This window comes from Dryobates pubescens, chromosome Z, assembly GCF_014839835.1.
Source record: "Dryobates pubescens isolate bDryPub1 chromosome Z, bDryPub1.pri, whole genome shotgun sequence".
In the NCBI taxonomy this organism is placed as follows: Eukaryota; Metazoa; Chordata; class Aves; order Piciformes; family Picidae; genus Dryobates; species Dryobates pubescens.
Window position 1 is genome coordinate 40,416,326 of NC_071657.1, and position 60,948 is coordinate 40,477,273.

The window sequence follows — 60,948 nt, forward strand, 5'->3', positions numbered from 1 at the left end:
ACTGGTCCAAACTACATTCCAGGTCCTCAAATTATTCCAAACACACCATTGGTCACCCAAACCTGTCTCACTATTACCAAAACCAATAATCTGGGAAACTCTGCAAACTACCATTTAGAAAGCAGGCATTGGCTTATTGCAGCACTTGGGTACATAGGCATTTTTTCACAGAAAGAGTGGTCAGGCATTGGAATGTGCTGCGCAAGGAGGTGGTTGAGTCACCAGCCCTGGACATGTTTAAAGGTTGTTTAGACATGGTGCTCAGGAATATGGTCTAGGGGCTCACTTTCTAGAGTAGGGTTATCAGTTGGACTTGGTGATCCTGAAGGCTTTTTCCAACCTGAATGTTTCTGTGATTCTGTAATTCTTCCTCCTAACATGTACACCAAGATTCAAAAAACTGCTGTCTTTATACAATCAATAAAAATACATATTACATGATTTCTGCAAAATGCCTGCCCATTTCCAAGAAGCTTAATGCATATGTAAATTATTTATGCAGTTACCTTAGCACGTGCTCAGGTTTACCTGAAAGAGTCTTATGGAGCCCTTGGTGGTTGTCTGGGGAAGCCTACCCTGGCTATTTTCCCTTGTTTGGTCACGGTTGACCTCTAGACGTAGCTTGTGGTTTGGCAACTTTCAGTTCTTTGTTCTCTTCCCAAAGCTCTAGGCATATAGTCATGACATCCGGCTGTTTTACCAGGCTATTTTGTCTGGCTATTTAAGTCTTGGTTACCCAGGCTCATTGTTTTCTGAGAAGCCCTGCGTGGCAGTTTAGGCAGGGTGCCTCTTGTTCCTGACACATAAGTTACACCTCTGGTCCAGCCCAGTAGGTGGACACAGGAAACAGCATAGTTCATACCCATAAAACCTGCACCCTATAAATCCATCTGCAAAGTCTTTCACTTCATCTTTCTTCCCTCTCTGCTCCCGCTGGAGATGCTCCCTATCGGGTAATGGTGGGGAGTTACCTCAAGGCTTGGCTAGGCCTGGCTAGGCCTAATGCCAGAAGGAGAAGGGGGAGGGGCAGTCTCTGACCTGGCCAGTCTTGAGATCAGCCTAGCAGTGGGGGACGAAGAAAGAGCCCTGGGGGCTTTGGGTATACCCTCAGGTGGGGAGGAGGAAAGTGCTGGGAGGCCTTTGGGTGTGGTGTAAGGGACTCTGCACGCTTTGGGGTATCTTGCCACTGTGCTTTGTAGTTTCCATAAAGCACCAATTGCTTTTCCATTTAAACTTTTCATCACTTTCCAGTCCATTTGTGTAAGTGTCATTCTTTTGCCCCTCTCAGGGCAATAGAGGATCTGTCTGGCCTTAAACCAGAACACCCTGCTGAACCAGCAAGCTTCCTGGTTTGCTCCAAATTCTTGATTTCTCAAATTCTTGTGCTCTGCTGAGCCAGCTGCTTTGCCAGTTTGCTGGTATCAATATCACCTGAGTCCCCACATCACCCAAAACTCTGCTTCAAACAACTCACCCACAGCCTGGCCAGCTGCAGGATCCTGCCCTCCTGGACTGTTTGCACCCACCCTGACATCCCATGCCTACATCTTCCTGTAGACATGCAGAAGCACTTTGCTGCCTCACAGGGACATGACCACATACTCTCAGTGCCAGATTTGGTCTGCCACTGGGCTCAGACTGAGCAGTCTCCAGGGGGTGTCTCAGCACCAAGAAACTGTGATCATACAGATCTGGGGACTCCATTTTGTGGAGGACAGCATGAAATGAGCTGCAGATTTGAAAGGAAGAACTAATTCTGGGAGTGCGAAGACAATACAGGCACCTTTAGTGGCAGGAGAGGACTACCCTGAGACCATCCACAACCCCTGTGGCTGCCCCTGACTGCCTGCATGTGCCTCCTCCTGCTGCCATGTGCGGTAGCATGGTCTGAAACAAGGCTGCTTTAGGGCCTGACCAGCATGAGTGCTCCAGAGTCTTCTTGCTTTGACACTGACTCTAAGGCAGAGCATGACATCAGAAACTGCAATGGCGGGGGACACTAGCATCAAGAATCATCAGTCTTCTTGCCAGGCTTTACAACCTGGAAGAGCAGTGTGTTTGAGAACAGGGGCGTTCCTGCCAACCCCCAAAAGCACTGTCTTTCTTTTCATGTAGGATTAAATAATTCTAAGTAATTTGAGTTTTTGGCTTTCGCAGGTGATATATCAGTCTTCTCCTAGCAGTATGCAACAGAAGGGAATTGCTGAAAGAAGCCTGGTGAAGCTATGCATGTACATAGAATCAGGTTGCAAGCAGTGATTAAAAGCTGCAGTTCCTTGCAGAGTCAGGGAAATTTTCTATCACAAGACCTTAGTTCAGTCCCCTGCATGAGAGCAGTCAGTGCAGGGTTCCTGTGGAGACAGAAAGGGGCAGTGGGGTAGCTTGGTCTTTCATTTAAAAGCACTGCAAAGTCTGAAGGAGTGAAGTTGTACCACACACAGCACCACTTACGCTTGAAGTCTTTGCATCCTATTGGTAGTGTGGTAGTTTTAGGCTATGCCTTTAAAATTTTGTTACAGATTTTGAGCAGAAAAGTAGAAAAATATAAATAAATATACCACTATTTGGTGTAAAAAGGAAAACTAAAGGTAATTCTGAACAATTCCATTGGAGAAATATCTGCCATATGACTGCTTGTACCAAAACATTCCAGGGGCTTCTCTTCTCTGCTCGCTTCACTTGGGAGAGATTAACCTGCTTCTGCTGACCTTGGCTGCATTATTTTGGTTCAGTCTAACCACTACTTTCTCACTACTCCTTTCTCCCTTTTGGACAGGGGGTGGGGGGGCAGAGGAACAGCTTTCTGGTCTTTTTGACCAGGGGGGTTTTTGTGTTGTTTGCTAATTGTAAATATCTGTATAATATTGTAAATACTGTATATTTTGTACCTATTCATTGCATTCCATTGTAGAGTGGAGTTTTGCTTGTAAATACAGCTTCCATATGCTTTATGCTGAGTTGGTCTGGCAAAGTTACTGTTGGAGGGGAAATCTCAACCCACCACATTACAGGCAGTTTCAGCATTTCAATGTGGTCATTGTGGTAAAAGAAAGCCTGCAGCAGCTACCTCCCCTGGACTTCAAAGGCAATTGTCCAAGAGGACTGCTTTCAATCCTGAGTTGCGCTGCTTTTCCACAAAATAGGGTTACAAAAGACATAAAGTTTTACAATTACTCAAAAGGTTCTGTGAAACATTTTCCTAAATTTGATGTGATCACACCTCCCTGCAGGACAGATCAATTGGACAGACACCACTGAGCCATAACAGGGATGCTTGTTCCCACAGCCAGCTGTGCTGACTGGAGAAAGGCTGTACCAAAACTTCTCCTTTTTGCCTTGTCCTTTGGTTCCCTTTGTACCTCAGAGTAGTACAACATGGACTAGAGTTTTGGCCATGTTTGGGGTTGGGTTTTGTTTGTTGATTTGTTGGATTTTGTTTGTTTGTTTGTTTCTCTTGGGTTTGTTTTGATGGGTTTGTTTGGTTGTTTTTTGTCTTAGATTTGGATTTTTTAAAAAATCTTTTAAAATGAATGCATTTCCCAGCGGGTACCACTTAACATGTATCGTTGTCCAAGTAGCAGTACTCACCTCCAGCCACGGGAGGTAGCTGTACTCCTGCTGTCTGTCTGAGGACAGCCATGCCCTTAACTTGATGAAGGCCTTTGGGAAGCACTTATCTGGCCCACAGGACTGCAGGTTGTGGTGGGTTGAAGTTTCCCCCCAGCATTAACTTTGTGAGACTAACTTACTTAGAAGCAAATGAAGCTGTATGTACAAGCAACATCCACACTCTACGATGGAATGCAATGAATATGCACAAATACACAGTATTTACAATATTATACAGATATTTACAATTAATGAACAGCACAAGTGACTTAGAGAAGGACAAGAGACTCAGTAAGTTTCTTGTATTATGCTTCTATTTCAGCGCTGGACACAAGTTGGATATTTCCAAAAGACTTGTGTGTCTTCAGAGAGTTTTGTGCAGGCTTATATACAAAAAGTTGTCCATCCAAAATGACAATGGCATGTTAACTATTTCACAGAAAAGCCCAGATATCCTCTTTCTATACAAAAGGTCATCTATCTATAAACAACAGAAGTATACATAATATCCAGATGTCTTCTATCTGTACAAAAGATCATCTAAGACTAACAGAAGCAGACTACTGAAAAATCCTGTTATTTCTTATCTATGCAATTGCGATCTGTCTATTCCTCTCCCCCTTCCTGCATTCCAGCATTCCAGCTAACAATGGGAGCTCCTTATCAACTCTGTCACTCTGTTTAAAATAAGAATTTTCTGCTCATCACAAGGACCCCCCTGGCTGTTGTGGTTTGAGCCTTAACTGGAATTTAAGAGCTCAGATGGTGGCAAGACAGAACTCCTCCCCCGCTCCCCCTTCCTTTTTCTGATATGTGGGAAAAAAAGGGGGGGAAAGGGAAGAAAAGGGGGGAAAGAGGAGGGTAAAGAAAAAAGGGAGGAGGTAAATAGAATCTACCAAGAAATAATTTGGCGTCAGTTTGGAAGCAGAGAAGTAATTTCTCTCTCCCTCCCTCTCCCTATATGTATGTATGTATGTATATATATATATATACTCTATATATATATATATAAAACAATAACAGGAAGGGTTCACAAGGATAAGGAACAAGGCTGAATAGGAAAATATACAAAACCAAGTTTGGATGGCCTTGTATTTCCCCCAGTGTATGTGGATTGCTGTCCTTTGGAGAAATGTGGATGTGGTGGGGAGAAGACCATATGGTAGACCCAGGAAGCCAGCAGCAGGCTCTTGGTCCACAGGCAAGGCAGGAGCAAAAGAAAGAAAATGGTAACTGTGCCCTCTCCTTTATAGTCTTGCTGGACCGGAAGGGGGAGTGGAGCACAATAACTTAGACCCAGGGGGACCCTGCCAGGATGGGGGTAGGGGGGAAGGAACCAAGTCCACTGGATCAGGATTCCTTAATCCCCGGGGAGTGCAGGGCTCACAACCCTCCCCCTTCCAGGATGGGTACAACCCAGCACACTGGGCAAGGACCAGGGGAAGCTACTAGCTTCTCCTCCCTGCCTCCCCCTTACCTCCCAGTACAAAAAGAACAAGAGAAAGGAGCAGAGAAGTTAGACTTAGCCAAGGCCAGCCAAGAGGGCCAATGGCATCCTGGCCTGCATCAGGAACAGTGTGGCCAGCAGGAGCAGGGAGGTCATTCTGCCCCTGTACACTGCACTGGTTAGGCCGCACCTCGAGTACTGTATCCAGTTCTGGGCCCCTCAGTTTAGGAAGGATGTTGACTTGCTGAAACGAGTCCAGAGAAGGACAACAAAGTTGGTGAGGGGTTTGGAGCACAAGCCCTATGAGGAGAGGCTGAGGGAGCTGGGGTTGCTTAGCCTGGAGAAGAGGAGACTCAGGGGTGACTTTATCACTCTACAGCTACCTGAAGGGAGGTTGTAGACAGATGGATGTTGGTCTCTTCTCCCAGGCAGCCAGTACCAGAACAAGAGGACACAGTCTCAGGCTGCGCCAGGGGAGGTTTAGGTTGGATGTGAGGAAGAAGTTCTATACAGAGAGAGTGATTGCCCATTGGAATGGGCTGCCTGGGGAGGTGGTGGAGTCGCTGTCATTGGAGGTTTTCAGGAGGAGACTTGATGGGGTGCTTGGTGCCATGGGTTAGTTGTTTAGGTGGTGTTGGATTGGTTGATGGGTTGGACACAATGATCTTGAAGGTCTCTTCCAACCCGGTTTATTCTATTCTATTCTATTCTATGTCTCCAGAGTGAAGCAAAAACAGCCAGAGATCAGTAGAGAAGATAAAAAGAAAGAATTGTTATGGTACAGCTTGTCTTATTCTAGATATTTAACCAATTAATTTGTTTAGAATAATCTTCTGTTTTCCTTTTTACACCCAGTAGTGATTTCTTTATATTTTTCTGCTTTTCTGCTCAAAATCTGTAACTAAATTTTAAAGGCATAGCCTAAAACCACCACAACAGTCTTGAAATTTCTGTGGAGTCACGAAGTGATAGACTTAAACAAGCATGCTTATGCTGTAACATTTTTTGATCTGTAACCTGATCAAATTTATTGAAGTCTTCCTCCTCTAAGCAAGGTATCATAGATCTCATTTTGGGAGAGGCTGGGGAATGATCTCCCCAAGCTGCGTAGCATCCCTCATCCCTGCCACATCCAGAGGACCAATGGGACTTTGTAGGGCATGCACTTTCTCTGTTTTTGGTGCAGATAGATGCAGTTAAGTTGGAACAGGTAGGAAGCATCACCTGCTCTCACTGTTGGCAAGCAAGGGTCATGATTATAAAGAGTGATGGACAGGGCAGGGACAGGGAAGAGAAGCAGTGGGCATACAAGGGCTACTCATCCAAATAGACAGGCTCTGGGCTCAGGAGCTGCCTACACTTTAATAACACAAGGGAGTGCAGGGCAGCCAGGAGACCACGGGCAGACCAAGTTTTTGATTGCCTTTTCAGCTCCTTTGCAGGCTTGCTGCTGAAATTGACACTGCCCCTGTGAGGCCATCACCTGAGGGACTAAGGTCTGTCTGGGGAGGAGTGCCCCTGTGTCCCCTGCCCCAGCTGAAGATTCTCCTGCTGCAGGTGGACACTGGGTGACTGGGACGTTGAGCCCTGCCTCTCTTGTGGGGACCAGCAAACTTAAGCAGCCCCAGCCTGAGTGCTTTTGGCTTGTCAGCGCTGACAAGCACCACCCATTTGCAATCCTTCCTCTCCCCCTTGCATACATCATGCTTCCCAAACCAGCAGCCCCTAAGCAAGCCCTCCACTTTTCCCCTCAGAACTTGTTTGGCTGAATGATGGCCACAGCTGCACCTGTCACCACTTCTTTTCCTCTGTGTTGCCTTACTGCCGGAGAAAACCCAGTGAAGGCTGTCAGGTTTCCCAGACTTTTCTAAGAACGTGTCCTGCAGTAATCTCCAAAGGGGAGAGGCATGAAGACCTTTCAAAAGCAGGCATGCAGTCAAACCAAACAACTCAAACCAGGATTGATGCCTGAATACACATGTATTTATCTATCAGTTGAGAACCCAAAGATTTATTCCCTAGCAGCACAGTTCTTGCTATTAATTCTTACACAATGTTCATCATCCTCTCCATTTCCCACCCTGCAGGGGGTCTGTAAGTGTCAAGTACTATGGAGATGATGACATCTCTTTAACATGGCTGGGTACAGACCTCAGTGGCTTGCAGTCACAGAGAAGGTGATGAGACCCAAGAGAGAGCTCAGGACTTAATTTAGCTTATCTCTTTTGTTCTTCTTTCACCATGCCTGATGTTTTCATGTTACTGTCCTTCTCCCAAAATGGGACAGAGGGCTCTTCTGTTCCTCATACTATTTATTTTGAGTTTGGTTTTGCTTTTGTGCATTCAGGATGTTTCTTATTTGCAGTTCCTCGTGCTTATCTTCTGATAGGTAACATTTAGCTGCTTGAAAACCTTCCTTCTGCATGTGCACTCATCTTTGCCCCTTTGCTGATTCCATGGTTGGCATACCGAGCCATAAAATGCATCAGGCTATACCATCAGTGTGTTACAAAGCGCTTGGATACTGCTCACATTACAGTAGTGGAGTATGGTTATACATGTGTTTGGAAAAAAAGAAGGAAAAAAAGCAAAGCTAATATTAATGATATTTTGATTAGTGATGGGGTTAAGGTAGAGTGTGTCTTTACAAATAAAAATGCTGCTGGACCAAACTGGAGATAACAAAGATTCTCTGCATCCTTATCACTGATGTGTCCACAGGGGTCTTTCCCTGGATTAACAAAACATCCTTCAAATGGAGCAGGGACCAGGAATATCTGGACACAACCTGAACTCTTGGACTTTTGGGATAGTACACAGATTTAATACACTACTGAATGTTAACTTCTCAGCCCAGGGAGGTGTAAAGCCTCATCTTAATGAACTTGGGATGAATGATGCAGGGGGTGTACATGTCAGGGAGGAATATGCAATAGGTGGGCTGGGAAATTTGTTCATTCTGAGTACCTTAGCCAGTTGGGGAAAGGAAAGGGGATACTTGAATCAAGGAATTTAGGATAAAAGCAGGCTGTGACCTCCAGCAATTTGAGAGATCCCACAGGGATCTGCCTGGTGGACTCTCCCTCTATTTGAATAAAGTTTGATGGGACTCCTCTGTCTCAATTGTGAACTTTAACTTCCAGTGACAGAACATTTCCTTACATGAGCACATTGGTAATTCGTTGCTAACTCAAACTTTTGGTTTGGTTACATAACTCACTGAGATACAAAGCCTTGCATGGCAAGATGCCATGGAAGGTACGAGACAAGAGGACTCTTGCAAGATGCAACTAGACCCACACGTGCCCAGACCCTCACCCATCTAGAAAGTTTCCTAACTTGATGGTGAGGCAGGTGCAATCAGACACCCTCCATAGGATATGTATGTGGCATGTGTGCTGATGGAACGGAACTGCTTGATGTGATTTGCAAGCTGCAAAGAGAGATCCTAGAAGTCTGAGTGCTGTGATGCTTTTGTTACTACAGAGGACTTGGAGTACAGGCTTACTGTGAGTCAACTACATGCATGTGCTTTCTGCAACTGAGTCACGTACGGTGTGCACTTTTAGACCCAGCTGCAGTCGAGTCCCACGCAGCCCTCCTCCATCCCTCCTCCCCAGTAGGATGCGAAGGAAAAACTTGGGGCAAAATTAAAAAGAACAAATGCACGGTGAGAAAAGGACAGTTTAATAGAACAACACAAAGAACTAAGGAACAACAGGAATAACAATCATGTATAAAAACTGAATAAAATATGACATGATCACCCCAAAAGTTGCAGGCATACCACACCCCCGGCGCAGGTCCCCTGTACAGCAACCATGACGTTTATGGTATGGAATCCCCCACTGGCTGGCTCAGCTGGCTGTCCTGGGTGTGTCCTTTCCCAACTGCTTGTGAAGGAAATTAACACTGTCCTAACCAAACCCAGGACATGCAGGAATGTGCAATCAGATGTGCTGTGCACAGGGCATCTTCAGTCCAGCATCACAGTTACAGGAACAAAAGGAAGAAAGAAATAAAGGAAAATATCTTGAAGTGGGAAGAAGTGGGAGAAGGGGGAGGGGAGTGGTAGTAAGAAGATTAAAGTGACACTTGGCGATTGGAAGTGGTTCAGCACAGTGGTTCTCCTTATAGGGAAGTGGGTAGAGGAGACCAAGGAGGCTTTTACCTCAAAAGAGCAGGTTTGGGGTTTTTTTTATCAGGAAGCAGGGAGAGACTGGGGTTTTTTAGGGACAGCAGAAACTAGAACCACTTTATAAAACTCAAGAGATAAGGCAGAATGGACAGGATGAAGCAGAGCCAAGTTTCTCTAATTTCTTTCTCCAGGCATGGTGTATTACTGCATCTTGCTCCAGACTAATGCACTTGATTAAATCACTCTTCTATTAAAGAAACATGATGTAGCAAGCCAAATAACACCAGCACCATCCATAATATGTTAATAGAGCCCAGATTTCCTGAAGTGGGATCACAAGGGGCAGGAAGTACTGCACTTGATGTTTCAGTTAGTTCATATTTTCCCTGCCACCCTTCTGGGCTCCTCTTCCACAAAACTTCCCCCAAAATCTAGTTTTTCTTCCTGTTTTGTAATACATGTGGTTCTTGGATTTTTTTCCTTCCATCCTATACCACCATCTAACTTGAGTAAAAATGATTGAGGGAGCTGCCTGCAAAGAACACACATCAACACATTGCAGCTGTAAGCAGGGCCACTTATTTTAAATACAATAAAAATTCTCTGGGAAGGTTTAAAACATCAGTTGCTTTATTTGATTATTTTATTTAATGTTGCAGAATATATTGTCGCTGACAAAGATGTGAACGGCCTTGGATCCAGCACAGATCCCTGAGGAAATACACTTGTCACTGGTCTCCACATGGACACTGATTGATCACAACCCTTTGAGTCCAGCCAGCCAGTTCCTCATCCATCGTGTGGTCCATCCATCAAGTCCATCTCTCTCCATCTCAGAGACAAGGATGTCATGAGGGACAGTATCAAATGCCTTGCACAAGTCCAGGTAGATGACATGGTTGCTCTTCCCATATCTACCAGAGCTGTAACTCTGTCATACAAGGCCACCACATTTGTCAGGCATGATTTGCTCTTTGTGAAGCCATGATGGCTGTCACCAATCACCTTGTGATTTTCCATGTGTCTTAGCACAGTTAGCAAGAGCATCTGCTCCATGATCTTACCTGGCACAGAGGTGAGACTAGCTGGACTGTAGTTCCCTGGGTTTTCTTTACTCTCCTTTTTACAAATGAGGATTATGTTTCCCCTTTTCCAATCTGTGGGAACTTTGCCAGACTGCCATGACTTCTCAAATATGATGGCTAGTGACTTAGCAACCTTGGCTGCCATTTTTTTCACAACTGGTGACCCTATGTCACCAAATCCCATGAACTTGTGTACCTTCACAAGGTGTTCCTGGATCTGATCTGCACTTACTGTGGATTCTGTCAATCAGTCTTCTAAATAGGCCAAAATCTGTGCTACAGAAGTCTCAGGTGACCATTTGGCTAACCCCTCTCCTTACTTCCCTGAGAACTGAAAACCTTGTCATTTCATGGTTATTATTCCCCAAACATCCTTCACCTGTCACATCCCCCCTAAGTCCTTCCCTGTTAAGGAGCAGCAGGGCCAGTAGGGCTCTTTTCTCTAGCTGACTCCTTCACTAGCTGTGCTAAGGATTATCTCATAAACACTTGAGGAACTTCCAGGATAGTTCCCTTTCTGTATAATCTTGTATTCCCAGCAGACATCTGGGAAGTTGAAATCTCCCACCAGAACAAGAGGTAGCAATTGTGAGACATATTGCCGCTGCTTGTAGAGTGCTTCACCAGCCCATCACCTTACCCTGATTGGGTGGTCTGTAATGACTCCCACTTTATTGGCCTTTCTCTTGATTTTTCCCTTAGACATTCAACCCTGTCATCACCATCACTAAGCATTAGACAATCAAATCCCTCTCTGACATAGAGGGACACTCCACCACCTCTCCTTCCTTGCTTTTCCTTCTAAAGAGTTGGAATCCATCAGTTGCAGCACTCCATCCATGTGAGTTGTTCCATGTGTGTTTCCATGGTGGCTGCTATGTCATAGCTGTCTTGCAGTGTAAGTAGAAAATTAAACAAAATAGGTTAATGAAACAACTACAGTTTTTATAGATAAATATGAAATAAAATGGGTTAATGACATAACCAGAGCACAGTAGAGAAACCAGAATTGTTAACTTGTTTCTTTAAGATAACACAGCTGGAAAGAGAGACCATCTTGGTGACACCAAAATGTAGGCCTTAGACAGGGAGGTGATGAATTGGGGAACACGCAGTATCCTTGAAGATAAGAAAGAACAGTGAATCTTCTAACAATTCAGACTTTCACTAGTGATTCCATGCCTCTTTGAGCATGTGTGAACATTGGGGTCAGCTAGAGTGCAGACTAATGAAGACACTAGAGGAAAAGGGGAAATTCTTCTGAAGCCCTGTTACAGTTTGAAGGGGGAACTTTAGCCTAGTCCCTGACTGCAAAGAATGGAAGTAATTACCATTGGATAAAAAAGAAAAATGTCTATATAATTCATTGGATTGCTAATGGGGATACAGAGTAGAGGCATAAACAGTTCTTTCTTTTCTTCTTCTGTCTCTTTGCTTGCAACTTGTCTCTCTCTCTTCCGTGGCCTTGCCAGGGGTATCGGTTTTGACTACTGTGTGAGTCAACACAGGAAGGAGAGAGGGAGTGTGGGAGGAGGTGAACAGGTCCCCTGTATCTGTCCAGTGGGGTCTGCGGAGTTTCTGTGTTGTTTATAACTTGTAAATATATTGTACATATATTGTATATTTTCCACATATTCATTGCATTTCACATTTCTTGATTTTAGTTTGCTTGTAACTACAGCTTCATTTGCTTCCATCCCAATCTGAGCTAGTCTGGTGATTTATTTTGGGGGGAGTTCTCCAAATTAGTTAGGGGTAATTTCAACCCACCACAAGCCCCTCCCCAAAATTCACCAGAGAACAGGACTATGCATGTGGAAGAGACATTTGCATAGATTAATGAGTTCCCAGAAAACTGATGAATATGTTAATGATACCTCAGAAAAGCAACGAATACACATTGCTGTGTGTTTTATAAGGCCATATACAAACCCTGTTTGGTATGCATAGGCTTTGTGAAATTGTTTGCTCATGCATCCATCTGTCAATAAATGCCTTTTGCTCCCTAAAACCTTCAGACTGGTCTTAGAGAGTTTGAATCCAAGATTTTTGGTAACAGCAACACAATGCCTTCAAGTTCCACCTGCTTGTTACCCATGCTGTGTGCACTGGCATTGGCCACCTTTGCAGGGACAGTGACCCTAGTTCTCACCAGGATGTTTGTGGACACTTTTGTAGCGACCAGTCTATCAGCTCCTGTGTCTTCAGTGACACATGGGTCATTATCCTTCACTTGCACTGAGGTGGCCAACTCCCAAACCTTACTAGCACATTGTCCCCAGGTATCAGCACACCATTTCCAGGCTTCTCTCTAGCAAGCACCTTCAGCTCTAATTTAAAGCCCTGTTGATGAGCCCTGCTAGCTCTTGCCCCAGGATCCTTTTCCTTTTTTGAGACAGGCCCTCCCTACCTGTTGCAAGCAGGCCAGTGTCTTGTAAAGTAACCTGGGGTTGAAGAAGCCAAAGTCCTGCTGGTGACACCACTCATGAAACAGGCTCTTCCTGGTTCTGCCTTCATCATTCCATGCAACTGGAGGCACCGAGGAAAAAACTTGTGCTCCTAATCCCTTCAGCAGTCATCCCAAGTCCCTGAAGTGTCTCTTTGTTGCCCTAGGGCTTCTTGTGGCTACCTAATCACTTTTCACCTGAAAGCTCAATAGTGGATAGTAATCAGGGGCTGTACCACAGTGGGAAGTCTTTTATACTTTTTGACCTGGGCCCTGGCAAGTCAGCAGATGTCCCTGAAAAGCAGATCTGGTTGGCATACTGGCTCTTCCACAGTGAGTCACCAATGGTGATGATACATGTTTTTTTCTTTGTGGGAGTGGTTTTGATGTGGGGTGTAGAGTGACTGCACCCTGGTGACACCTGTCAGGCAAACCCCGACTTTTGTCACTGATTGTGTCTCTTTGGAGAGTACTGTACCTGTTTTTGCAAGGGGACTTGGAAGGGTGGTTACAGGGGAGAACACTCTTGCCACACCTGTGTTGTGCATGGACTTGTTGCCACTGCCCCTCATTTTCTGAGTTATCCTGATTAGGCAGGCAGAGTGAGGATGGACACTCCTCTGTATCAGGAGCTCTGGCTGCCTGAAGGGTTTGTTTTGGAGAGCTTAGAGTGCATCTCCAATCTCTACCTTGCACTCCCTGGTAGTTCCCAACTTACTCAGAGCTCCATTAGAAGGTGGAGGAGCTCCCCAGTCTGCACACACCTCCCACAGCAGTGCTCACTGCTGCCATCCGATACTAGCACAAGAGCAGGGCAGACACTCCAGCTTGACACCTGGGTGGCAGCATGCTCAGACTGGAGCTTTGTCTAGGAAGCTGCACTAGCTCTGGTGGATGCAGAGTATGAGGAGGCCACAACTTTATATGGGGTGGTTACCATCTCACCCTGGCTGTTTCTCAGTGCACTTCCTGCACACCCTGCCTATACAAACTGCTGTGCCCTGCTCACCTGCCCTCTGGGTTGCCAGAGCTCCCTCGAGGTGTCTATAAATAGCCTGCATTTGCTCCTGGCAATGTCCTCTCGGTCACATATCAGCCTGGCTTACAAGAGCTTCTGGATCCTGGCAGGACTGTGTTCAGTCAAGTAGACTGCTGTGCCCAGAAAAGCCTTCTGTAAACCCACCTAGAACTAGCTTGCAGCACTTAACTGTTGCTGCCATTAAGACCAGCTACAGTGAAATCATGACATGATCATTTCCTAGCAGTATTTACTCATTTAACCTATGCTTCAGAGTACAGCTGGCCTACAGCTAATTTCAAACTGTCATTTTTCGGATCAGAAATAGCACTTCACATCACCACCCTGAGCACAACTTCATGCACATGTGGCAAATACAAAGACCTTTGGTTTGTGCTACCAAGCAGATCTGATGCAGCCTTGCATCTATAAAAGAACTTTTTAAATTTTAATAGAGTGAGAAAATATTAATATTTTCTTAAACTACCCTTTATTAAAAAACATGAGCATTAGCAAATATATAAAAGTATGAAGTACTTTTAAGTGCTTCTTGCTTCCCAATACAGTAGGACTCAGGAGTGGCAGGTAAATTTAGTGTTATATCTGTTCAGTGTATCAGGTCCAGTGTTGCAGAACTGACCAGCTAGTTTTAAAAACAGACAGCTAATCTCAGTCCTCTGACAGGTCTAAACTGGTCTTGTTTCACCTCAGTTTCAGGTTTTCTTCCTGATCATTTTAACAAACATTAGTGCTTACTGGTAAGAGCAAGGCTGGAGCTGTAGGAACTAGCAGGCTCCCTAGACAGGTGTTTTACAAAGGTAGAGATTTCCAGTTGCTATCAGGGAAGAGAATTAAGGCACTGAGAAAGTTTCTCTGTACAGTGTTCCTCAGCAAAAGTGAATCTTTTGCTTTTAGATTCTCCTCTAGCTCAACTACCCAGGCACAAGTCCAATTTTGAGTTTCTTCAATCAGAAAGTACTCAGATCCCCACTGCAAGAGGCACAGTATGAAGAATCACCAAGTCCAATCTCATTTTTTTTTTACCATTAAAATGTTACTGGATAAAGTTGTCAGGTTGTACATCTAAACCCGAACACCAAATCAGAACACTGCACTGCTGTGGAAGTAGTGTAAAATGAAAACTCCAGTTGTACTCATTGCATTTGTTAGGGTAGGGGAACTCCAAATGGGATCTTTTGTGTCACTACCCACCTCTTCTGTGCCTGAAGAACAAATAAACGTCAGCTGCAGAGAGCTGGAAAGTGCTTGTTGATGTTTTTTCTTACTTGGTCTTTCCCCAGAAGTACCCATCATCTGCAGAAACTTAGGAGTCCCTACATTTGCTAAGTGGTCATCTTTGCTATCTCTCCTGCCAGATTCCAACACACCAAGCAGTACTGTGTCACTCCTAAAAAAGTGAGCTGCCTTCTAAGTGTTCCTCTATAGGAGAGCATGACTTCACCTGAGGAGGCAATACTACACTAAACTTACACCGTCAGGTTTGTCTTGTGGAAAATGTAAATCACTGTAATTGCTGGACTGGTGGAAAAACAAAAGAGAAGCTCAAGTAAAACAAGTTCATCCTGAATGTCTCAGCATCTGGCAGGGGACCCAGAGGGTGAGGAATGCTACTGTATTTAACTTCTGCTGCTTACTGGTGGCACTGCAGAGCAAGCTTTTCTTTTCCTATTTGTAGGAGAGGACAAAGCAGCTCATTGTGACAGACATATTTCAGATCACATACCTACACTTTTCTGCTGCAATGGAAGGATGCTCTAGTTCCTACCACATTAGTTGAGGCATAATTAGCCCCAGCCTTACAGTGGAAGAGTTGTTATGCTATACAAGAACCACAGCCCTTAAACAGAAGTTTCCCCCCAGGTTTGTGATACCCATGGTTTCCACTTCTCTGAAACCTTCACACTGATCCAGGTACAAGAAAATGAAAAAGTGACTGAAATATGCTGCACCTCTCCTCTGCAACATTTCTTTATCTTGAATCAAGTCAGCTAAAAATCCCTGTTACCTGCATAGCTGTCCAGTCCCACTCTACCCTTTCTGGAAGCATAGCCTGCCTTGCAGCATGAGCTAATAAATAAATACAAGACGGACGAAGGCACAGCAAAGGTGCTCAGTTACTCTCCTCTAGGCCTTGCTTCTTGTACAGCAGGTCCTGGATATCCCCATGTGCCAGATGGGCATTTGCAGTCATGGTCCCTGCCCACAGGCTTGAGTTCTTTCTTTACTGGGCCTATGGCATCCTCCTTTTGGCTCGGTTAGGCTTCAGGAACATTTGCTGTATCTTCTGCTTTGACCAAATCACTGTTGTTTCTTTCAGCACGGAGCCGCTTGTAGTCAGTGTGGAAGAAGGCAACGTAGAAACAAGCCATAGCGCTGCAAAGACCAGCCAGCACCAGTACTGCAGCTGCAAAGAAGGCACACTGTTAGACAGTGGATTCACAACCCCTCACAACTGCAGAAATCTAGAGGTCAGGTCCCCTGGAACTGCACATCCCAGCTGATCTCCCAAGCGCTACACCTGAGGATGAGTGTACAGCTCACTTGAGTTTCATATGAGAACAGGTCCACATAGGTTATATTATCCTAGAGTACTGTGTAGCAAAAGTTCACTAAGGATAAATTTTGTAATCAAACTTTGTGTTGAAATAACCCTTTCCAAAGGAAAAAAAAAAAAAACAACCACATCTTAAAGGCTTGGGAGTAGTTACATTCTCATTCCATTAGTCTCAGATACCTCCATGCCCTTCCCTGCAGACATCCCTGCATGTCTCAGAACATGAAATGAGTAGGAATGGGTAACTAATCATGAGATCCAGCTCTGATCTGATGAGAGGGAGAGTTGCAGGCTTTCAGACATGAAGCAGTTAAACTGCTGGCAGTTACTGTGAAGCCTTGCTCCTTGTCAGCTAGTGGAGCTTGATCTGCGAAGTTTTTGCTCAACTAAGCATGGTATATTTAAAAGGTTGTGCTGGGTTGAGGCAGCCCCCTCTCTCCCCACCACGGGCAGGAATAAAACACTCAGACAAACGGATTGCAAAAGTGATGAAAGTTTAAATAGAAAGCAGTGAATGTTACAGAAAACCCAAAGTGCAGTGACAAAGATCCCAAAGCAAACCCAGAGGCATCCCATTCCCACCTGAGGGTACACCCGAGACCCTCAGGGCTCCTTCTTCTCCCTCCCTCTGCTGGGCTAGTCTCAGCTGGCCAGGCCTGAGACTGCCCATCCCCCCGTGGCCTTGGGCCTAGCCAGGCCCAAAGCCAGCAGACATCTCCCCCAGTTACCGGCTGGCGGAGGAGGAAGAAAAGAGACAGTGCTAGACTCCGCACTGGATCTTAGAGTGGTGCAAAGAATTATGGTAGGAAATACACACAATTTCCTGTGTCCACCCCTCTGGGCTGGACTTCTGGACACAGGAAATGAACACACCAGGGGGGCACCCAGCTCAAACTGCAACAAAGGTGTTTCCCAGCCTTTGTGTCACAATGTGTCCCCAGGACTTAGTGCCAGTATTACATAAATATGAACCACCTGAGAGATCAAGACCAGGGTTTAGCCTGCAGTAAAAACACATTTATGTTCCTGTCCATCTTAGTTGCAGTTTCTTCTCCTGTCTATCTACAAAAGAAACGGAAATGTGGTGTAGAATCAGAACAGCTTGGATTGGAAGAGACCTTACAAATCACCTACTGCAACCTCCCAGCCATGGGGACACCTCTCAACCAGACTCAGCTGCTCAAGGCCTCATCCAGCCTGGCCTTGAACACCTGCCAGGGAGGAGACATTCACTATGTCCCTGGGAAACCTGTTTGAGAGTCTCACCACCCTTATACTGAAGAACTACTTCCTAAAGTCCAGTCTAAATTTACTCTACCTCCACTTAAAACCATTCCCCCTTGCCCTATCACTGGACACCCTTCTGAAAAATCCCTCTCAGTCTTCCTGAGGGATCCCTTCAGGTATTTGAAGGCAGCTGTAAGGTCCTGCCAGAGGCTTCTCCAGGCTGAACAAACCCAGCACCTTCAACTTGTCCTCACAGCAGAGGTGTTCCAGCCCTTAGATTATCTTTGTGGCCCTCCTCTGGACTTGCTCCAACAGCTCCGTGTCCTTCTTATGATGGGGACACCAGAACTGCATGCTGTATTCAAGGTGGGGTCTCACAAGAGCAGACTAAAGGGCAGACTAATCAGCTCTCTTGACCTGCTGTCCACACTCCTCTTGATGTGGCCTAGGATATGATTTGCCTTCTGGGCTGCATGAGCTCACAGCCAATTCATGTTGCGCTTCTCACCAATCAATACACCCAAGTCTCTCTCTTCAAGCTACTCTCAACCCACTCTGCACCCAGCCTGTATTTGGGCCTGAGGCTGGCTCAACCCTGATGCAGGACCTTGCACTTGACTTGTTGAACCTCATGAAGTCAGCACTGGTCCACTTCTCAAGCCTGTCAAGATCCTTCTGGACAGCACTGTTTCCCTCAATTGAGTCCACTGCACCACACAGCTGGGCGTAATTGGCAAATTTGCTGAGGGTGCATTCAATGCCAGTGTTGATGCTGCTGACAAAGACCTTAAACAGCCTTGGATCCAGCACAGATCCCTGAGGAAATACACTTGTCACTGATCTCCACCTGGACATTGACTGATCACAACCCTTTGAGTCCAGCCAGCCAGTTCCTCATCCATCGTGTGGTCCATCCATCAAGTCCATCTCTCTCCATCTCAGAGACAAGGATGTCATGAGGGACAGTATCAAATGCCTTGCACAAGTCCAGGTAGATGACATGGTTGCTCTTCCCATATCTACCAGAGTTGTAACTCTGTCATACAAGGCCACCACATTTGTCAGGCATGATTTACCCTTTGTGAAGCCATGATGGCTGTCACCAATCACCTTGTGATTTTCCATGTGTCTTAGCACAGTTAGCAAGAGCATCTGCTCCATGATCTCACCTGGCACAGAGGTGAGACTAGCTGGACTGTAGTTCCCTGGGTTTTCTTTACTCTCCTTTTTACAAATGAGGATTATGTTTCCCCTTTTCCAATCTGTGGGAACTTTGCCAGACTGCCATGACTTCTCAAATATGATGGCTAGTGGCCTAGCAACCTTGGCTGCCATTTTTTTCACAACTCATAGATCTATGTCATCAGGTCCCATGGACTTGTGCACCTTCAGCTTCTTTAGCTGTTCCCAGACCAAATCTGCACTTACTGCAGATGGTTGTCCTCTTGTCCAGACCCAGCCATTGTCCTCTCTGACTTGAGTGGTGAGGCTCAAGTGGTTATCAGTAAAGACTGAAGAAGTCATCGAGTACTTCAGCCTGTTCTGTATAATCAGTAACCAGGTATGTGGGGTGAAACTAACCATCCAGCATTATTTCCCAAGGATATACTTACTTGTCCAGTCCAGGGCCCCATCCTGGTCAAGGGCACAGGTGGAGGATGGATCTTCAGAAACACGCACAGTGAGGGCTTGTAGCAGAATCATTAAAATCACACCTTCAATCTGGCTGTGGGGAGAACCCAACATGTAGTTATGGTGCCTTCCTGATCCATCAGTGCTGTAGACAAGACCAGCTTCCCCAGCAGGAAGAAAGCAAGGCCTCTTTCTGGAGCAGGGTTCTTCTAGCAGAGAAAGTGTCTTCCTCTGTCCTATGCACTTGGTTTACTGTCCCTGGCTCACAGGGTGCACAGGTCAGCCCTTCAGCACACTCCCTGTCATGGAGCTGTGTGACAGGACCACTACAAACTCCCTCTAGAGCCAGGGCAATTGTCTCCAGTTGTCAAGGAGATGAGGTGTAGTCATTGGGCAGAGAGTTGGAAATACCTCTCACTGCAGGGATGAGGATGGGAAAAAGTCGGGCTATGACTTCATCCTCCTCATTCATATCTGGCTGGCAGCAGCAAGAAAGTCCACAACCAGTGGAAGACAACAGCCTTCAAAGGTGGTATCTAATGCTGCTCTTTGAGCAATGTTTCTTGCTGCTGCTTCTGCACCTGACACACACACCAGGCCAGGTATATCACTGCTTAACACTCCAGTGAGTCACTCCTGTAGCAGTCCAGTAGCAATCCCAAGCATGTATGGTGATCATGGGCAGGATTGTCCTTGCCACATCTGCTGTGACCTCTTGCCCTAAAAGTGTTGAGCCCCATCTCCCTCAGCAGCACAGAGCCCCCATCTGCTTGAAAGGTAGGTGATGCTAGGCATGGTTAAATCCTGCTTTTGCCAAGAAAGGGAAATACCCTTGCTTTACTTGAGAGAAGTTCCACATATTTCTTGTTTTAAAACATCTAGCTCTTCAGACCCAGCCAGCTTTCCCCTTGCCATGGTCACAAACATGGACACCAAACAGAAATTCAGCAGGATGGCTAGCTTTTCTTTAGCTGCATCCAGACCTGTGTGTGTATGCATTTGAACCCATACTCTGCTGTTAATTTGATTTAACCTGCCTGCTTACCTTGCAACAAAAATCAGGCCTGTAGATGTGCCCTCTCCCACGGGGTAGGAGCACTCCACAGCCAGCTCCATGGCAATGGGGTAGATGGCAAACCCAAAGAAACCAAAGAGCGAGCTGGTGATGGCCAGCATGACATCCTGATGTCTGAACCGAGAAGCCTGAAGGCAGAAAAGCAACACCAGTCTCCGTCAGCCCTGTTGCACAGAAAGTTTCTGAACCCATAACTTGCAGGAAGTCCCAAAGGCTCATTTTTCCCACCAGTACTTTCCCTATGTGTTCCTGAAATCTCTATTTTACCTCCAACCCTCCAGAACCAACAAATGGCTACATAATGCAGTTTGTTGAATTTAAGCAAGGCCTGTGGTGTAAAGTCTCCATGTTCTGCATTCCTCTCCTAGCTAGATTCAAGTGACCTCCTTTTCTGCACTTTCCTTGTCTTGTCTTCTTTGAAGAACCACTGCAGAACTAGGCACATAACTAGGCCCCTTCTGCTAATCTTACATTCCTGGCACCCACCACTCTTAAAAGCCTGTCTTGGTAAAGCTATGGCACTGTTGCTCATTTTTGTACGACAGATATTTATCAATTCCATTTATTTTTTTGAAATAATGGTCTCAGGGCCAGTGTACAAACTTGGTGATCAAGGTAAGAAAGTAAAATTATGCCACTGTATGTATATCCTAAAGCAGGCTGCACAGTGACTGTGAAATCCTCAGTAAAGGGTTCTTTAGAACATTCCTAGACCCAAGAAAATCCTAAAGCATAACATGGGGCTTAATAAATACTGTGACATCAAATGACCTTGACTTAAGCTAATGATTTACCAGATTGCAACAGAAGTAAGTCCAGTGGTATGATGTGATGTAAGGGAGAACTCACCACTGCAAACATGATGCTGGCAAGTGCACTCAGACAGAAACAAATCTTGGTAGACTCTATGAACTTTCTTGTCCGGTCGACATAAATGCCTAGCAGGAAAGCACCCAACAAGCCACACACTGTGAACAGTGCACCATTCAGGCCAGCAAATTCCTGGAGGCAGAAGAACAAGTAACTGAGCAACTAGAGCAGTTAGGAAAGAGGTTTTTATGTCACCAATGCATATGCTTGCTGCTAGTGGTTTCCTACCACTTACTGAGGTAGAAAAAGCTTCCCTGCCCATTGCAATAGCTGAGGCCGCCACAGGGCTCCAAGCACCAAATAAATAGTGGGGTGTGAGTGGTGCTACACGTGTGTGGAGACAGTACTCAACAGATGGTAAGCCTCTGCACACCTTATAAAGGAGGCTGTGTGCAGAGCAGCAGCAGTTTCCTGGGACTGAATGCTCCAGCCTAGGCATGAAATTGTTGTTGGCTCCTCCATGGGCAATCAGGTGCCTTGTCCACACAGGGCGTAACAGGTCCAGCTGCTGTGCAATCTGTTCCTGTTATGGTTATGCTCCTGGCGTTGTTCACTGGTGATGAGACATGACATTGCCTGACTGTAGGAAGGAGATTTAACTAGAGAGGCCATGAGCAGTAGTTAAGATAGGTTACATGCTCTTTGCCTGCAGTGACAATCTTTGCTTGTCCTCCTCTTTCAGCTCTGTAAGAATTCAAATGTGGACACCAATGCTGAAAAAAAAGGAACCTTTAACATACATGGATAAACATTTTTTTGCAGCCTCAGGGGCAGACAGGAAGGAAAGGGTATCTTGAATACCTTTTGTGAGCTAAAGGGCCAGGCAACCCAGTTACACGGACAAAAAACATGCACAGAAAGTAAGGCTGCGAAGTTGAAAAGGTTTCCAGATAAAAGCCAACAGAGTGTGCAAACATGACCTGGCTATGGAGTGCTGAGCTAGGTGATCAGTTCTGGGAGTTGAGAAGGGGCGGACAGAGACCAAAAATGTAGCTATGTATCTGCTGACAGCTGGAGAGGTACTTTAAGAGGACCTCCATAGAGGTGCAAGCAGCAGGACTGAAGTGCTTCCTGCCTGAAGAAGCCCTTAGCTACCACAGGTAGAGAGCAGGAGGAGCCACCTGTGAACCAGCTGCACTCAACTGAAAAAGCAGCACCTGGCTGATGTCATAGGAAGGATGGGGAAACAGCTGTCAGTACTTGTGACCTGTGGAGTCCCTCAGGGGTCAGTACTGGAACCAGTGTTCAATATATTCATTCATTAAGGACCTGGATGAGGGCACAGAGTGGATTGTCAGCAAGTTTGCTGATGAAACAAAACTGGGAGGAGTGGCTGACACACCAGAAGGCTGTGCTGCCATTCAGTGGAACTTGGACAGGCTGCAGAGGTGGGCAGCGAAAAATTTAATGATGTTCAACAAGGGCAAGTGTAGAGTCTTGCACCTGGGAAAGAACAACCCCATGGATCAATATAAGTTGGGAATGGACCTGCTGGAGAGCAGGGAAGGGAGAAAGGACCTAGAAGTCCTAGTGGATGGAAGGCTGACCATGAACCAGCAAAGTGCTCTTGTGGCCAAGAAGGCAAATGCCATTCTGGGGTGTATCAGAAGGGGTGTGGTCAGTAGGTTGAGAGAGGCTCTCCTTCCTCTCTACTCTGCCCAGCTGTGGCCACATCTGGAATATTGTGTCCAATTCTGAGCCCCCAGTTCAAGAAGGACAGGGAACTGCTTGAGAGAGTCCAGCACAAAGCCACAGAAATTATTAAGGGAGTGGAACATCCTCCTTGTGAGGAGAAACTGAGGGAGCTGGGGCTCTTCAGCTTGGAGGAGACTAAGGGGTGACCTTGTTAATGTTTATAAATACGTAAAAAGGGTGAGTGCCAAGAGGATGGAGCCAGGTTCTTCCTGTTGATGCCCAGTGACAGGACAAGGGGCAATGGGTGGAAGTTGAGGCATAGGAAGTTCCATGTAAACATGAGGAAGAATTATTTCACTGTGAGGATGATGGAACACTGGAGCAGGCTGCCCAAGGCAGGGTTGTGGAGTCTCCGTCTCTGGAGATATTCAAGCCCTGCCTGGATGAGTTCCTGTGTGATCTGGTGTAGGTGATCCTGCTCTGGCAGTGGGGGTTGGACTAATGATTTCTCGAGGTCCCTTCCAGCCCCTGACATTCTGTGATTCTCTGCTACCCTCTACTACAGTCATGAAAGACTGTGCAAAGAGGAAAAGGTGCTTGCATCAGCCTGCCTTTAGCTTCACTCTAGGGCCTACCTGGGCCCCACCCTGGGGAAGGCATCAGAAGACTGCACAGACATCAGTGCTCTGAAGCATCTTAATAAAAACAAGCGTTTCAAGAGTAAAGGCTTTTCATTTGCAAATGAGAGCCTGGTCTCTGGCAGTAAAGAAACCACAGATCATCCATTACTGAAAGACTGTGCTCTGGATGAATGTACTGCTTAACCTATACTACATAGAGTAAGCAAATCAGATGGGAGACAGTGCAGCATATTTGGCTGTCTTCATTTTGCTCTGATTCCCTTATCAGGGAAAAGTTAATTGTATTTTGGATGATGGGACAATGGGGAGGAAAGGAAGAATACTCACATTTGAATACCCCTTTTCACAAAGGATCTGTTCTAGCAGGGCTGAGAAGCAGGTGAACATCCCAATTCCTCCACCAAAGCACACTGCCAGGATGATGTATGATTTGTTTCCCAAGAGCTGAAGAAAAAAAGTTAACATTTAAACAAATGAAGGGAAAAAAGGCTGTCTGTAACAGTACAGAAACTGGGGTCAGTGCCCCTGAAATGCTGGAAATGTCTGGAAATGCTGAAAGGGCATATGATCATTAGAGGACTTTGGCTTTTTCTTGGCAGTTCAGCCAGAGGACAACTTAAAATGGGGACCATGTAGGGAGGAAGTATCACTTCAGTGCACAAAGTCATCCTTTAGTTTGCCATGTGCTGTCCTACCTATTACTATACCTGCTCAGTAGGCTTAGGCTGTATAGTTCTCTTGGAGAGCCCAAGTGGGCTTGTTTGAGCTAGCTGAACAGCAGCCAGCTCACAGCTGAAAGGTCAGACATCCCCTCTCACAGCTTTGCTGTGAGCAGCTTCCACTCCCCTCCAGAAGGAAGGGGTCCTATTCTCCTTCAGGGGACTTTTCATGATGGGTTCACAGTATCACAGTAACTAAGGTTGGAAGAGACCCCAAGGATCATCAAGTCGGTGCAATGGAGTTCGGAGTCTGCTTTGTCAGCAGGATTTCGTGTCTGGCAACTCTTGTATCTGTCTGTGCTACAACACTTACCATTTTGAGCCCCGTGAGGAATGGCTGGGAGGTGGAATTAGTGGCACTGGCTGAAGGAGGTGTTGGTGGAACCTTCTCATGAATCCCCAGAGTTGCTAGAGCACAGGCTGTTACTGCTGGGACAGCATAAACACCCAACTACACAACATAAAGTAAAGACATGTCACCAGTCTCTCCAGTCCCACTGCCTCCCAATAAATATATCAGCAGGACCTTAATCATCCCAGCTGGCTGATTAAAGCAGTTTTCATTTACCATCAATGGGATGTGTTTTCCTTCAGGAACTAGTGCAGGTGACAGCACGTTTGCTATAAGAATACCCAAGGGATTGGCTGGAAAGAAAGAGAGACACTTTATTCATGCAAGCAGTCAGATCATGTGTACACCCCTACTGCTAGTCAGCACCTGAGCTGCAGTGTGCAGCAGAACAGTGAGTGAGGACAGAACAAGGCATATATAAGGAGAAACCAGGAAAGGAATGTTTGTAGAAGTTGACTGTGGATCCTACTGCTGCCACAAATCTTCCCTCCCTGTCATGAAGTCCATTTTACAAACCCAGTTCACAGAATCACAGCGTTAAGTTGGAAAAGACCACCAAGATCATGAAGTCCAACCTATCACCCAGCACCATGCTAATCAACTAACCCCTGGTACTAGGTGCCTCATCCAGTCTTTTTTTAAACACTTCCAGGGATGGTGACTCCACCACCTCCCTGGGCAGCCCATTCCAATGGCCAATCACTCTTTCTGTGAAGAATTTTTCCTAGCATACCACAACCTCTAACTCCTGTATACTGCTTTTCCTCTGAAAATTATTGTGTCCCCATGATCATGAGGCTGCCTCAGTAAATGCCAAGATGAAGAGACAAAATGAAGGCAGATGCATCTGGTCCTAAGGATACATAGCAGCAGTAACAAATAGAGGTACTTTACTTCTTTAGTCCTCCTGTGCAATTAGGCGCATATATAGATAAGATTCCCCCTGAGCCTGCCTCTAGGTGAACAGTCTAGCTCTCTTAGCCTTGGTTAGCATGACAGATATTCTATTCCCTTAATAATCTTAGTGGCTCTTGGCTGGACTTCAGTAATATGTCTATGTCCTTCTGGTACTGAGGAGCCTTGTACTAGACACAGTTCTTAGGATGTGGACAGGAGACCTCCCTCAAGCTTCTGTCAATGCTCTTTCCAATGGTCACCAGGATGCCATTGGTCTTCTTTGCCAAAGGCACATAAAAAGCAGGCAGCTTCCTGGAGAAACACTAGGTCATTCCCAACACCCTTTCAAGTCAATATAGTTCCTCAAGTAAAGCCCAAGCAGGCATACAATTTGATCTCTGCTACCAACTCTAAAATTCACATGGCAGAAAAGAATCTTGGGCACCTGTCTGTGCTGGGGTAGGGGGTTGCATTGTTACAGGGATGGAAATGAACAGTATATGAAGTAGCACTTCCTGGGACTCAGCTGGGAATGTCCAAAATTGCAAGAAACATTTTTTTAACTCTAAGACAAAGTTTTGCAAACAGTCAACAGGTGAATGTGATTTCCTGCTAGTGTGCAGGGATGGGGTTAGGAAAGCCAAGGCCAATGTGGAATTCGGGCTGGTGAAGGGCAACAAGAATGGCAGCAAGAAGGTCAGGGAGAATGTGGGCCTGCTGCTAGCTGGGGCTGGAAACTTGGTGACAAACAATATGGAAAAGGTCAAGCCTCTCAATGCCTTCTTCACTTCAGTCAGATAAGGCCACCCTTCAGACCTTTCAGTCTCACTTTGATCCCTGAGAAGGTCATGGAATGACTAATGCTGTACATGCCATTTCCAGACACATGAAGAACAACAATGTGAACAGGAGTATCAGTGAAGGAGAAATGCTTAATCAACCTAATACCTTTGTACAGTGAAATGAATGGAAGGGTATATGATGGAAGGACAGTAAAAGATTTTTATCTCAGCTTGCCTAAGGCTGTTGACAATGTATCCCATGACATCATCACAGCCAAGCTGATGAAATACCTGCTAGGTAAGTGGAATAGGTAGGTGAGGTGAATTGAAAGTCAGCTAAACAGCTGGGCCCAGAGATCATTGGCACTGGCATGAAGTCCAACTGGAGGCTAGTCAGTAGTGGCAAACCCCAGTGTTTGGTACAGGGGCTGACACAGTTTAACCTCAGTGAAAAATATGGACGGTAGGCTAGAGTGCACTCACAGCCAGTTTGCAGATGATGTGACACTGGGAGAAGAGGCTGACAGAAGTGATGGCTATGCTTCCATTAAGATGAAGCTCAACAAGCTGGAGAAATGAGCAGAGGGTAACCTTGTTAAGTTTTCACTGAGAGTAAATGTAAAGACCTGCACCTTGTAAGGAATAACCCCCTCCACCAGAACACACTAGAGCTGACCAACTGGAAAGCAGCTCTGCAGAGAAGGATCTGGTGTGGGTGTAAGGACACAAATTGACCATGAACCAGTAATACAACCTCATGAAAAAGAATGCCACCAGAACCCTGGACTGCATTAGGCGGTGTTGTCAGTGGGAAGTGTTTCTCCCCCACTACTTAACACTAGTGAGTAATGGAGTATTGTGTCTAGTTCTGGCCTTCTCACTAGGAGGGAGACACAGGGTCCTTGGCTGGCTAGGACAGGGTTAATTTTTCACAAGAAGCTGGGAAGGGGCACAGCCAGAAAAGCCAGTCTGAACCAGCCAATGGGATATTGATAATATACTGATGTCATGCCTGCTATATAATGGGAGAGATGGCCCAAGCAGGGAGGGAAGTGGGGACAGTGTGGGAGCAAGTAGCTGCACAGGGATCAGTTGCTGAGTGGCTCTATAAAATAGTCCATGGTGGTGTTGTGTAAAACCTTATGTGCTCTATGTATTCCCTCTGGTGATACTTCCATCTCAGGACTATCATCTGGATAATGTCAAATTACTGGATACTGTCAAATTATGGATAATGTCAAATTATGACACAATGGATAATGTCAAATTATGACACAATGATACCACTAGTCATAAAGTCAAGATGGTATTTGAATGTGGCATTGTTAGTCAGTAGTAATCTTACCTAACCTACAGGAAAGACATAGGGGGACACTATCTCAGCTTTTCAGAATTTTGAATATCCTTGGGGTGTCCCAGCCAGCACTGTTGCTGTGCCCTCTGGCCTGTGTCCCAGGTCTTCTTTAAGGTTACACATTTTGTTTCAAAGAGCATCACCCAGAGATCTGCCCTGAGGCTGGATCGATATGTGTGTGTAAGAGTCTGCTCCTGGTGTGACTCAAAGATAAAATCACTTGCTGCTTGCCCAGACAGTACCAATCCTGGATGCAAATCACCTTGCGAGTGCATCGTGATAACACTGGACTGCAGCTGGCCTATAACAATGACCCAAGGACCCAGCCATCACAAGATCATTCCTAGCTATCAGATACCCCCAGGAAGGGAAGGTGATGAGTCAATGGACTCTCCACCTGTCTCCTGATGTGTGATAAGTGGGTAGGCAGGGAGATGGAGAGGAAGGAGGCGGAGGCCCTGCCCCCACTCCATCCAGACCACTGTCCAAACTCACATGAATACACAGAAAGATTTCCTGGGGAACGATATCTGGATACTTATGATTTCCTGGCTCCTGAATTCCTGAGGGACAATGCTTGGACACATACCTAAGGACTAAAAACTGTATAAAAGACTTGACCACTACTGGCTCAGTAGGAAGAAAAACACAGAGGAAGAAAACCGCAATGGAAGGAAGAAAAACGCAGAGAGAAAAACGCTGAAGGAGGACCATGCCGCTGAGAAGGAAGGAAGCAGACTGAACACTCTCTCGGTGTCCTAAGTCCCGCTTGCTGCCACTCATGGAGCTGACCCACGCTGCCCAGAGGGACCTCATCTATTCTCCAGCCAAAGCTTCAGCACCCTTTCTCTACAGACCCAGGCTGCCCAGAGGGATCACAGCACAAACCCAGCACCTCCTGCAGCACCTTTCCTCCACAGACTCAAACTGTCTTGGGGTGGGTGAGGGGTGTGGTAATATGATTCCTTTCCTCTTCTCTCTCTCTCTTCTCTCTCTCCCTCTCTATCTTCTCCCTCTCCCCTTCTTATTTCCATTTTCTCTATGTAATAAATAGTCTAGCTGCTGATATTTTGGCCTCGTTTGTGCCTATTAATTTCACAACACGGGAATATTCAAAAGAACTAGTCTCTTTCCCTCTCCGGACCGAGACAGTGTGGTAGTGTGCGTGGGAGAGTTTGAGCAAGTGCTTAGGACGTACTCCAATGTTTTCAAATTTTTGGAATTTTATCCCAGAACAAGTGCAGAATTCTGGCAAACTAGTAAAATATTTAGAAAAAGTATGTTATCAACCTGACAATGCCTGAGAGACATAAATCACAGCAATGTGCTGGGGCCAATGGTAGGCTGAACATGAACCTGCAGTGTGCCCAGGCAGCCAAGAGGGCCAGTGGCATCCTGGCCTGCATCAGGAACAGTGTGGCCAGCAGGAGCAGGGAGGTCATTCTGCCCCTGTACACTGCACTGGTTAGGCCGCACCTCAAGTCCTGTGTCCAGTTCTGGGCCCCTCAGTTTAGGAAAGATGCTGACTTTGCTGGAATGTGTCCAGAGAAGGGCAACAAAGTTGGCAAGGGGTTTGGAATACAAGCCCTACGAGGAGAGGCTGAGGGAGCTGGGGTTGCTTAGCCTGGAGAAGAGGAGGCTCAGGGGTGACCTTATTGCTCTCTACAACTACCTGAAAGGGAGGGTGTAGACAGACAGGAGCTGGTCTCTTCTGCCAGGCAACCAGAACAAGAGGACACAGTCTCAGGCTGCACCAGGGGAGGTTCAGACTGGATGCTAGGAAGAAATTCTTCACAGAGAGAGTGATTGCCCATTGGAATGGGCTGCCCAGGGAGGTGGTGGAGTCACCATCACTGGAGATGTTTAGGAGGAGACTTGATAGGGTGCTTAGTTGATTAGGTGGTGTTGGATGATAGGTTGGATGCAATAATCTTAAAGGTCTCTTCCAACCTGGTCTATTCTATTCTTTTCTAGTCTAGTCTAGTCTAGTCTAGTCTAGTCTACATTTTTTTTCAGGGTCCTCAAGGGCAGGAGAAGGTCTCTGGATTTAAAAACTGACCAGAAAGTGCTGCAGCTGAACCACTAGCAATCACCTCTATACAAAGAAAGAATACATATGAAAATCAGTTTGCTTTGTAAGAAATGATGATGAGCCAGTGTCATCATAAGAGCAGAAAGAAAAGCCAGAGGTAATCACTTGATACCTGTCCCTGACAGAGCTGAGAGACAGGCAAAAGGATTTCAGCCATTGTCCAGGGGAGGACATTATCACCTGGCTGCTCCATTGCCAGGATAATGAAGCCAGTAGTTTGGAATTAGAGGGCAGGGAAGCAAAGCAGCACTGTCTATCGAAGGGGGCATTGACAAGGCTATTGGAAAAGAGACACAGACCCTCAGCCTTTGGAGGCAACTTACATCAGGCAATATTCCTTCAAGGAAGGTGGACCACCATGGAGAGAGGTATCCAGTACCTGAGGGAGCTGTGCTGGAGGCGATCTCTAATGATCTGAATGATGAGAAGCCACGTACAAATCCAGATGGAAGTCCACATGACCCACATGGTGAAGTTTCTGTGAAGTGTACCACTGTCATATGCCAACTCATTGGCAGTAGTATCATGGAAAGAAAGCCAAGGACAAGCAGTGGGTGAATTGGCTGGCCACCTTAGGCCAGATCCAGCAGGACTCTCTTCCCCTATATGGACCTGTGTTTCAGCTGTGGAGGAACTGACACACGAGTTCCAGCAATTCAAAGAGGACATAACCTACTCCCTATTTGTACAGTCTCGTATCTCAGCTATTAGGAGTAAGGACTCCCCTGCCCAAGAGAGATTCTTGGAGGTACACACCACAGGGTACCCTGTGGTTTTGCCTACGTGACCACAGAGAGAATATATAAGCACTTGGAGTGGAAAACCCACTCTGATCCTAATTCCATGAGTACATGAGTTGTAAGCAAAAGCAACCACAAAAGAGGATTTGTCCAGGAAGAACAATGCTCCAGTTTACAGTGGAAATTCCACAAACAGTAGAAAGGCTGATTTTTTGAAAGGATTCTGATCCTGTTGAAGGGACTTCTAAGTAATTTTCCTGAGGTGAGCAACTCTGATCAGTATTAGAGCAGCGCTGTCTCCAGCAAGGTGGAGGAAAGGGACAACTGTGGACTGTGTGGATCTGGTGGCCTGACACATCAGACCCTCAGGAGTAAAAGGCTCTAGAAGACTGATGCACAGTGTACCCTAATGCCATCAAACTATAGAGGGATGACAGGGTGATTCCAATAGGTAAATGTATTGGAAGCTGAAGTGAGTCTAACTGGGAGTGAGTGGGATAAACACCTTCTTGTGACTTGCCTAGAAGCCTTGTCCAGAGAAGAACACAAGATGCTGGAGGACTGCAGGTTGACCATGACCCATCAATATACCCTTGCAGAAACGTGTTCAACAGCATCCTGGTCTGCATTAGGAAGAGCATTGCCAGCAGGTGAGAGGCAGTGATCTTTCCCCTCTATGCAGCCCTGGAGTGCCAAGTCCAGTGCTGAGCTCCTCAATACAAGAAAGAACAAAGAATACAAGAAAGAAAGAAAAGAAAGTTAATGGAGGAAGTTCATTTAAGGGCCAAAGACAATATTACAGGACCAGAGGATCTCCTATACATAAAGAAAGAGATGGGATTGTCCAGCCTGAAGAAAAGAACCTTCATCAGAGATTGTAATGACAAGAGAACCCGAGGCTTTTCGGTGGTGCCCAGTGGCAGGGTAAGAGGCAATGAGCACAAATTGTAGCACAGGAAACTGAACATAAACTTTTTTACTGTGACAGTGATTGAACACTGCAGCAAGTTGCTCAGGTAAGTTGCAACATCTTCATCCTTGGAGAGAGCCAAACACAACCACCATGGCATTTCAGCTCTGCACTTGGGAAAGTACTAGTTTATGATTCTGGTGAAATGCTACCAGCTTCAGAGTACACAGACACAATGAAGTAACAGTTTCCAAGAAGATGGATTTCAGCTGCCTTCTGTTCCTTGGATGAGAAATTATATGAGGCTAGACTAAGGATGAAAAGGAGATCACTGTAGTTAACCAGCTGTACACTGTGGGTCATGGTGAATTAGCTTGAACTGCGCTGGTGCTGTGTGTTGCGTAGACAGTGATGCTGATGTGCAGCAGCTTTGCAGGGTGCTGAAAATAACATGCTCACCACAGTAAACAATGAATCTCATGGATGAACCAGAGGCCACTTCAGTGAACTCAGATACCTCCTTCTGACACAGGAGAACTTCTTGCGGGCTTCATGGGATCAGTTCTTGGCCCTGCACTGCTTCTCTGTAAGTCTCTATGAGCGATGAAGAGGACTAAATTACAGTGAGTAGTGAAGAGCACAGCTGAGTCATAGTGGTTTTGGCTGCTCAGCAGGATCTTGGGTGCAGATTCCAGTTTTGTCTGCACACAAGCACAGAGCAGCCTACCCAGAGGCTCTAACAGAAGCTGTGGTGACACTGACTGGAGGCTGTAGGGCTGCTTTCTGTATGCAACACTGGTACCATCAGTACTGCAGTGCTGAGTGCAGCTCTGGCATTAACATGGGAAACATGCATTGGTAATTTGGTACAAGATGAGAGGAAAACCTCATGTGAGCAACAGGCAGGCAGGGGAAAAGGCAGAGAGAAACATTCCTGCAAAGTGTCTGGGCTGGAGCCATTCAGTTTTTCTAGGCAAAAGAGAGTTATGGTGACTGTCCATAATTACCTGATAAACAGCTGCAGTGAGACAAAACAGCAAGGGTGTAAGACCCATCAAGACAAGAGGTATCGTGTAGACATTTACCAGTGACTCACCACTGCAGTAAGTGGCTAGGGCTGTGGCAGATGCTCCTTCCAGGCAGTATTTAAACTTTGATATGAAATCCTGGTTTTGTGCAGCAGACATTACCAACGGAAGCCCTCTACAGATCAATATGCAGGTATTACAGCAGACAGTAACCACAGCCCATTCAGTCCTCCCTCTGGTATCTCAACATGTCACAGACTGAACAGCTTCACGTCTTAGTTTTTCATTCTACCTCGCTCTTCAGTTTTATTCTTCCACATAGTGAGATCCATTTGGTCCTGAAAGGACTGAGGACACTGTGAGAAATGCTTTTTGGCTGCTCTCTCACTTAAAAGCATGTTTCCTCCAAGTGCCCAGAACTCCCTATCCATCACAGAAAGATGATGGTCTGTCTCAGACCTCAGAAACAAGGTAAGCCATCAAATCCACCCCATACTAGGGAAGGCAGTGCAAAAATAATTTATTTGTTCTGACACCATAAATTCATTCTTACTAAGCAACAGTACCCATACTCTGGGTTTGCAGCAGCATTGGGAAAGCCATATAGGGGTGCTCCTATACTACCCTTTTCTCCATGCCTACCCCTTCCCCAAAATTCCAAGGCAGTGGGGAGGAAAAGCAGCTGTTAGCTCTTTTTAGGAAAGGGCAAGTGGATCTCCCACACACATGTAGGTACTGTGAGATTTCCCAGCTGGAGCTAGTGAGCCAGCCCTGTTTTAGGGCAGGTCTCAAATGCTTAGAGAAAGTAGGAAGAGGTTTCCTCCAGCCGCTGGGGAAAATGTCACACAGAGAAATAGGTTCAACAGTATTCTGTGCAGTATCCTGTCTCTAGCAGGGCCCAAAGGACCTCAGAGAGGAATGAGACCAGAGAAAGGAAATCTGGTGCCTCCCTTCAAGTTTCCCAGCTTGCAGGCACTTTGCACATAAGGTGTGGTTTCTGCATGGGTAGTCAGGCTGTGTTTAGTACCCCAAGCGTATTTGTGTCACCAGCTAAGGACATTTTATCTGTGGAATGGGAATACATACTCCACCCTGCTACTGGACAAACTGGTGGGCGAAACTGTGGCTGCAGCAGCCTCACCTCTACCCGGTTACAGAATTTGGTAGCTGTGAGCACTGGGCTCACATGCAATTTGGACACCTTCTAAACAAGCTGTAGAATTAAGGCCATTCTTGCCAGACCTTGAAGGCACTGTTTTATTGCATATGGCTATGAATTTCTTGGGTGGAGCTGTGTTTGCAGGGGAAAGTACAGAAGTGTTCCTTTGCCTGCTGCCTCTGAAAGGCACACGAATATTAGCAAGTCGTGGAAGGCAGCCATATTGCTTTGCAGCTATCACTTATCTGCTGAAAAGTGTGACAAGATGTAGGCAATTGAGGAGACACAAGGAGTGCCTTGATGATAACTTCTTAAGCCAGGTAATAGACAGCCCTACCTGAGAAGATGCAATACTGGACCTGATGGTCATGAAAACAAGTGATCTTGTCAATGATGTCAAGATTGGAGGCAGCCTGGGCTGCAGTGATCATGATCTGGTGGAGTTCACAGTCCTAGGAAATATGGGGCAGGCAATGAGTATAGCCAGGACTCTGAATTTTAGGAAAGCAAACATGCAGCTCTTCAAGGAATTAGTCAGTAGAACTCCATGGGAAATGGTCTTCAGGGATGAAGAAGCAGAACAGAGGTGGCAGATCTTTAAGGATGCTTTCCACAGAGCACAAGAGCTCAATCCTCAGGTGTAAGAAATCTGGCACGGGAGGGAAGAGACCAGCATGGATGAGAAGAGACCTGCTGGTCAAACTAAAGAACAACAGGGAACTGAAGAGGCAGTGGAAGCAGGGACAAGTAACCTGGGAGAAGTACAGGAACACCACCCAGTTGTGTAGAGATGAGTCCAGGAAGGCCAAGGCATGGCTGGAGCTGAATGTGGCATGGGATGCAAAGAATAACAAGAAGTCCTTCCACAAACACATTAACCAGCAAAGGGAGGTTGAAGAAAGCATTGTGCCTTTGAGGAGTGAGAATGGAGACCTAATGTCAACAGAAGACAAGAAGGCTAAGAAACTCAACCAATTATTTTCCCCATTCTTCACTGGCATCCTTGCTTCTCACCCCTCCTGAGTCAATGGACCACTAGGTGAGGTCCAGGGCAGTAAAGTCCCTCCCACTGTAAGGGAAGATCAGGTTTAGGACTGTCTGAACATACATTCTATGGGACCTGATGAGATGCATCCCAGAGTCCTGAAGGAGTTGGCTGATGTAGTCACAAAGCCATTCTCCATGATATTTGAAAAGTCCTGGCAGTCAGGTGAAGTCCCTGGAGGCTGGAAGAAGGGTAATATTATGCCTGTTTTTAAAAAGGGTAGAAAAGAGAACCCTTAAAATTACCAACCTGTTAGACTCACCTCTGTGACCTAGAAGACCACAGAACAGATCCTCCTAGAAGCTATCACAGGGAAGTGATTCAAAAAAGCCTGCATGGCTTCACCAAGAGCAAGTCCTGCCTGACCAACCTACTGGCTTCTTAAAATAGAGTGACTACATCAGTGGACAAAGGGAGACCAACAGATGTCATCTATCTGGACTTCTGTAAACCTCTGACACAGACCCCACCAACAACCTTCTCTCTAAATGGGAGGCGTATGGGTTTGATGGGTGGACTGAGCAGTGGATAAGGAACTGGCTGGACAGTGGTCAATGCTTGACATCCAGGTGGAGACAGGTGACAAGGGGTGACCCGCATGGGTCTCTACTGGGACCAGTACTGTTCAGTATCTTCATCAATAATATAGACAGTGAGATTGAGTGCACCCTCACCAATTTGCTGATGATACCAAGCTCACTGGTGTGGCTGACATGAATGAGGGATTGGATGCCATCCAGAGGGACCTAGACAGGATAGAGAAGTGGGACTGTGTGAACCTCATAAGGTTCAATAAGGTGAAGTGCAAGGTCCTGCACATGGGTTGGGGCAGTCCTCTGTACCAATACAGGCTAGGGGATGATGAGATTGAAAGCAGCCCTGCAGGAAAGGAGTTGAGTGTACTGGTGCATGAGAATCTGGACCTGAGCCAGCAATGTGTACTTGGAGCCCAGAAGGCAAACCATATCCTCAGCATGGCCAACAGATCAAGGGAGGTGATTCTGCCCCTCTGCTCTGCTGTGGAGTATACTGTATCCAGCTCTGGGACCCCCAGCATATGAGAGGCATGGACCTGATGGAGCAGGTCCAGAGAAGGGTCAAAAAGATGATCAGAGAGTTGGGGCACCTCTCCTACAAAGATGGGCTGAGAGAGTTGGGGTTATTCAGCCTGGAAAAGAGGAAGCTTCAGAGAGATTTTATATGAGCCTTCCAGTACCTGAAGGTGGCTACAGGAAAACTGGGAAGGGACTGTTTAAACTAGAGCAGGGCAGGTTAAGAATAGATGTTAGAAAGAAGTTCTTTATTATAAGGGTGGTGAGATACTGGAATGGGCTGTCCAGGGAAGCTGTGGATGCCTCATCTCTGTAAGTGTTTAAGACCAGGCTGGATAAGGCTTTGACCAACCTGGTCTAGAAGGGTCCCTACCCATGGGTGAGGGTAGAACTAGAGGAAGTTCAGTGTCCCTTTTAACTCAAGCCATTCTATGACTCTATGACTTACACATTGATGCAATCATATTTGCCGTTGCTCTCTGATGGTCTGGGAACCACAGTGCTGCCAGTTTCGTTGGTGAAAAGATGATGAGGGGCTGTGCCAGTGCACAAAGGCATTGCCCAATAAACAGGTACAAGTAGTTGTGGGAACCCAAGCTCAGGAACTTCAGGACACTGAACATCCGGATGATGCTACCTGCCATGTTCAGCCACGCACTCAGGATCACCTGCAGCAAGCAGAAACAGCCAGGGATTATGTGCTGAAGCCTGAAGGCAGAATTTAATGTAACAGAGTAGCATAAGCAGAGTCTCAAATGCACTATAGGAGACACAGAGTGTTAATAACCACTGCATAAAAGTTAGAGAGTGAAGTGGCCCCCAAGAGAAACATACCACAACGTAGTTTATGCAAGACAGCAGACACTGTCATGGAATAGATGAGAAATGCAAAGCTGATTTATTACACTCTGCAAGTTTGCACCATCACCCATATTTTGCTGTGACAATCCAAACATCATGGCAATGAGTCATGCAGCCTACAGATCCCACAAATGCACTTTTGTACCACTAAGAAGTCAATGTCTCAGTGCCACATTCTACAGCACTCTTGCCTCTGAGAAGGCTGTGTAGAGATCCCAAGCTGGCTTAGCATAGACCAGTCTCTGAGCTGAAAGGTGTCCCTTGCTTGCATCCTGCCCTAATGATACCTTAAACTGGCCTGAAAACAAAATAGCTGTGCTAACACATTTCATAGCAAAGCCTACCCCATTACAGCAAGCTGCTCACAGTCAGGTCACAGGACCTGTCCCAGTCAGTCCACTAAGACAACAAAAACTGAAGCAGGAAAATGCAAGCAGTCATGTGACATTATTCTGACCTTTCCCACTGTTCTTCACCTCAGAGGTGATTTAACAGCTATTACTGAACTGGGACAGAACTTTCAACATGCTGCTGCATTTGGCAAGACTGCCATTCACAGAATGCATGCTACTGCTTGGTGCAGCTACTGCTCTATGTGAAATGCCCTCAGGGAAACAGAACAGTTCAACTTACAGCACATCTGAGCCCCACGCTGTCAAGAACCCATGTTGCCACCAGACCAAATGGGATTGAGATGAGGAGGTACACTATTGAGAGCCAGTTGACCGCCTCCAGGGAAATGTGGAAGTAGGCAGCAGTCTTATCAGCAACAGGAGCAAAGGTCAGCCAGAGCTGCAAAGGAGAGTGCAAAGATAGGTAAACATGAACACCTCCATCAGAACAGAAATTCAGCATGCCCTCAAATTGCCTGAGTTGTGAAGGAGCTCACTATCTTAGGATAGCTAGGATTGAAATTAGGATGTCAAGATTGGTAATAAAAACTCAAACCTCCAGTGTCTGCAGTTACTCATGGAAGGAGTATTTACCATTATCATGCCCAGAGCACCCCATTCATTTCACTACCTCATCTCCAGTCCCTGGAGTTGGGAGTTGCTGCGGCTGGGAGCTGTCAGAAGCAGAAGTTAGTACCTCTTACTGTTCCTAAGTTGAACATGTTGGCTGCTGATGCACCTACTCACCTGAAGTAAACTACATGCAATCACAGATTCACAGATTTAGAGTGCATTGGGTTGGAAGGTACCCTCAAAGGTCATCTTGTCCAACCCCCTGGCAGTGAGCAGGGATACCTCCAACTAGATCAAGTTGCCCAGAGCCACATCAAGTCTGATGAAACAGGCTGTCATCTCCTCTCTATAACTAATTGCCCCTTAAATCCAAACTGGTATTTATGGTTGCACTGACACCCCCTAGATATGGCCTCAAACAGTAACATTACTCCAAAAAAGTGCATTATCCAATATATCAGAACACGTAACAGGGAAACATATAAGGTACTTTAGTAACTATACATTTTTTTCCTTCCAGTCCCACATGTGCGAATATTTCCCTAAACCTCAATTTAGGCACCGATTCCGTAAGGTTGCTGTCTGCTTCTGATTTCCTTGAGGAATCACAAGCCTTGCTTTGATCCTCAAATCAGGTTCTGAGATCATGCCTACAAGAAAGAAATAAGGGCACTACCCCAAATGTAAGGATTTTTGCATGGATTCTTTGCAAAGATGCCCTCTCCAATGCTTCTCAAAAAGACTGGCCTAACCTGAGAACAATGAAGGAGTTTCAGTCATGCAGATGGAAGCTACTCTACTGTTAGATGATTGCACAGCCACTGAATACTCCAGATAATAAAGTCTGCAGAAATGTGAACAAAAACCATAGCTCCCTGCAAAAGATCTCCATCCACTGTCTCTTTGTCAGACAACAAGGAGTCTATTTGAGGTCACTGGGAGACTGGGAGCAGACTTCTAATAAAATGAGCTTTTAAAAATATAATCTGGTGGAATGATGCTACTGTCCTGTTTTACCAGAACTGATTTCTGTAAGACTGGGATGGGAATTTAAATGTTAAATGCTAATGTACCAGTTTAAATATTACAGGTATCACTAAGGCATGCTCATTAGTTTGATTATGGGGTGCTAAACTGCTGCTGAACAAAACCCAGCTGTGGATTTCCAGCAACAGCAATTCTTAGTTCTCACAGCCTTCCAGATGGTGGTGGTGGTGAGGAAACATCGTACCAAGAAACTGTGTTTAAATAAATGATGCATTTTGTAAGCCAGCTTCAGGTACATTTTGCCCCTCCTGTTTCTTTACACAAGGTGCTGACACATGCATTACATCATTAGAGGAATGATACTACAAGCCAGGGCACAGATTTTTGTTTTCAATGGCTCTATACACCTAGGCACGCTGAGGTCAAGCACCCTGGCATGTTTCCATTAGACCTGGTAAAACACTCCTCTCTGAAAACCAAGCATTTGGACTGCCCTGTATTTCTATCCTGAGACAGATCTCCACTTCTAGTCTACATATGTAAGAGCACAGAAAGGGGAAGCTGCAGCCTGCCAGTCTGTTTTAGGTATAGGAATAAGGCTTATTTATAGATACGGAGAGGAAATAAAAGGATATTGCTGCCTCTGTTTAGGCAAGGGTCATTTCCCATGGTTGTTCTAACAGGTAAATTAAAAACTGGGCAATGGAACTTGAGGTGTAGTTGTGGTCAAAGAGACCACCAAATGCCCTTCAACAAAGAGATGGTATTGTGAGGTTTTGCCAATGCCAACACAAGGGAATTTCCATGTGTGGAATAATGACAAGAAGTGACTTGGAAATTAATTGTATTAAAGGTATGGCATCTATCACAGATCAAGGAAATGTATAATACAGAAGGAGCTTCCAGGACAGAATAAATATGTAAAGGCTGAGTGTCAGGGAAACAGAATCAGGTGTTTTACACTGATGACCAATGATAGGTCGGGGCAATGGGTGCAAGTTCCATGTGAACATAAGGAGAAACTTTTTCACTGTGAGGGTGACAGAACATTGGATTAGGCTGCCCAGAGAGGTTGTGGAGTCTCCTTCTCTGGAGGCATTGAAAACCCACCTGGATGTGTTCCTATGTGACCTACTCTAGGTGATCCTGCTCTAACAGGAGCGTTGGACTAGGTGATCTTTCAAGGTCCTTAAGATTCTGCGATCCTGTGATTCTGTATGAATGTGACTGGTATGCAGGGAATCCATTCCACCATGGCTCCCTGGGCAACGTGGCCTACAAACAGCCAGGAGTGTGGAGTGGAGTGAGGGCACTGCAGCCAGACTGTGAGATTATGGCAAAAATGGGAGCTGGATTTTACTACAGAACTGATAAGGTGTGCATCTGCTACCCTGGCCAACAGACTGTTATTTTTTGACACAATGTTGACCTTCGTGTGAACTTTGCTCATTATAGTATTATTATAATGCCAAAATGTGCCAAAACCTACCCGCCTCCGAGGTGCTACTACCCCTCACTCAGCTTGTGCTCTGAATTTTGCTTAGGATATACCTTTAAAAGCAGAGTAAGAGAATCTTACACCTCTCATAATAAAGGTATATTCTATGTGTTTGACTCGAGTCACTCAAGCTCCACCTGAAAGGTAAAAATAGCGTAAAAAGCACTGAGGGAAGTGGAACATCAGGGAAGATACCGTCACAGACTACCTGCAGCTTCTGGGATCAGTTGACAGGCTAAGCCTCTTACCCCCCCTATAGGGATGCCTTTGGGTAAGACTCTAATCTTTGGTTACACCAAGTGCTTCTGCAGCGCAACTTACATCTTTATATATAGAGTTGTTTCTTGATGCTGCACATCTCCAGCCAGGCTGTGTTATTTGTGTATTTTTAATGCATACACGTGACTCGCAGACAGTGTATTTATCACCAACAACCCGTAAGAGCCTGCACTGCTGCTTTAATAAACTGCACTTTTGTTAAGATAGTCATCAAATTTTCTTATTGAACACTATCACATTCTTTAAGCATAGCCATGGGAATTCATGGAACATGACAAATCTGAAGGTGCACTGTGCTGTTAGTTCATCCATAATCATGACAGTTCAACATACATTGGACACAACTGGACTTCCAGTATTGAAGTGGGCACCACTCAGGAAGTAAGCCTAGATGACTCCAGCCCCTCTGATAACTGAGGAGAAGCTGGAATGAAAGAGGGTTTATTGCCTGCCAAATTACCTCTTAACACAACACCATAAGCGAGTACACCACCTTCTGCTTTCAATTTTCCCACCTGTGATGACTCCACCTACAGCAGTTAGCAAGCTGTTCTGCTGACAGGTAAAGCCCTTATCCTACATCTTTTTGAAACTCTGCTTTGCTGGTACTTATGAAGGGACTTCCCTGATACTCATGCCTTCAGGCAAAACAGAGTGAAGATGATGCAGCTCTTTACTAGTGAGAGCTAAGCCCTGTAATCTCTAAAGGCACAGAACACAGGCTGAGAGAGGTTCTTCTTAACTCTGCTTTGGCACACCAAAACCTGTTATTGGAGGTCCCTGCTGGAAATCAGTGACAGATGCAGAAGGAGAGGCTATGTGTGGGGTTACAGGATGCCAGAACCAAAAGCCTGGGACACATAAAGGAAAGAGAAATAGGACACCTCTGTTCCTGCAGGGCTGCTCAGGCTCTGCATAAGTCCCTCTGTGTAGAAAAATACTCTTGTGGTCTATGATCAGCTCTTCCGGTCTGCAGTTGCCCTTGTAGCTACACAGACTTACAAGCCTCAGTTACATACCACTTGCTACATCCATGTCCCCATGGTCTTCTATGAAGGCAGTTCAATGGATGTTACAACAACAGAGCTAAGAGATTCCAGCCCCTTAGAATCATGGAATCACAGTATCACAGTATAACTAAGGTTGGAAGAGACCCCAAGGATCATCAAGTCCAACCTGTCACCACAGACCTCATGACTAGACCATGGCACCAAGTGCCACGTCTAATCTCCTCTTGAACACCTCCAGGGACAGTGACTCCACCACCTCCCTGGGCAGCCCATTGATGAACGACTCACTCGGTGAAGAACTTTCTCCTCACCTCAAGTCTAAACCTCCCCTGGCGCAGCTTGAGACTGTGTCCCCTTGTTCTGGTGCTGGTTGCCTGGGAGAAGAGACCAACCCCTTCCTGGCTACAACCACCTTTCAGGTAGTTGTAGAGGGCAATGAGGTCACCCCTGAGCCTTCTCTTCTCCAGGCTAAACAATCCCAGCTCCCTCAGCCTCTCCTCACAGGGCTTGTGCTCAAGGCCTCTCCCCAGCCTTGTTGCTCTTCTCTGGACACGTTCAAGTGTCTCAAAGTCTTTCTTAAACTGAGGGGCCCAGAACTGGACACAGTACTCAAGGTGTGGCCTAACCAAATGGTTTCTATTGGAAGAGACCCTAGAAATTATTCAGTTGCAATACTGACACCTGGCTTTGAACACAGAATCACAGAATCAACCAGGTTGGAAGAGACCTCCAAGATCATCAAGTCTAACCAATCACCCAACCCTTACTAATCAACTAGACCATGGTACTGAGTGCCTCATCCAGTCTTTTCTTAAACACCTCCAGGGATGTTGACCCCACTACGTCCCTGGGCAGCCCATTCCAATGGACAATCACGCTTTCTGTGATGAAGTTTTTTCTAAGATCAAGACTAAACTTCCCCTTGCACAGCTTGACACTGTGTTCTCTTGTTCTGCTGCTGGTTGCTTGGCAGAAGAGACCAACCCCCACCTGGCTACAATCACCCTTCAGGTAGTTGTAGAGAGCAATAAGGTCTCCCCTGAGCCTCCTCTTCTCCTGGCTAAACAACCCCAGCTCCTACAGCCTCTCCTCATAGGGTTTGTGCTCCAGACCCCTCACCAGCTTTGTTGCCCTTCTCTGGACACATTTGAGCAACTCAACATCTTTCTTGAATTGAGGGACTCAGAACTGGACACACTTCCAGGCTTGAAGCCTCCACAACTTCTCTGGGCAGCCTGTTCCAGTGCCTCACCACCCCCATGGTGAAGATTTTCTTTCTAACATCTAATCTACATCCAGCTTCTTCCAGTTTAAAACCACTGCCCCTCATCCTGCCATCAGTGAAGGAAGAGTTGGTGTGTCAACTACTACAAGAGCTTGACCCAAAAAATTTGATAGGCCCAGATACCATCTGTGACCATTTGAGGCTGTGCCTCTAAGGAAGGGACATTCTGGCTGAACATTTTTGTAAATATTGGCATTCTAAACGAATTTCATTGGTTGATATGTGGGACTATGGTTTTAAGATTCAGTACAGCTGGAACTTCGGGCAGTTTTGCTTCCTTCGCTCACCCTTCTAGCTGACTGATTCTGGGCTTCTGGCCAAATAACAGATAAGCATTAATAAGCTACTAACCCCCCTGTACTTAGGCCTCTTCTGCCTTCCTAACTCCCCTTTTCTCTTTTCTAACCCTCTTTGAGGAAGAAGGGAGGTAGGGGGTGAAGGGGGTACAGGGGGAAGCCCCCTCTGCTAGGGGGTCCTATTCCTGTTTTGTTTCTTTGATGTATATTTCTGTATATGTTGTAAATTTGTTGTATTTGTGTACATAAATTCCCTGCGGTCATCCCTTTCGCTTTACCGGCTGTGCCTATTTCTTCTTAGTGGGGGAGGGGAAGCTGGGCCTTTCCTTTCAACCCACCACACCATCCATCCATTCAAGAGTGTTAAAGGAACTGGCCTGTCGTAGTTTGGGCTGGGTGCCCTCTGCTACAGGGGTGTTTCCTGTGTCCAGAAGTCCATCCCAGTGGGTGGACTCAGGAAATTAGGTATTTCTACCATAATCCCTTGCACCACTATAAATTTTGCAGTGGGGTCTGGCACTTCCTCTTTCCTTCCCTCTCCGAGACTTGGTAACTGGGGGAGAGATCTCCCGGCCATGGGCCTGATTGGGCCCAAGGCCACAGGGGGATGGGCAGTCTCAGGCCTGGCCAGCTGAGACTAGCCCAGCAGAGGGAGGGGGAAGAAGGAGCCCTGGGGGTTTTGGATGCACCCTCAGGTGGGGATGGGATCTTTCTTTGTCACTGCGCTTTGGGTTTTCTGTAACATTCACTGCTTTCTATTTAAACTTTCATCACTTTTGCAATCCGTTTGCCTGAGTCGTTATTTCTGCCTGTGGTGGGGAGGGGGTCTGCCCCAACCCATTAAATTTTGGCGCCTAACGAGGGGCCAACTGCAGCTCGGATTGCAAAAGATGGAGAGTTTAAATTTAGTTCTGGGCGTCGGTTTGGGTTTGGAAAGTTGGGGCTCAGGTTTTGTGTTACTGGGGCGACTGTGTGAACTCCTGTGGGCTGCAGAAGGATAGCTGGTGCGTGGCTGATGGCATGGAAGTCCCTCCTGTTGCTTGGGAACAGCGAGGGGTGGCTCTTTTTGTGACTTTCTGCCCAGGGTAGCTTAAGAATGCTCGAGTAGCCTAAGAAGGCGAGACCTGCCTTCTCCTCGTTCTCTGCGGAGCGGCAGGGAGCGGAGGAGGGGCAGCGGCAAGCAGAGCGTGGTCGGCCCGCGGCCGCTGCGGGGGGCGGACACCCGCGGCGAGCGGGCAAGCGACTGCTGGAGGTGACTTGGACTCTGCATCGCGGCGACAGAGACGGCAGGGGCCGGGCCGGGCCGTGTTCAAGCGGCGGCAGCGGCACCGCCCGAGCCGGGCTGCGTTCAGGCGGCGGCGGCAGCTGTAAATCTTTCCCTGGTGTTTTCGGAAGTGTTCCGAAAATGGCGCCGAGCACCTGGCTCCGCCTCCCTGCTTCTTCAGTGGGCTGTGGCGCAGCTCCTCCCTCTTCCGGGGGTGGAGGTTGTGCAGCCGGATGCTGTCCTGCCTCGGTACGCGAGCGCCCAGCCGGGGGGTGCGGAGTGCCTCTGACATGCATCCGTGTAGCTTTGGTCCACGTGAAAGCGGTTGGCTGCGGCACCCTGGATGGATTGAAAAAGGCAGTCGTGGAGCCAGATTGTTCCGACTGGCCTGCCCCAGGGTGGAGAATTTGCCGCTGAATAGGAGAGTAAAGGCTTAGCTGAGAAGTTGTGAGGTATTTCCAGGTGACCAGGATGTCCCAAGGAGTCCACAAGGAATTCACGCTGCAGGAGAAGGACTGCGTTGCTGGGAGGTTCCATCACATGAGGAAGAACAACTGGAATGGACTGATGCTTGAGCCTGAATGAGAGACCGTTTGAGTGGACGCCCAGATGAAGATATGGACTCTGCCGTACATGTCATCAGAAGTTTTCTGATCTGATGATGTGTTTGGGTGCAGGGATTATGGTATGAAATCGCCAATGTCATTGCAAGGCCATAATATATGAGAAATGTATATATTTCTCCATAATGTATGAGAAATCATGGAGGTCAGGAGATGTGCCTGAAGACTGGAAGAAGGGTATTGTCACCCCTGTATACAAAACAGGTTCCAAGAAGACCCAGGTAATTATAGACCTATTAACCTAACATGATTCCCTGCAAATGTTACAGAGCAAATCCTGGGAACTATTACAAGTAAACTGAAGATAGGGATAAGACAGGGATAAACTGATGACAGGGAAAAGCCAACATGGATTCACCAGGGGTAAGTCATGCTTGACAAACCTGACTGCCTTCTATGACAAGGTGACAGGCTCAGTTGACGTGGAGCATGCAGTGGACATTGTCTATCTGCATCAAGGCTTTCGACATCGTCTCCTGCAGCCTCCGCCTTTAGAAACTGACATGCTGTGCCCTGGACAAGTGGTCAGTGTGGTGGGTGGGGAACTGGCTGACAGGCCATACCCAGAGGGTGGCAATAAACAGCTTTTTCTCAGACTGGCAACCTGTCACTAGTGGGGTCCCCCAGGGATCAGTATTGGGCCCAATGCTGTTTAGTATCTTCATTAATCATTTGAATATTGGAATTAAGAGCATCTTGATGAAGTGTGCTGACAATACAAAAATAAGTGGGGAAGCCGACATCCCAGAAGAGAGAGCCACCTTCCAGAAAGATCCTGACAGTCTGGTCAAGTGAGCAAGAAGGAACTGTATGAAGTTTAATGAGGCCAAGCATAGGGTCTTGCAGCTGGGAACACATAACCCAGGAATGCAGCTCAGACGGGGAGCCACCTGGCCTGAGACCAGCACTGTGAAGAGGGACCTTGGGGGTCTTGGTGGACAAAAGGCTCAACATGAGTGAACAGTGTGCTGCAGTGGCAAAGAAAGCCAACAGGATGCTGAGTTGCATCAATGAGGGTGTCACAAGCAGGGATAAAGAAGTCATTCTTCCACTCTACTCAGTGCTGGTCAGGCCCCACCTCATGTACTGTGTACAGTTTTGGTCCCTGTTATACAAGAAGGAAGTGGACAGGCTGGAAAAGGTCCAGAGAAGGGCCACAAGAATGATCAGAAGACTGGAAGACCTGTCATGAAGGAAGGCTGAGTGAACTGTGTTTGTTCAGCCTTGAGAAAAGAAGGCTTAGGGGAGACCTCATAACCATGTACAAGTACATGAAGGGTGGCTGTCATGAGGAGGGAGACTTCCTTCTTACAAAGAATCACAGGGTAAAGACAAGGGGTAATGGGCACGAGTTGCTACTGGGGAGATTCAGACTGGATGCCACCATTTCTCACCATTTGTGACAGTTTAAGCTGTGCCCTTAAGAAAGGATAGCTGCAAAATTCTCTAGCTGAATGTTTGGGTGTAAAAAGGAAAACAAAAGAAAGATAATTCTAAACTAATTTCATTGGTAGGTGAGCGGGATGCAGTTTTACGATTTTACATTCTGGTCTCAGTCTCATCTTTGTTCTGTTTCTTGGCCAGACTGCATGCATGCTGACCCTGGACTGAAACTGATAAGCAGCTAACTTTCTTAAGAACTGCTTTGAGCTTAACTGGAATTCTCCCAACATTCTTTTTCTACTCTTCTCTTTTTTGTCTAATTAACTAGAGAAAAAGGGAACAGGGAGAGAGGTTGGGGGGAACCCGAGGTGGGATCCTCCAAGGAGAAGGATTTCTGTGTTTGTTTTCTTTTTCTGTAAATTCTTGTATAATACTGTAAATACCGTATATTTTGTATATATTCATTGTATTTCATTATTGCTTGTAAAATACAGCTTTCATTCACTTCTCTGACTGTGCCTAGCCAAGTTTTTGTGGGTGCGGGTGAATTAAACCATCACACCACTACACCATTTTAACTATTAAACATTGGAACAAATTCCCAAGGGAGGTGATGGATTCCCCTACATTAGACAGTTTCAAGGCCCAGCTTGACAGGGTCCTGAGCCTATTCATTACTCTGAAAGGCTGGACTAGATGATCCATGAGGTCCCTTCCAACCTGGTATTCTACGAATCTACGAATCCTGTCACTACATGCCTTTGTAAAAAGTCCCTCTCCAATTATCCTGTAAGCTTCCTTCAAATACTGGAAGGCTGCTATATGGTATTCCTGGTGTGTTCTCCAGGACAGACAACCCCAGATGTCTCATCCTGTCTTTGCAGGAAAGGTGCTTCAGCCTCTGAAGCCTCATGGCCCTCTTCTGGATGTACTAACAATTCTATGTCCTTCTTGTGTTGGGGGTTCCAGAGCTGGACATAATACTCCAGGTGGGGTCTCACAAGAGCAGAGCAAAGGGGAAGAATCACCTCCCTCAAGCTACTGGCTATGCTTCTCTCATAGCCCAGGATAGGTTGGGTTTCTGGGCTGCAAGCACACATTGCTGGCTCATGTTGAGCTTCTTATCAACAAGCACCTCCAAGTCCTTCTTCTTAGGACTGCTCTTTATCCATTCTCCACCCAGCCTGTATTTGTGCTTGGGACTGCCCCCACCCAGGAGCAGTACCCTGCACTTGATCTTGTTGAACCTCATGAGATTGGCATGGGCCTACCTCTCCAGCCTGTCAAGGTCCTCCTGGATAGCATCCCTTCCCTCCAGAATGTCAAATGCACCACACAGCTTGGTGTCATCAGCAAACCTGCTGAGGATGCATTCAACATAAGCCAGAGTGGACATGGGAACCCAGATGGAGCACCCATGGAAACATGCAGCTGTCCAGGCAACAGGATGAAGGGAGTGCCTTTCACTGGCAGTGAGCGGCAGTTGTGGCAACTGCTGTGTGCACTGCAAGCAGGCAGATGATCTCCTTGCCAGGCAAGGGGAAACTGAAAGGTCGAGGAGCATCATGGAAGCAACGAGAGACACATTGGTGGAGCAAGTACATGAGAGCAGGGGGCCCCTGTATCCTGGCCCTGCCAGACCAGAGGCAGTAGTCTGGATGAGAGGACTGAATAGAGGCAAGTCCATGGTTGAGGCAGTAGATAAACTCCTTCTTTGCCTACCTCATCCCACCAGGTGCCACTGAAAAACAGATACCAGCCTCTGGTCCAGAAAGCCAGTCAACGTGAGGAAAAAATTCTGGGCAGAAAGTCACACCTCCACACACACTCTTCACTACAAAACTTGTGCTTTGTACACTGAGTACAGTAACTGATGATGAAGAGGACAGAAGGTCCTCTGAAGAGCCACAAGCCTATTCTAGCTTGCACTGGAGTACAGTTTCAGCTTCCAGTGCTTTCAGTACACAGCTGGCTGATTGGGTAGCCATATCTCATCACCGGAAGGAAAAAGAAAAAAGTGTTTATGTATTCTCAATTACAGAAGAGCCAACTCCACACCTCCTTTAGCATTTGGAACCATTTGGGCCCATCAGTGAAAGCAACTGCACTGAAACTCAAACCATCTGAATACTACTGATGTTGGAGGGGTAACAGCTCAACTTTCAGCTCTTTCCTTTTCCTTTGACTTTCCTGTAACTGACATTTTGTTTTCCCTTCTCCTGCATCTCCCAGAGACTGCCTGTTCCCTTCTCCACTCATTGCAGGTCTGCTTGGGCACTGTTGTAACCAAGAACAGGTTACAGCTGTTCTCATCCTGCCTCTATATCTTAGCTTGTAAGGACACATGGCACCAAACTGGGTGGGAGTGTTCATAGAATCATGGAATCAATAAAGTTGGAAAAGACCTCAAAGATCATCAAGTCCAACCCGTCACCCAAGACCTCATGACTACTAAACCATGGCACCAGGTGCCACATCCAATCCCCTCTTGAGCACCTCCAGGGATGGTGACTCCATCACCTCCCTGGGCAGCCCATTCCAATGGCTAACAACTCTCTCTGTGAAGAACTTTCTCCTCACCTTGAGCCTAAACTTCCCCTGGTGCAGCTTGTTCATCTGCTCAAAAGCAGAAGGGCTCTGCAAAAGGCATCTGAACAGGCTGGATCTACAGGCAGCAGTCAGTTGTATGAAATTCAACAAGGCCAAGTGTCAGGTCCTGCATTTGAATCACACCAACCCCATGCAGCGCTATGGGCTGGGGGCAGAGAGGCTGTAAAGGTGCTGGGCGACGAAGGACCTGGGGGTGCTGGATGACAGCCATCTGAACATGTGCCAGCAGTGTACTCTGGTGGCCATGAGGGCCAACAGCATCCTGCGGCCAGCTAAGGAGGTGGTTGTGCCCTCATACTCTGGCACTGGTGAGGTCACACCTTGAATACTTCATTCACTTTTGTGTCCCTCACTACAAAGGTATTGAGTTTCTGGATCATGTCCAGAGAGGGGCAACAAAGCTGGCGAATGGTCTGAATAGCAGGTCTTATGAGGAACAGCTGAGAGAACTAGGATTGTTTAGTTTAAAGAGGAGGCTGAAAGGAGACCTTACTGCTCTCTGAAACAAGACTGTAGTGAGGCAAGGCTTGGTCACTTTTCCCTTGTTATCAAGTGATGGAACAATAGGAAATAGCCTCAAGTTGTGCCAGGGAAGATTTAGATTGGATACCAGGAAAATTTGTTTACTGAAAGAGTGATCAGGCACTGGAATAGGCTGCCCAGGGGAATGGTGGAGTCACTGTCCCTCTAAGTATTCAAAAAAACCCAGGCAGACATAGCAGTTCAGAAGTTGGTTTGATGGCCATGATGGTGTTACATTGATGGTTGGACTTGATGACCTTAGAGGTCTTTACCAACAGAATTGATTCTATGTCATGAATAATGGGTTTAAACTTAAAGAGGGTAGATTTAGACTACATACAATACATATTTATTTAATGTTTTTACAGTGAGAGTGGTGAAATACTTAAATAGGTTGCCCAGAGAAGTGGTAGAAGCCCCATCCCTGAAAACATTCAAGGCCAGGTAGGATGGGGCTCTGAGAAACCTGATCTAATTAACAATGTCCTTCCTCACTATGGGAATGTTGGACTAGATGATCTTTAAAGGTTCTTTCCAACCTAAAGAATTCAATGACTTTTGTTTCTCCTTCTAACACCTTGGTAAACCCATTAGAGATTCTCAGACATATATCCATTGCTCTTCCTCTCAGAATCAGCCCAAACACTCTAGTTTTCCTCCTGTTCTCATAGTCCTTCTAACTCCATCTCCAGGTTCAGTTCCTTTATTTTACTGCCTTAACTGTTTTACTCCCATACAAACTCTTCAGAACCTGTATGACCCAGATTCCCTTCATCCATTCTCCTGGTTTGAGGCCAGGCAGACCCTCTCTTGCCCCTGAGAGGGGCAAAAGAATGACACTCACACAAATGGACTGGAAAGTGATGAAAAGTTTAAATGGAAAAGCAATTGGTGCTTTACGGAAACTACAAAGCACAGTGGCAAGATACCCCAAAGCGTGCAGAGTCCCTTACACCACATCCAAAGGCCTCCCAGCACTTTCCTTCTCCCCACCTGAGGGTATACCCAAAACCCCCAGGGCTCTTTCTTCCCCTGCCACTGCTAGTCTCAGGCTGGCCAGGTCAGAGACTGCTCCTCCCCCTTCTCCTCCTGGCATTAGGCCTAGCCAGGACTAAGAGGCCTTGAGGTAACTCCCCACCATTACCCAACAGGGAGCATCTCCTTATGGGAGCAGAGAGGGAAGAAAGAGGAAGAGAATAACTTTGCAGATGGATTTATAGGGTGCAGGTATTATGGGTATGAAATATGCTGTTTCCTGTGTCCACCTACTGGGCTGGACACTTGGGACACTGGAGGTGTAACTTATGTGGCAGGAAAAGGAGGCACCCTGCCTAAACTGCCACACCCATTCCAAGGAATCCAAACATTTGCCCACCCTTTCAATTCTGCTGAAAGTTCCTCGTGAGCTTTGAGCCACAAGTTCTCTGTCTGCAATGGTAGCGAAGTGATGGCTGAAGGTGGGACTCCCTACAGACTCTATACAGATGGGAGCTGTGGAAGGAATAATCACAGACCAAAGATTTTCAGAGCTCAGAGTAGTAAAAGATATCTTGGAGAGATATATATATGGATCACATATATGACCAAGCACAGCCCTGACACATGCAGTATCAAAAGTTATTTTTCATAAAAGGCAAGTTGTTAACCAGCATCTACCCTCCTCACATATAAACCAAGATTCAAAAAGTGAAAAGCAGAATCATCTGCAAAATGGCAAGTGCATGCAATCAGGCAGGGTAGAAATGAAGCCAAATCATGATGTCAGCTAGCAAAGGCTGCCATATGGAGTGCTTTCCACTGCATAATGGCATACTGCATAGCTGTGAACTGTGTAGCAACACTGTAATACCTTGTATGTACACCTTTAAAAGGAGGAGCCAAAGGGGATGAATTAGAATTAGACAAAATGGGACCTTCTGCTCTTTAACAGGAACAGCTCAATAATCCCTAGGCCGGCACTGCTTGCAGCAGCTCTCCCAGTCCTAGCATGGTCTCTCCCATGCACCCACATGCTGTTTTCAAGGTGATGCAGGATGTCTGAGACACGCAGACTGCATCCTCTTTGCCTGGGGCTGGAGTACGAGGCCCTTGGACCACATTCCTCATCTTCAAAGGCCACACAGTCTTGAAGCAAACAGTGTGTGGCCTCAACTGAAAGCACCTGTGCTCACTCGCAGCCTAGGACATAAGCACACAAGTGAGATCTTCAGAAAAGTCACATCCCTGCATGGATGTCAACTTTAGCCTCTACAGCTCCCAGGATGACTAGCAGGACAAAATAGGTTGCAGCAGTTGTGCATGCATGTCTATCTACAGGAGCACTACTGGAGCAGACAGGTATGGGTGAGGACTGTGCACACCCTGCCCTGGAGCATGCCAGTCCCCACTCGGGCAGCTCTCCTTCCTCTCCCAAGTACACTAAGCGGTGGCGGAAATCCTCCAGGCTGGTGAGTCAGGAACCAGCCAGCCAAGTATAAGCCAGCTCCAACCCTCTCCTCCTGTCCTCCTCCCCATCTTGCTTACACTGATAAGCACAGAACAAGGCATGAAGGCTTGAAGTGATCTGGATTGCTTAGATGTTCTCCTTTACTCCTTACAGTCCCTTTATTCCTTTTCAGTCTCTAAAATGGAAGCATATAGCATGGTCCATATTGCTGTAGTCCATTTATAAGAATATGAGGTGACAGAGACATTGTGAAGTTGGTATGGACAGGTTGGGTTGATGGGTTGAGGCCAATTTTATGAGATTTAAGGCTATGTGCTGGACCCTGAGGTTGGGTCACAAGAACCCCATGCAACAGTACAGGCTTGGGGGAGCATGGCTGGATATCTGCCCAGCAGAAAAGGATGTGGGAGTGCTGGTTGACAGCCAGCTTAACATGAGCTAGTAGTGTGCTCAGGTGTCCTGGCCTTGATCAGAATCAACATAGTCAGCCGGAGTACAGAACTGATTGTGCCTCTGTACTTGACACCAGTGAGGCTGCACCTTGAATATAGGGCACAGTTTTGGGTCCCTCACTACAAGAAGTACATTGAAGTGCTGGAGCACATCCAGAGAAGGGCAACAAAGCTGGTGAAGGGTCTAGAGAAGATGTCTTATGAGGAGTGGCTGAGGGAACTGGGATTGTTTAGTCTAGAGAAGGGAGACCTCAGTGCTCTCTACAACTGCCTGAAATGAGGTTGTGGTGAGGTAGGGTTGGTCTCTTCTCCTGAGTAACTAACAACAGAATGAGAGGAAATGGCATCAAGTTGTGGCAGAGGAGGTTTAGATTGGATATTAGAAAAATTTTCTTTATAGAATTATAGAAGGGTCAGGCTTGGAAGGGACCTCAAGGTTCATCTAGTTCCACCCCTGCTGCCATGAGCAGGGACATCTTACACTAGATCAGGTTGCTCAGAGCCCCATCCAGCCTGGCCTTAAAAACCTCCTGGGATGGGACTTCTATCAGTTCCAACCCTCTGCTTCTGTCCTCTTCCCCATCTTGCTTACACTGATAAGCACAGAACAAGGCATGAAACACTCTCAGTATCATTCTTCTGTGCATGTCCCTGTCCTCAGCAGTAAGGCAAGAAAAAGTTCCCCCTAAGAAACACAAAGTTCCAAGATGTTCCCCTTCACTGGAAGGAAACAACACAGTTGTTTATTTGCCTTGGCAGTGTACTGCTACAGCAGCTGTCAGCACACTGTAAGTACTCTTAAACATTAGGTCTTCAGATTAAAACACACACACTCCAAACCACAGCATCAGTTTGACAACAGTCTGAGGAGACACCACACTCATAGTTCTGTCACCCCTCGACAGGAGTGCTGCAAGAGACAGCTGCAGGTCAGATGGGGATCATAGCTTAGCTACACTCAGCACAGCATCTCTGCCCAGGAATGACACTGATGCCTGCTCATGGCCTCTCAGGATAACGCAAAGGTTTCTTACACGACATTGTCAGTTAGGAATTTCCAGAATAGGCCATATGTAGAAAACGAGAACTGATCTCTGGTAAGACAGTAGCCACTTGTATAGCTGGGGAGACAAAGGCTTTCAAACTAAGGTCAGTAACAGAGATTTCAGTAAGGGACTACCTATTGTTGGTGAAAAAGCCTCCATTGTGTCCTCTTTACCCCACTGAATTCTGGTTAAAGAAAGGATTTCACACAATGATGTGGAGCAGAATGAAATGGGGAAGAATACCTCTTTCATCATAGAATCAGAGCATGGTCCAGGCCAGAAGGGACCTCCAAAGGTCATCTAGTCAGACCTCCCTGCAGTCAGCAGGGACATCCCCAACTGGACCAGCTTGCCCAGGGAAGGGGCCCCAACCACCTCCCTGGGCAACCTGCTCCAGTGCTCCACCACCCTCATAGTGACGAACTTCTTCCTGATACCCAATCTAAATCTGCCCTTGTCTAGTTTGAAGCCAGTGCCCCTTGTCCTGTCACCGCAGGCCTTTGTAAACAGTCTCTCCCATCCTTCCCTTAGGTATACCCTTCAGGTATTGGAAGGCTGCAATCAGGCCTCCCCGGAGCCTCCTCTTCTCCAGGCTGAACAACCCCAGCTCCCTCAGCTTGTCCATGTAGCAGAGGTGGTCCAACTCCCTGACCATTTTCGTGGCCCTCCTCTGGACCCTCTCCATCCTCACATGCTTTGTTCTGCTTTTGCTCTATCACAATCCTAAACCACACTGAACTAAGAAATACTTCTTTCTCCTGCCTCTCCTTGCTCCACGACCAAATATGGTTTTCTGCAGTTTAATTGCTTCTACCTTGTCTTCCTAACACTAACAGTCTCTCCCTCTCAGGACTGTCTCCTGTCTGCCACTTTTTGTGACACTGAAGGCCACTAACAGAAAACTGTACCTATGCATGGGTAAGAGTGGGGGTATACAAGACATCGTCCTCAGCATGAGGTGATCTTTTCTTTCCAAGCCAGACAATTCAAAAGTCATGTGTCCTCACCATAAGCATTTTGCAGATTGCCTGACACAGGAATACATAAACAACGTGCTACGTGCACCTCTGCACAATAAAGACACATCTTAATCTGCAAGGCAATTGTCACACCACAGAACTGGTAAATTATCTTTCCATCTGGAGCCTTTAAACAGTAACCAAACACTTTGATTTCATGGCCTTTCAACCACTCCCTCCATTCTAATGTGATTTCTATCAGGAACATTTAGAAGAAGCTTTAGCATCAGGAAATGTTTGGTTACAACTTTGTATGTCAGCATATTTGCCATTCCAGACCTTTGCAGTGGCTTAGAAATAGTATTTACATGCTAGGGTATTTATTAAGCACACAGTTTTGAAGCTGTGATGTTTGGGCTTGGGTTCATTCTGTTGAAAGTAATATTGTTGACAGTCTGAAGGTTGGCAAGACAAGCTGATAAATAACAGTACAATCTTCCAGGGCTACAAAGCTTTCAGTAACATAACTCATGACACAGTTACACCTTTTTAAGTAGCCCTGTAGTTTCACTGTTAAGGTTTCCGAAAAGTTGAAGCATGTACAAGGTCTTCTACAGCTTCTTTCACCCCTGCTGTCACTGTCCACTTCTAGCAGGGTGGGGTTTTTTCTTGCTACATCATGTTCTTGTGCTATGCCAATTCAACTGCAAGCAACTATCGGGGGTTTCACATCCCTTTCCTGCAGGACGTTTGTTTACACTCAAAGGATACAGATTTCCCTTCATACTTTTTTTCAATATGCATTTTTTTATTTCCATATACAGCCAAATTCTTACTATGTTTCCCAGTTCTCTACTCCAGCACTCTTGCATCATTGAATATCCAGTCTTTCTTCCCAGCATTTAAATGTTTGCAGGTTGCAGTGCCTCATCTTGGCTGCCTGATAGTCTGCATTCACAGCATGGTAATCCTCACCTACATGAATAATTCTTTATCAGTCTGATAATTATCAACATCCTTACTGACTTGATGAGCAAAGATCTGGACTTCCACACCACATACTAAGACTTGGTAAGAGGAAACTTTACATGTTCAGCTTGATAATTACCGAATATGGTCTTAATCTGTTCAGCAGCTGAACTCTGGCATCTTTTTTTCCCCCAGGTCTTTCAGAGTAAATACCTGTAGGCAATAAGAAGTTCACATACCAGTATACTTAGGGCACAACTACTACATGTTCTGCATGTGCAACAGACCCCAAAGTGAAACCTACCACTTACTTTTTCTGACCAGATAAATCTGCTGTCATAGGCCAGCAATAAAGCAGAGCTAACTTCTGCTCCCCTGTCTTAGGGGTTTCAATACTGTTCTCCTATTCCTGAACTTTGAAACACGCGGCCCTCACAGACGCTGAATACTTTCTATTCCTCCCCAAAGCCTACAAAGTAAACCCGGCAACAATGTCACCAGCGCTCCGGAGCACATTTTGCACCATCCCAGGCTAAGCTGCGGTGTTTCCAGCTGTGTTCTTCTAGATGACACATAGGCGCTCCTACCCCATCCTGCCCTTTCCCCATCACCACCCTTCATGCCTCGGACCCCACCGGTCAGAGAAGGAGGTGTGAAGCCCTAAGTCCGAACCAGTGAAGTAAGTTTTAGAGGAAAAGACTCTTATTGCGTCCCTAAGGCACGGCCAAGCTGAGGCTTCTCTGCGCTCCGCTAGTACAGCTGAGTCCCGCTGGTCCAAGGATGAGGGGGTGGGCCTGAGCGCACGGGGGCAGAGCCCTGAGGATTGCCTGCCTGTTTTCTAGGAAGAGACGGGAGGCAGTTTGGGCTCCGGCGACCCTGTCACCCTATACTCTCTCGGCGGCAGCCGTACCCAGAACTGGTTTCTACAGCTCCTGCACAGGAAAGCAAAAGAGGGCTCTTTGCCTTGTCTGCTCGGAGCTCCGCGGCGCGGGGCCGTCCTGCGCTGCAGACTGCGCGGCGGCAGCGGCTCCCCGCGGAGGAGGAAGCCGGGCGCCCGGCAGCCCTCGGCCAGGCTAGTGCCCTGCCCGCCCAGCCCCGCACTCACCATGGCGTTCGAACAGTTCAGCAGGCATACAGAGGCCAGCAAAAACCACCGCCGCCGGTAGCTCCTGAACTGGCCCAGCTGCCCCAGGCCGCCTTCCCCTAGCAGGCTGTCCGCTTCACTACCCTCCATCGCAACGCGGCACGGCACGGCGCAACGCGGCACGGCACGGCACAGCGCGGCACGGCACGGCACGGCACGGCACGGCCCCGCCTGGTCCCGCCCCGTTGCGTTCTCCGGCGTTCCCGGGGCGGCCCCGACCTGGCCTCCGACTGCTGCACTGCACGGCGCCGCTCGCAGCACAGGGCAGCCGGGCGGGCGCGTCCTGCAGAGGCGTGCCAAGCCGACTGACGCCCCTTCCCCGCCGGCGCTGCCGCTGGTGCTTAGGTAGCCGCCTTTGCCGGGAGAGGAAAAGGTTTGCTTGGCAGAGGGAAGTCCACTGTTCCAAAACGAGATTGCTGAGGTGCTCAGAAAGTGGACTGCTGAGAAGTCCGGGAGACGAAACTCATCTCTTTCTGCGTGTGTTGTTGAAACGACAACAGCAGCCACATCACCATTACCCGCTGGCCGCTCCCCGTTATCGTAAGAGTAACATTTAACTCCTGGCAGGGGCAGCACGAGAGCAGCAGCTTTAGTGTTTTGGGGGTGCTAATGGCAGTAGGAGGGTAGTAGGAAGTAGAGCTAGGGTGGGAGGAGAAGGAAAAAAAAAGGCAGAAGAAATTTCAACCCCAAGTGTAGTCTGTTATTGCAGGGCAGGGAAGCGTGGGTTGTTTGAACTAGTGCACAAGCATTACTGATAGGATGGTTCCTTCCGGTGTTCCTCAGGTGGAATCGATGGTTGACATTTAGCAATAGCAAGATAGACTGTTAATCTAGTAGTAATGATTAACCTGTTCCTGTGTTTGCAAATGCCTGACCAGCTTTGCCTTTATGAGCTGCTGACAAAGGAGCACTGCTGTTCCTATGCTGTAGGCTGAATGCACAGTACCTTCTGCCTTCCTCTGAAGAGACATGCTGTGAGCTGAGTTGTGTGCATGAGTTAATTGTCCTACTGACCCAATAGTGCTGACACAGGGAGAAAATTATACATCAACACGCTAGAAATAGGCCCAGGTGTATGTGACAGCAGAAAGACCAGCAGTCAGTGCTCACCAGGAGAACCACCACTCTCTCCTGTAGGCAGGCAAGCCTATATAAAAATGAACTTGTCTGAGGCTCTGCCCCCATGATTTGCCCAACACGTGAAATATCTGTACTACTTCTGCTCTCTGCTGTCCATTTTGTTAGTAAAGTAAATGAAAAGCTCAAAGTCCACATACTTGTAGGACAGACAAGAGTCAAGCTGCCTGGGTTAGCCCCATTCTGCATTACATTTCATGTCTGTGTGATGTTATCTACTTGAAATATAGTCCAGGAGAGAGTTGTAGCTGGACAGTGAAGGAGATACTGTCTGTGAGAGTCCTGTCACCTTGTGCACAGACATCAGAAACTATGTCAAGTAAGGTCACAGAAAGGGAAAAAAGACAACTACAAAAGAAGATAAATGCTTTGCTGTTTGGACCATAATAGTGAGAGGAATCTATATGAATCATATCTGGGAAGGAAATTCATGCCTTTCCATTTTTGCTGCTTTGCTGTACATACTCTGTCTGCAGAGAGGTAAAGTCATTGAGAGCAGCCCTTTGCAACTCCATTCTTGTGGTCTACACCATGTCTCCCATCAACAAGAACACCACTTGTAACTGACAGCTCACCAAAGACAGCAATTAGGATTAGTGCTAAAGGAGAATGGCATCATCTGCCCTGCACCTCCACATTCTTTCCTTGTGCACTGCTTCTGCCTCATACATCTCCATCAGTGCTGTTCTTCCCAATGTCACCCTTTCTTCCCCACAGCCCAGCACACTTGTTGTAGTACAGCATTGTTGTTGGGGTCACCATTTGTTGTACTATAGGTGTTTGATCACCCTGAGCACAGCTTCCAGGACAAGATGTAAGTAGGCGAAAATGTTTATTACATTATACAGCAAAGTTATATACTCTATCAGAAGGCACATGTGTCTTACATCTTAATTGGCTATTTTCTACTGGCATGCCTGTAATTAAGGCATACAATAATGGTCTTTAGCAAATCTCAAGAGATTAACAACTTAAAGGCTACCATTCTGTAACCCCAAGTACCATCTCTGCAGTCCCAATGGAGACAAATTATTTGTGGTGGTTCAAGTGGGAGTCCTTATATATAGTTGCTCAAGGTGCGTGTTTGGGGTCACCATTTGTTGTAGTATAGGTATTCAATCACCCTGAGCACAGCTTCCAGAACAAGATGTAAGCAGGTGAAGATGTTTATTACAGTGTGCCCAGGTGGCCAAGAAGGCCAATGGCATCCTGGCCTGCATCTGGAATAGTGTGGCCAGATGGAGCAGGGAAGTCATTGTGCCCCTGTACTCAGCACTGGTTAGGCCACACCTTGAGTCCTGTGTCCAGTTCTGGGCCACTGAGTTTAGGAAAGATGTTGAATTGCTGGAATGTGTCCAGAGAAGGGCAGCAACAAAGCTGGTGAGGGGTTTGGAGCACAAGCCCTATGAGGAGAGGCTGAGGGAGCTGGGGTTGCTTAGCCTGGAGAAAAGGAGGCTCAGAGGAGACCTTATTGCTGCCTACAACTACCTGAAGGGAGGTTATAGCCAGCTGGGGGTTGGTCTCTTCTCCCAGGTAACCGGTGTCAGAATGAGAGGACACAGTCTCAAGCTGTGCCAGGGGAGCTTTAGGCTGGATGTTAGGAAGAAGTTCTTCCCACAAAGAGTGATTGTTCATTAGAATGGGCTGCCCAGGGAGGTGGTGGAGTCACCATCACTGGAGGTATTTAAAAGGAGACTGGATGGGGCACTTGGCACCATGGTTTAGTTGATTGGATAGTGTTGGGTGATAGGTTGGACTCAGTGACCTTACTTACACTAAGGTACCAGTAGTATCTGATATGTAAGCATATGTAATATGAACAGAACAGACTCACCTACACAACTTATACACTGAACAGTTCCTGTTATAAAAAACAAACAAACGATAACCACAAAAGAAACAACCCAGAAGGGATAAAAACCACAAACATCTGTTTTCTGTCAGGACGGAAATGCTGACACAGAGGTATGTGAAAGGTTTTCAGCAATGAATAGTTGAAGCTGCAGTACCTTACTTGTAAAATGGGTGTGGAACAACTTCGTATTAGGACAGGATGGTGCATCCAAAGGGGCTTTCCAGTGTTGAGCACTCATGGTAGGAATTACAGGATTATTCAGGTTAGAAGAGACCTCAGGAGATCTCTAGTCCAGTTTCCTCTTCAAATCAGGGTCAGTGATGAAGTCAAACCAGTTTGCTTAAAGTTCAGTCTGGTTTTGAAAATTTCCAAAGATGGACAACTGTTCTGGGCAATCCATTCTAGTGTTAGAGTGGTCCTAGGATAAAATGCCCAGAACAGCCTTCACAACTATAGCTCATTAACCACAACACTCTGACCCAATCCAATCAGTAGTTTGCCTATTCGGTCCAGACCATAATGTCCTAACTCAGATACAGGATCACTGTGGGAGACCGTATTGAAAAATGTTGCTGAACTTATGGTAAGATACATCTACAGCTCTTTCCCCATCCACAAATCCCATTATTTTAGCAAAATAAGGTCATCAGGCAGGTTCACTAGGTGTGATTTATTCTTGGTGAGCTCACACTGATTATTCCCAGTTGTCTGCTTCTCCTTCATCTGCAAAGAAATATCCAGGATAACTTGGTTCCTATTTTCTCTAGGGACTGAAGTGAACCTGGACTCTTTTGAGTGCTTTTTGAATATAGGTGCAACATTTATACATTTGGCAGGGATATCCATGACCTCTCAATGATGATTGAAAGTGGTCTTGCTGTGGCATCAGCCAGCTCTCTTAAGATCTTTGGACAAAGCCCTTCTGATTCCATGGGCTAGTTTTCTCCAACAGTTCAAACTCATCCACTAATTTTTATCTTCCCTCTCTGTGCATCCCAGGCCTTGAGGCTGGGAGACCTTGCAGGTGAAGGTTAAGGTAAAGGCAGCATTGAGTTCCCTAGGTTTGTCTGTGTCCACTCTGACTAAAATCACCCAGCCTATTCAGTAATCATGTGCTATGCTTCTCATTTAGCACTTGAAGCTCTTCTTTTTACCTTTTTGTCCTGGTGTCAGCTGGAAAGAACCCGGTTGGACAGCCTGTTGAATCTGCTTGTGAGTATTGAATACCATGCTGATGTCATACTGGCTTTATAATGGCAGTGCTGGCCGAAGCAAAGGATGATGGGGCTTGGAGTTCAGGTCCAGGGGTCTTTCTTCCAGTTTCTGGTTTGGAGTATTGGTCTCTTCCACTTTGCTAGCTGCGGGGTGGGAATGGGTCTTGTGAGAGCAGGCTGTCTTAAACTAGGTCAGTTTATTTTGGCACCCCAGTGTAGGGCACAAAAGGGTTCAGATAACAAGAAACAAGATGACGAGAAGATTCAATTAAGGCTTGTTGAAAGAATTTTGTATATATATTTTTATCCATAGTATGTTTGCCATGTTGATGCATTTGCTTTCCAGGGGCATCTGGGGCCAACGCACTGGGGCCTGGCCCTGGCTACGTTACATAAAACATTATGCACTTCTACCTGATGTGCTTATCACCTCAAGGGAATGGATTAGAGCTGTCATGTGGCTGTACTGGATACTGTCATATTATGATAAAGTTACTGCACTATCCACTTGGTTTAGATGTAACTCACCAATTGAAGGGCCAGGTTTTGTCCATAGTGACACAGGTCTTTCCCAAGAATGTCACCTGGAGACCTGCCCCAAAGCTGGATGATGAG

The 60,948-nt window shown here is 46.6% G+C and overlaps 1 protein-coding gene across 1 annotated transcript; it reads right to left on the reverse strand.

Moving 5' to 3' along the window:
* Window positions 1-15,245: 15,245 nt before the first annotated feature.
* Window positions 15,246-56,217, reverse strand: SLC49A3 (solute carrier family 49 member 3). The gene is made up of 10 exons (XM_054178782.1): window positions 56,089-56,217; window positions 37,023-37,181; window positions 35,977-36,196; window positions 24,686-24,762; window positions 24,431-24,568; window positions 23,726-23,842; window positions 21,102-21,254; window positions 20,223-20,380; window positions 19,159-19,271; window positions 15,246-16,168 (listed from the first exon to the last, which is right to left on the reverse strand). The coding sequence occupies exons 1-10, from the start codon at window positions 56,215-56,217 to the stop codon at window positions 16,020-16,022; spliced, it is 1,413 nt and encodes a 470-aa protein (XP_054034757.1). The 3' UTR covers window positions 15,246-16,019.
* Between the last annotated feature and the right edge of the window lie 4,731 nt (window positions 56,218-60,948).

Excerpts from the sequence above, each read along its gene's own strand:
- SLC49A3 (XM_054178782.1), bottom strand. The coding sequence starts at position 56,217 with ATGGAGGGTAGTGAAGCGGACAGCCTGCTAGGGGAAGGCGGCCTGGGG. Across the intron at positions 37,182-56,088 it reads TGAACTGTTCGAACGCCATG|CTCTGGCTGACCTTTGCTCC; the intron begins GTGAGTGCGGGG and ends TCTCCTTTGCAG. Across the intron at positions 36,197-37,022 it reads GCGTGGGGCTCAGATGTGCT|GTGATCCTGAGTGCGTGGCT; the intron begins GTAAGTTGAACT and ends TGCTTGCTGCAG.